The sequence below is a fragment of the Polyodon spathula genome, chromosome 3, assembly GCF_017654505.1.
Source record: "Polyodon spathula isolate WHYD16114869_AA chromosome 3, ASM1765450v1, whole genome shotgun sequence".
Lineage (NCBI taxonomy): Eukaryota > Metazoa > Chordata > Actinopteri > Acipenseriformes > Polyodontidae > Polyodon > Polyodon spathula.
Window position 1 is genome coordinate 89203328 of NC_054536.1, and position 72089 is coordinate 89275416.

At 38.2% G+C, this 72089-nt stretch overlaps 1 protein-coding gene across 2 annotated transcripts; it reads left to right on the forward strand.

The window, feature by feature from the left end:
• Positions 1 to 19738: 19738 nt before the first annotated feature.
• On the forward strand, positions 19739 to 45889 carry itgb8 (integrin, beta 8). 2 transcript variants are annotated; one of them, XM_041246298.1, is made up of 16 exons: positions 22729 to 22865; positions 24056 to 24099; positions 30411 to 30496; positions 31521 to 31692; positions 32464 to 32710; positions 32988 to 33153; positions 34972 to 35130; positions 36710 to 36805; positions 36905 to 36994; positions 37555 to 37689; positions 38669 to 39062; positions 39407 to 39629; positions 40004 to 40107; positions 41067 to 41183; positions 44860 to 45023; positions 45130 to 45889. In XM_041246298.1, the coding sequence occupies exons 1-16, from the start codon at positions 22858 to 22860 to the stop codon at positions 45229 to 45231; spliced, it is 2307 nt and encodes a 768-aa protein (XP_041102232.1). In that variant the 5' UTR covers positions 22729 to 22857; the 3' UTR covers positions 45232 to 45889. The 2 variants fall into 2 exon arrangements, with proteins under 2 accessions (XP_041102231.1, XP_041102232.1); XM_041246297.1 differs by lacking the exons at positions 22729 to 22865; positions 24056 to 24099 and adding an exon at positions 19739 to 20306.
• The last annotated feature ends 26200 nt before the right edge of the window (positions 45890 to 72089 follow it).

Below are 72089 nucleotides of genomic sequence, written 5' to 3' on the forward strand. Positions count from 1 at the left end.
TAATTGGGTCAGTGGTGAATATATATATAATATATAATATATATATAATATATAGATATATATATATATATATATATATCAATATATATTATATTCGCCACTGACCAATAGGTTATTGTCGTACTTATATATATGATATACTATATATTATATAATATAGGGATATATATATCTTATATATATATATAATAATTATAATATATATTAATAGTAAGAATGCCATCTATACAATAATAATTACAGTTACCATTCTTGTCTCCCTTCTTGCTATGCCCCAGTGTATGTACTCCATAACAAACATAGTACTCATAAAAATATCTAGTTTTAAAGACTCAGCATTCTCTTCATAGAGAAAACAGAACCTCTAATTTGGAGTGTATTATTATTATGTGTTATTTATTTGATTATATCAATTGAATTTTTATTTTTTATAATTTAATAATCAATAGTTTCACTATAACCTTTCTTGATAATATAAAATTGTGTTTGTGTTTTTTGGCTGTGTTGCCTAAACATTTTAAAAACAACAATTTTACCTTCCCCTGTATCTTCTCAATAAAATAATAAGTACAGTATATGATAAAAATATGAAACAACACGCAGTGTTTAAAACTCACCAGCATGATGATGACAAAAGAACCATATGGTGCACAGTCAAATCTAATATGCTTGAATAAGGAATGAGTTCATTCATAATTCCATTGGGAAAAAAAAACTGCTTTACTAGAGAAGAAACCAGCTAGCGACTTTATTAACGGTAACCTGTATGATCCTTATGGAACATGCAGTGAAGTCCTGCTATCCTTTTCACTTGGATAAAAGATAGAGCTGAAAAAGCTGTTGGAATTTAAAGAGTGCCTGCATTTCACTTATAACTATCTACAACTGTTTTGCTTTCAATGAAAACACCTACTTTTACTCAATAGGTGCACATCTGAGCCATGTTTATGAGGTATATACAGCTGGCCAGAAATAAATGTTTTATGGATGTAATCTGCTTCATACTTTGTTTCTTCAGCTTTCCTTTTTTTACAGTGTCAGTTAGCACCCTCTGGTGTCAAAGGAATGCATGTCTCATGTATACCTTAAGTATATAATGTTACTTACTGTAAGCACTGCAATACTATATCATTCTTTATTAAATCAGAACATACAAGGTATAGTGTTTTAATGAAATGTCAATAAGGAATTTAAATAAATCACCAAAAAGCAGTCAGTGCTAAGTAATCAATTACACAATTGCATCTTTTAAACTGGTCCACTGTAACTAAATTAGACTGAAGGACCTTGCTGATTGCTTGATGAATTATATCTCATTCAGACACAGGGGAACGAAAGCTGGAAGAAGGAAAAAGAACATTACTGAAAACGGTTGTAAAATGATGGAGGTTTATGAAAGCGCTCCAATGAAAAGTTGTGCAGTGTTTACAGAAAGAAAGAAACAAGTTGTTGTGGGTATTTTGTAAATGGTATACTTTTTTATTGCTGCTGGGGGACATTGCATTGGCCTCAGTCATTGAGTGACTTGTATGTGTACCACTATCAACTGCCCCTAATAACTACCATCCCCACTCGCAAGGCAGTGGACCATACAACGTCTCATTGTTCCATATATCTGGAGAACCACTTACCAAAATGTCATGACACTTGCTATTAAATTTGGTATCATCCATACATCTGTATGTCACTTATCAAACAGGGATTAAACACTTGTTTGCTTATTTTATAACATTCTGTGCATACTTTGATATAGGTCATGGTCAGCCACTTTGTTGTCTTACTGATTGCTCTATATTTGAATTTAAATGCATGGCAGGGGATGTCTGTTACTGACATACTTTCATTTAGCACTGAATTATCTTCTAACTATAAATTATCCAGAAGTAAACGCTATTGTAAGTCAGCCAAGTATAAACAGGAGAAAAAAAAAGTCCTTCAAGAAAGGGGAAGGCATGCTTTATCAATGGTGTTTGAACCTTGAAAGATATGTTTTGGGTCACTGTGTTCCTTATAAAAAAACATTACACAAAAACACACTTGTTTTTTTATTCTTTTGAAAACAATAGCTTGGTGTTATAAGATACTGGCATGTGTTGCTGAGCAAGAGATGATGTTTTATTATTATTATTATTATTATTATTATTATTATTATTATTATTATTATTATTATTATTATTATTGTTATTATTATAAAATAAAGTTGTGTGCTCAGTGTTACAGTATTCTTTAAATAAAAGGTACAAAGTCTTGGATGGAACCACAAAAAAATGTTACGATGATTGGAGTCTCTGGAATAAAGCATAGTAATCATGGGCCACCTCAGATTTAATTGTGCATGTTGTGTCCTTGTTATATTATTTTATTTGAAACTACACAACATTTTCACAGTTTCAAGTTTAACATGGTTATAATTTTATTCATAAGCAACAGCTGTATTTATTTAACAACTAAAGCTGTTCGGTCTCCTTAGCTCAAAATAAAATACAAAGAGAAACTGTTCGTTCTCCTTAGCCCAAAATAAAATACAAAGAGAAAGAATAGAAGAATAATCTCACCGTAAAATTATCACATGATTCTCACCAGTAACGATTTGTTTTCTATCTGTCATATGAACTGGTTTTAAATAGCTGCTGCCTCCTGATTGGAAATCCACTGAAAGGGAAAGATTCTTGTCACTTCTGTATCATCTTCTGTGAATCTGATTAAGAGGCTTATAAGCAACAGCAAAACAGTCTACCTTTGAGCAGCAAAATGTCAGTAGTTCTTTTTTTTATTTATTTTTTTAGTTTTGAAATGTCACAGTTTAAGACAAAATTAAATAGACACATTTAAAGTAAAAGTTAGTCAAACTGGTATTTCACCTGATAATGCAGGACCACCAAAATGTGAAAAATAAATATCTATGTCAATCATCTGATCATCTGTTAGACACTATTGATAACAAGCATGCCGGTGATATTCAATACGCCCATCATAAATGAGAGTTATCAGGAACTGTGGCAAAGTGGTGAGTGGATACAGGTGAGTGCAGTGCAGAGCGGATTAATCACACAGAAAATTACTTTCAGGTGCAAGGGCTTTTAATTGATAAATGACAATATTCAGAGCCCTAAGGCAAACACTTGTAAATAATAAATGTTGGATTGATACAGCGTTGTGTATCACTCGTAACTGTAATCCCTGGTTTTGACCTGCAACCAAAAGTCCAGGTTTTACACACACCAACGCTAAACACAAAACACAAACACAAGACAATGAGTGAAATTAGGTGCTAGTGGTGTGATTACAGCTGACACTTAACCCTTTTGCAGTCCATTTATTCAGTGCTTGTCAAGCGCATCAGGTCCAATTTATTTTCACACGTGCTGTTTATTTTACACACTTTGTTTTTTTTTCAGAGTAAAACAGGTTTAAAAGGCATTGAATCGCAAAACAACACTCAGTACTGTATCTTCAGCCAAGCCCCACCCCTTGTTCACTGTATTTTTCACATATCTCTTTATAGATGTGCATATTTATAAATCCTCTCCAGATCATTCGTTATATTACCAAACTCTTCAATAATGCGATCCAAGTTATTATTTTATTACTATAACATCTCAAAAAGCTCTGCAAATGTCTGTGATATTCTTTGAGCGCTGGATGCAGAAGCAGCTATCTCCCTTGTTTATGTCCGTGTTATCTCTGTGGCGCATGGGGCTATCAGACACACCCTTTTATCTTGGCTTCATTCGGCTCTTATCGGTCTAACTCAGCCATTGAAAGGTTTTCTCTGCTTTTTCCAGAAAAAAACGACTACAAACCTCTGCTTTACATCTTTTTGGTGAAAATTGTGATATCGGACAAGGTCCAACAAGGTCCGACATAAGAAAGCAAAGTTAACAACACAAAACAAAGTCATGGTTTCAAGTATAGCACGGTATTCCTTCAAGGTCAAATACAACCATTTAAAAGGAACAGATTACTTTCCTATGCCCCTATTTTTTATCCTTGCTCAACGAGCGCATGCACTTCTCCAATCCGCAGATGCCACACAGTTTCCCATTCGGGTCAATGAGTTCGGGTACCGTAGCTCAGTCCCTTTTCTAGCCGGCCGACTTCCACCCACCTACAGGAATAAAGTGTCATGCCTTTTAGTCCAGTGTATTCTGTTCCCTTTATCTAGCACCCTCTCAGATCAGGAGGGAGATATAACACCAAGCGTTATTCAATCTCTGTCACAGGAACATTAAAAAGTTAATCCAAATGACATATATCCACTATTTGTACATTTAAAAATTCAAGTTTGACAATGCATTTGAAATTCTAGAATGAGAAAAGGCCATTCGGCCCACCTACAGTATGCTTGCTCTCTTAATTCAAGGGTGGTCCATTAACACACAAGAGAGGAAAAACAAAAAACACCTTAACCATTTAGTTAGTAGGGGAAAGGAAACATCTGGGAATCCGTGGCTAAACGGACTGCCCTTCCTCCAGGCGCCTAGCTAAAGGTCTTATTGGGGTCATAGAGAGGGTTATACAGTATTGTTCATGACAGCATCTAGTGTTTTCATGAAGGATCTGATAATCACTGTGTGGCATAGCAAAGCTCTGCCGTTTAGAAATTGGCAGGGATGGGGTTAATTTCCCCTACCTGCCTGGGTTTATTACACTATGTAACACAATTTCCTGGGTAGTAAATGTTATTTCCTAATTGCTTATGCCTCAAAAGTATAGAAAATGGCTATTTTATCCCCCAAACTTTGCTTTTGTGACCAGGACAGTGATATTTTGAAATATACCTATTTCCAATGAGAAAACGGACGAATTTGTGTCTTTTCGTTCACATAAAGTCAGAAAAAAACAACATATGAATCCAAATTAACATGTATTTATACTAAACTAATACAAAAATGACTACAAAAGATTTAGAAGTGAGTAGTTTTTCGAGATTTACGATTATACTGTAAATCACTTTCAAGAATCAGCCCCCAAATGTAGTCTCCCATCATGTTCTCATTATATTGTCCTCGGCGTTCAAAGTCCAGTATATCCTGTTGAAATTGCTCGCCTTGCTCCTCCGAGTTGCTCCCATGTTCTCCTTTAATTTATCAAGATGAGCATCAAGGATATGGACTTTGAGGGACATCCTACAGCCCATTGTGCCGTAGTTCTTCACCAGAGTCTCAACCAGCTCCACATAGTTTTCGGCCTTGTGATTGCCCGGGAAGCCCCGAACCACTGCAACAAAGTTGTTCCAAGCCGCTTTCTCCTCACTAGTGAGCTTCTTGGAGAATTCATTGCACTCCAGGATCTTCTTTATCTGTGGTCTGACGAAGTCACCGGCTTTCACCTTTGCCTCAGACAGCTTAGGGAAGAAGTCTTGAAGGTACTTGAAGGCTGCTGACTCCTTATCTAGAGCTCTGACAAATTGTTTCATAAGGCCCAATTTGATGTGCAGTGGTGGCATCAGCACCTTCCAGGGGTCCACCAGTGGCTCCTACTTGACGTTGTTCCTCCCCACAGAGAACTCGGTCCGCTGTGGCCAGTCCCGCCTGTGGTAGTGTGCCTTGGTGTCCTTGCTGTCCCAAAGGCAAAGATAGCAGGGAAACTTGGTAAAACCGCCTTGGAGACCCATCAGGAATGCCACCATTGCAGCCTCTTGATGCCATCTCAGAAAAATGCAGACATGTATCCACTTAGGCAGCTGGAACTAAACTGAACTGGTGGGCTTAAGGCCCCTGTATTTATACTACTATTTGTATTACTGGAAAGTTCTAGAAGTTACTTCAAGTTTACTCAGCACTGAATCTATCTGGAATTTTCTGGAAAATAGGTAAATTTCAAAATATCACTGTCCTGGTCACAAAAGCAAAGTTGGTGGGGAATAATAGCCATTTTCTATACTTTTGAGGCATAAGCAATTAGGAAATAACACTTACTACCCAGGAACCAAAAAAAAAAAAATTGTTATGTTCAGGTGGCTGGGGTTGATTAGTTGATTAGATGGTTAGTTTAATTAACGATCAATCAGCGCCCAGCCACCTGACATAAAAGGAGGCCTCTGCTTCCCATTAGGAGGAGGGAGTTGAGGAAGCAGGTTGGTGTTTTGTTGTTTGTATTTTTGAAAGTTTGAATCCAGTGAAGGCATTGCCCAGCCTGGAAACCTTATTTTTTTGTAAGTTTTGTTTTGTTGTCTTTCTATTTGTGTTTAAAGATCTTTGTTTTGCCCTTGTGCACTTTATTTTTGTGTTTATTTATAATAAAATCATTATTTTTTTGAACTGCAGTCTGTCTCTGGGCCTCTATCCACTCGCCAGCCTGCCACACACTGCTTCAACAACTCTGTCCGACAGTCTGTTCCAATGGTTCACCACCCTTTCTGTGAAAAATCTCCATCTCCCCTCAGTTCTGTATATGTCCTTGTGAGGCGAGAGTGTATTAAATGGAATGTCCAGACAGTAATTTATATGTACAGAAATAAAATAATTTATTTTTATTATCTATACACAACAAAATAATTAAATAACAAAAGAAAACAAAATGGTGTGAGGGAAGGAGTGCAGGGGTGAAATCCAAAACAAACCGTGATGACTCGTTGTGACAAAGTGCCCGCCCCTGTGTATATTATCTGTTATGTGTTGCGTGTGGTGTGTTTAAATGTTGGTGTATAGACATTGGTACACGGGATATAAACGGGTCTGTGTAACACGAATGTTTAAAAATGTATATGTGTATTTAGGCACGAGGATTGCACAGCACTTCACATGCAAGTAAAATGTAGTAATATGTGAGCACAGGGAATTGCACTTTTTAATTCACGTGCTGGGATTCAAGTGAATAATTAATTGGTAATTGAATCCCAGCACAACAGTATATATAGATGCACGTTGTCACATACTCGCGGTTGGGTGTTCGAGAGTGGAGAACGGGAGATAGAGATAGAGATAGAGATAGATAAGTGTAAATATAGATTTCAATTGTTTGTGTAGCGTTCATCCACTCTGTGTTTTGTCCGTGTCTATTCGTTTTGTTTGTCTGTTTATTTTGGCGCGAAGTGCCGTGTCCTGTGTTTTCGTGTTTGTTTAAACCTTTTATTTTACAATAAACCGGCGCCAGCCAGCGCCATCATCATTTCATTTCATCCGTCCTGTGTTTTGTGTATTTCATTCCTTTTCCTGGTTCTGACGCCGCCCACTTCGGCCGTCTCTGTGACACTCGTCTTTAATTGTCTTCGTGGCGAACCATACATAAACAAAAAAGACAAAAGAAATGTTAGTGTTTTTTTGTTTTAAAAATCCCGCTGCACCAAACCAGTCTCTCCCTCCACCCGTTACTCCTCCTATTTTACTTTCGGACCAACCCCGAACACAGCAGTACGTTCCCTTTAGTATGTAATGTCCCGCCTCTGTAGTCAGTGGAACACCAATCCCCAACTGACAAGTGTCTTATCCTTCACTTGACTCCAGTGGCTGGAATTTACATACTCGTACTTCCGCCCCTCACCAAGGTGCCGCCCCTCAAAAGATGACTTTTGCCATGGTCACGAGATCTTGCTAAGGGAAGTCCCGAATTGGTTTGATGCCATCTACTGTCGGGAGGCTGAATCACAGACCGAAATCCCTTTGACTCATCACAGTCCTTCTTCAGCTTCCATCCGTGGCCCCTGGTTCTGTTCTCTGTGACCTGTGAAAAATAATTTTCAGCAATTACTTTGTTAAACCCCTTGACAATTTTAAATACCTCTAGCTCTTTCAATCTATCTTCACATGACTTACCCTTCAATTATGGAATTAATCGTGCTGCTCTCATCTGTACTCTCTCTAATGCCTCAATGTCTTTCTTATGATATGGGGACCAGAACTGGACACAATATTCTAGGTGTGGTCGTACCAGTGAATTGTACAATTTTAATATAACTTCTCCTGATTTTAATTCAAGTGTCTCGGCTATACTACCTAACATTCTCTTTGCCTTTTTTTGTAGCTTGTCTGCACTGTCTAGTTGGCTTAAGAGATTCATCCACTACTACCCCAAGTCCTTTTCATACATAGCCTCCTCTATTTCGTTACTATTCATGCTGTACTTGCCTTTAATGTTTTTGCACCCTTTGTCCAAGACTTTGCATTAATTCACATTAAATTTCATCTGCCGTGTGTCAGCCCAAGCTTGAATCTTATCTAAATCTCTTTGTATTATTAAAGTTGCTGATTGGGAATTGACTACCCCTCCCAATTTGTGTGTCATCTGCAAATCTGCATAGTTTACTGATTATGACTTGGTCCAGCACATTTATATTGATTAAGAATAGCATTGGTCCCAATACTGAGCCCTGTGGTACCCCACTTGTTACGTTATTCCAGTTTGATGCCTGGCCTCTACTTAAATATAGGAACAACATTGCCAATTTTCCAGTCCAGTGGGATGGCTCCTTTCTTTATAGATTTATTGAATATATAACACATTGGTTTAAAACTCTGTTCTCCAGTTTCCCTGAGGAATCCCGGACAGATTCCTTCGGGCCCTGAGGATTTGTTTATTTTAAGTGCTGCTAGCTCCTTTAATACTTAATTCTCTTTTATAACAAACTGTGCTAATGATGTTTGTGTACATTCTGTTAACATTGGAATATTGTATAAATCCTCCTTTGTAAATACTTGTACAAAGAATTGATTAAGTATATTTGCGATTTGGTAGTCTTTTGTTACTAAATTACCACTGCTGTCACATAAGCTACTAACTTCCTCTTTCAGTTTCCTTTTAGCATTAACATATTGAAAAATAATTTGGATTAAGTTTACTATCTGCTGCTACTTGTCTCTCTAATTCCCTTTTCACTCTCCTGGTCTGCTTTTTAAGGTATCTACAGGCATCTCTGTATTCTATTTGTGAGGCTGCTCCCTTTGATTTAATGAAATTATATCATTTTCTTTTATTTTTAATACCCACCTTAATAGATCGATGTACCCATCATGGTTTCTTTTTCTTAAGTTTACCTTTTCTCATTTTAGGGATAAATGTATCCTGCATTTCTAATATTATATCCTTAAATGTAATCCAATTGTTTTCAACTTCATTCTCTATTAGTATTCTATCCCAGTCTGTGTTTAGAAGCTCCTGTTGCATTCCTTTGCAATCTGCTGGAATCGTGAACCATTGTTATTTATTTATGTACTGCCCTTGATTTATTTGCCACAAACTCTATCATATTATGGTCACCTATTCCTAGTGGTTCTATTGCCTGTAAGTTGTGTATCGTTGCTTCATTGTTTGTTACTACCAAATCTAGACATGAATTAAACTAATTAAACAATCTTACACTAACTCTATCATTCCCATCTCTGAACTGTTGTCTGAGGTCATGGGGTCCCAGTTTATGTTTGGAAAGTCTCCCGTAATTAGGGTGTCCCCTCCTTACGTATTTTTGACAAGTTTTCTTTTAGTGATTCATCAGAACTTGGGGGCCTATAACAGACTCCCAATATTAACCTTTATTTAGTTTATTCCATATTGATTCATTGTTGTTACATTAAACTTTCCAGTATTTCCCATTCTAAGTCCTTTTTTAATGTATATTGCGACCCCTCCCACTCTTGTATTGTGTCAATCTTTCCTAACTAACCATTAGACATTTTTAACAACTGTAACATTTTTCTTGATATACGCAAATCTGTAGTGTGGCATAGTACAGTAAGTACTTTCCTAAGCACAATGCTCCTAGCATTTTACTTTCCTTTGTCTAATAGATTTATATATAAATAGGTATCTGTGGGGAAGACTGAAGTGTAAGCAAAACATATGTTATACAAAATTAAAGTTACATTGAATGCACATGTGGAATTTGGCTTGAAAGAAGTAAGATTTTGTTTCTGGAAAGGCCGTTTGTGACTTCAAATACATAAACAAATATATTTATACTCCCAAAATTACTTTTTAGCAGGATGTAGAAATTCCCACTAACTGACATAGAAAATCTAGTTTATCATTGCTGTTAATTATTGTGCAGTCTTTAGAAAGACATGAAAAACATGATATGAATGTAGTAAGACACTTTACTCTCTTATTTCTGCACCAAATTGACAGTGTTATTATACATATCATTGCTTAGATGTTCAATCATGTTAATGTGTTACTCATTGTTCTTTTCATGGTTTAAGCTATTAACTTTACATAATACTTTTGCCCAACACAAAATGAACTACCAGTAATACAACTATCTGGCTGTCATATTACTGATCATTCTGAAATCATTTTCAAACATAAAAGCTGGAAAATCCCTAGAAAGTTACGTTTATAATGTATAATTTATGATTGATGAAATGCTTACAATTCTGTCATCTCTAACCGAGCACTGACTTGCTGACAATCAAGAGTACTACTTTAATGGGAATCAAGACACATGTCCTACCATAACATTACATTGTACTGGTTTGAGGTGCAAATAATTTTAGCAAGTCTTCTCTCAAGTTTTGTACAGCAAACCTTGGCCTCCACCTCCTGATTGCTTTCCTGTCTTTTCTCTTCTTTTCTTTGCTTTGTTTTGTCTGTGTGTGGCCGTAATAATATTCGATCAATTAAACAATATCTTATCAATCAAAGGAAGGAGGTAGGATGGGTGAGATCCAATAGGCTGAAGCAAGATGGATAACAAATCATCATTAGGACCAGTACCTTTTCAGTCCAGTTTCCTGGAAACCTACAGTGTGTATAGGGACATTTCCAAACAAGGTTCTAAGCTGATTTAACTTGCAGGAACCCCAAAACCAATGGAACCAAATGGAGCTGGCTATAGGGCGTGTGTCCACAATAACAGGAAATTCAGATATATGACATATGCACGCAATAAGGGTGGCATATTGAAAGATAAACACTTGTAAAGCCCTGATTATTCCTAGCAGTCTAACCCAAAGCCACTTTATGCGTTTTCCCAGCAACTCTGTATACTCATCCAAAACATTCCACTTTGTCCCACAATCTTCCTTCCAGCGATTCTCCCAGAAGCTGCAATAGCACATGTTGTAATTTGTAAAGTAACAGTTTGGTGTTAAAGAAACCAGATTGGATTTTAATTTTGCCACATTTCTTACATTTTCTTAGAAGGGTTTAGAGCAAGCATGAGAAGATAGGCATGAGACGTGGTCAGTGAATGCTGACATTTAGGGATTCAAATGTCCAGAGGATGCAATCTAGTTTCTAATTACTTTTATGTGGCCAAGAGAAAGCAAAATATACTTACTTGCAAATGAACCAACAGAGAAACCTATTCATATATGTTAGTCTTTAGGATACATAAGATGATTTCTGGTTTTGTTTTTGCTATTTAAGTAAAATTCAAAAGAAGAAAGGGCCGAGGAAAGCACCAGCAGCTGAGGCAGAAAACAGAAAACAAATTTATCAGCAGCTGCCAAGACATCTGGCAGAAACACAGGCTTTTATTAAAGCATGCTTTGTTGCTGTATGAATGCAATCATAGGCCAGAACTCTATACTAGCATACTATACTAGCATACTATACTATATACTAGTATATACTCTATACTAACTGTTAAACAATGGTATATAGTGATATAAAATGAGAGATTTTTGTCTGTTTTCATGTGTGTTGTTGTAAATAAATACAACCAGAAGCAGTCAAATGTGCACCCCCCCCCCCCCAAAAAAAAAAAAAACATAAAGAAGTGTTTTAACTGAGACTCATAGCCCCTAACTTGACTGGGCTCAGACTTATAGTCTAAATAGTACCATACGTAACTTTTAATAGGTGATAACTGAAAAAAAAAAAAGTTATTTAACATGCTTTAAATTGCATATTATATTGATATAAAAAAATGAAAAAGGATGTGAATCTGTCATTATACAGCTATATATACAGCTATACAGTGCATGCTTGTTATTTATTTATTTTTATTCTAGTCCTTGATTAATGTGACTTCTATTCATGTCAACAATGACATGCATATGTGAGATTAACTGATCTTTCAGTGTTGATGCTTAGGTTATGATGATGTCTGGGGGACATTCCCTATCTGCAGTATTAAACACCCTGATGGAATTGTTTCCCCATATGTCAGTGAATCCATTTCCAAAAGAGTTTTCCTGTACAATGAACCATTCAAAGTGCCCCAAAGATGTTGTATATGCATGTTCATTCTGTTTCTGCAACCTGTTGTTATGTTTATCAAGTAACTGTATTTACTACTTGTGTACTGCCTATTTAAAGTGTTTCATCATAGAAAAAAATCCCATGATTCATGATTTCAGGATTTATGGTGTACCACTGTTGTCCAGTGAATTGTCATTTTATACCAACATGACAAAGTAATGGGAATCTTTGTCAGAGTTTGACCAAGTCTTAAATTACAGTCTTTTAAAACAAAGAGGGTGCATTTGACCACAGTTTTAGGATACACTGCCAGATGGCCTACATTTCTCACAGCTGCAGCTGAAGTTAACTGGGCTAGGATTCTATTTTGTTTGTTAATTCCTCAACTCTTAAAATGTCTTTTAGCCAACTGCAATGTCTCCGATTTAAACCTCCGTGCAACACAACATGTGATTTATTCCTTTATTTGAAAGCTTCTCTTAAGTTCTATGTTTTTGGTTACAGCTGTAGTGTCACAATATGCACCATTTTGTGCTTTCAATGTTAAGTATGGGTGATTTGTTCTATGCATAAACTTCACCCATTAATATAGGCATATAGTTGAAAATGTGGCTCACTTCCCATGCTGGTTACTGTTCCTTTAGATTAGAAGCGGTTTTATAGCATTATAGTGCTGGTCATCTCCATTGGAATGAATAATAATAATCTTTATATGGCACCGTTTGTAGTGGACCACAATCACAAAGTGCTTTACAAGATACGAGACTAGGGTGTGTGAACTATGCATCAGCCGAAGAGTCACTTACAACAATGTCTCACCCCACAGACGGAGCAGAAGGAGGTTACGTGAGTCAATGGCTGAACTGGGATTTGAACTAAGTACCTAGTGGTTACAAGCCTGTTTCTTAAACCAGTAGACCACACAGCCTGTGAGGCAATTCTAAGCCCCTTGGCTCATAAAAAACTGTGAAAAATATATCTTCTAAATCCCCCCAAAAATATCTTGTAAGCCACCATGCTGTGAAATGGCTGAGACTTTTCTGCTTGCCTCAGATGGTAAAAATGAAATACTGTTATATATGTGAAAGATGTAGACAATGTAAGTCCTCTTAAATAACATGATGAACAGGAAAAGAAAATCAAAGCAGGCACAAATATTTAAAACCAATTACACAGAGAAAACCCCAGGAAATAATAGCCATTTCAGAAAGGAGATATCCACCAAAGATTTTAATTGAAATTCTTTATTGCATTTGACAGAGCCATGCCCATGAGGAATGTAATATATTTTGGCCCATGGCCTTGTCCATTGGGGCGTTATAGCCACCCTGTGTGCTGAACTGTGATGAGAGATATGCAAACACAAACATTACATATATCAAGTTACAGTACAATATTCTGACTGTCAAATACTTCATGTATTTGTCTAAAGAAAGTGAGAAGAAAAGTTTTTTTTTATCAGAATAGTTCTATTTTAAATTTTCAGTGGAAGTCTTCTACTTCAGACAAAACATACATAGCTTTTCTTCCATGACTCACTGCAGATTAGTGCTCTGAATCGACCTGCACTGTTTCATAGACGACTCTTGCGTGGTTTACCACTATTTCGCGTCTCTAACAAAGGTTGGCAGTGACATCAGTTATTCCATTCGTTAATAAAGGTATTGGTAATTGGAAATAGTCACAATAGCATTACTGAGTGCTGTAATTTGTTGACATTTGATTTAAAATAATATTCAAAATGAAAGATCCTGACGGTTGTTATTCTTACTTCTTGCTGTTTTTGTTAACCTGAAATGCTTTGCTTAGTCAGTCTATAGCCTTTAAAGTACATGTAATGTAGTAACATTTAGGTTTTTTGTTTTTATTTTCTTGTGAGATCTGTAGAATTTTGACTGATGGTTATGGAGCAGGCACAGTAAGTGTCCTGTAAACAAACAAAACCTTGTAAATGATCACATGTTGTGAAAACCTCTTCCCATTGTTTTTTGACTGCAAAACTGTAGCATCTCGCCCTTTGATTAAACTTTCTAGAACTTCAAGCTGACATGTGGGAATTAAGGTTGTAAAATGTATTAGCCAGATATTTGCAATGTAAAGTGATGTTAATGTCAAGATCTGTTCAGAAACTGAAAAATAATAACGTTCCAACATTTAAAACTGCTAGATTTGGTAAAAGTTTATATAGTTACTGTAATTTTTCTCTGTCATTTATTCTAAGTTGACTGGGGTCACTACAGTGAAATTATGGATGTGTCATGAAGTTCTACACTAGCACTGTCCACAGATAGGGTATGCCGTTCACATACATTTGAAAAACATTTGTGATGTAGTATTGTTAAACATCAATAAAACAAATAGAAAAAGAAAATGAAAGTGGACCCAATGCTCAAACCTAATCTCTCTCCTGAGGAAATAACAGTTGTTCATGACAGCTAAAAAGAAAAGCCAGAAGAACACCACTGGTCTACCAAAACCCTGGAAAGATAATCTAATCAATTTACCCTTGTTAAATAGCAGATAAACAAATGATAATCAAGGGGACTGTTAGCAGCCTCTTTTATGCAAACTATAAATGAATGTACTGTATACTTAAATTACAATGGCCTTCCAAGTGTAAGTCAAATATTTATGTGGTAAACGTGATGCACCGAGGAGGAATATGACTGATGACAAGTAAAAATCTAAAATTCAAACCATGTAATATACTGTGCCAGGAGAATAAACAACAATGGTTTGGACAAAGAGCTCATCAGACCTGCAAGATAAACAGAACTATTAGAGTGGAACAAAGCATTTGGTCATCTGGTTAATTACAGAGAATATTTACAACATTCTCTATATTTAAATCAATTCGAATGGCATTATTGTAGATGAGCTCTACTTTCATAATCATCTATATATATGAAAATTACTTATACTACAAAACTCCTGTAGTAATTTTACACTGACTGGATCATTAAGTGAATTTTGAACCAAACCAAAGGTGGTCTAGAGGAAGATGTGGCTGTGAAAAAAGTGCTAGGCTGACAAACCTTCAAAGTGATTTATTAGAGTAAGCTAATGTAATTCCTCTGACTCTCATTTACAAGCCATTTGATTTAAATGTAATATCCAGACTAACAAGGAACATCCATTTACTTTGTCGTTAGCAGGTTATTTATCCAGCTTTTTTTTTTTTTCAATTCTGGCATTCCATGGAATTGTTTAGGAAACTAGATATTGGCAAATACTATTCCAGTTGTTTGCTTTGATAGCACTGTGTAACAATTTTATTTTTAATATTTTTGTTCCTGGGTAGTAATTGTTATTTCCTAATTTCTTATGCCTCAAAAGTATAGAACATGGCTATTATTCCCAACAAACTTTGCTTTTGTGACCAGGACAGTGATATTTCAAAATATCACTATTTCCAATGGGAAAACTGGCAAATGTGTGTCTTTTCGTTCACATAAAGTTAAAAAAACCAACATATGAATCCAAATTAACATGTATTTATACTAAAGTAATACAAAAATGACTACAAAAGATTTACAAGTGAGTAGTTTTTTGAGATTTACGATTTTACTGTAATATCACTGTCCTGGTCACAAAAGCAAAGTTTGTGGGGAATAATAGCCATTTTCTATACTTTTGAGGCATAAGCAATTAGGAAATAACACTTACTACCCAGGAACCAAAAATTGTGTTACATAGTGTAGTTTTGGTAGTGTAAGTTGTGGTTTTGTTGCCCATGTATTTAGGCACTAGTTCTCCAGCTGGAAGACTGGTCTGCATTATGTGTTGTTAACCACTGTGTTGTGTTCAAATATTCTCTTTCAATAAAAAGCAAGCACGTTTCCTCAGGTCATAGGAAAATCCTGCATGGAAAGTGCTTGTACAAAAGCGAAGAAATTCTCTGCAAGGGGATGAAGTTTACCGTGTACATATAGTTTATGGTATGTTTGTTTTTGATAATAATGTGTTACCAATGTGTTATTTGAGCAATAAGCTGACTTGCTACAATGCTAGATTGAAATGGTTTGACTTCCAAATTTCAAAATGTCAATAGCTTGATTTGAATGTGGCTCACATGCACAAAGCTGTCTTTTGACTTAACGAAGAGGCTGTACCAGAGGTTCTTAAAGAGTTTCACCTACAGAGACATGTCAAAAGTAAATAGACACTTACTAGATGGCAGTCTTGCAGACGATTCCCCTCATTAAGTGTTCAAATACTGAACATATATCTTCAGAGCATGTGAGAACTGCCAGGCTGTAAATCACTTTCAATTGGCAACATTATCCAACCAAAGCACCAGGCCTCGAAAGCCCTGCACCAACCCTATTTCTGTCAGTGTCATGTGAGGGTCTAAAGAAAGACTTTGCAGGAATGTGGTCTCCTAGTTGTTCAAATGATGGAACAGACTCAGCAGCCTGATACATCCAGATGTTGACTACAGGGCTTCTTGCTGTGCTTCAATTCAAACAACTGCCACTGGTGAACACACAAGGACCATGTTCAGTCACCCATTGTAAAAAAGGGTTGAGGAAACTCAATGCTATCATGGTCGAGATAATCACCCAATATGAATTATAATGAAAATGTTCGGTTCTTGATGCTGTCTGTGAACTATGCAACAACATACCCCAGGAGAATATTCCCACTCTCGTGGGATGCCTGATCAGGATAAAATGTATTTACATAAGGGTTACAAATGACCCACTGGGTGTCAGTTCACCTTAGGGTCTCTGATATCCCAGTCCACTAGTAATGTGTGCTGTGTTTATATATATATATATATATATATATAATAGTATATATATATATATATATATATATATATATATATATATATATATATGTCAATAGATGGAAAATGTCAAGGCTAAAAAAAACTATCCATAATCCTTCAAAGCAGATCTGAACCCTCATCACCAGAAACACTTAATAAAGAAACAGTTAACAACATCCCTTGTAAGGTGTTTAGAAATTTAAAAATATCTAAACAGAAACTATGCTGTTGAGTAAATAAGCTGAATTTGTATTGTTATATGTGTGGTAAAAAGGGAATAATTAGATTAACAATTGACAATAAATATTCTAGGAACCTAAAGCAAAACTCAGTAAAACTTTTGGGGGATATAAAGAAGTGAAAATAATAAAGCTCTGAGTCTTGAATGTGAAAGTAAACGCAAGAATAATGCACTATTGACCATGCTGTGAGACTGCAGATGGTTACACCAGATGATAAAATCAGAAAAACAAAAGGGCTGAGTATTACTGAGCCCTATTTACAAAGGTTAACTTTGTACTTTTTCAGTCTGTTTTTATTCATTTTAAAAAAGGTTGTTTTTTATGAAACCATTACAGATTGTCAACAACAGTCTAGAGCCATTTCATAAATATCAAACTAAGAATTAATCACTCACAAGTTCCACCTGGATAGGGTGATCATAACAGAATACCTTCAACGTCTCAAATTCAACAGGCACTGCTACTCTTTTCTGAGCTGGCCAGAATGAAGGAGTTTACTCTATTATATTTTGAGTGAATTAAATGGCATTCTTACAGCACATAGTGTGAAAGCATCACGCTGAGAATGTCAAATTAATTTGGTGGTATCTGACTCATGACAATGTTCTTTATTAAGGTTGATTCATATACACATCAAATGGTTAAAACTACGGTTACTAATTCATATCATCATTCATGTGGACAAACTGTTGTGCAGAGGTAGATGCATGAGGATCCATAGGCTGTTACTGCCTGGTTCTGGTCAGGCACATATGAAGTTTATATATAATCTTATGTACTAAGTTCTAAATTGTGGTACATACGATTATAGATTTAAGGACAAGAATGTGGCCATAATGCAAATAGAATAATGTATGGGTCAGAATATAATGTTTGTCATTGATTTTTGTCAGTATTACGTGAGTGGCATAGCCATGTGTGCATCACCAGCCCCAAACCAACAGTAGACATGTATTATTGTGTGATGATAATATTTTCAGAACCATATGCTATTTTAAATATTTTATGGTTCTTTAAGCATACAAAAGTGAATAACATTTGAAAACAAACAACAGCCATTATCGCTCTTACTACAACAACCTTGCACTTCATTTATACCCTTGGAGGGAATAACCTAATCAAATAATGTTAGTATCATTGTAAAGCCTGTTTCAAAGGGCTTTCCACCAAATAACAATTAATTAACCTAAAACTTGAGGCAAGAGGTCAAACAACTCCCTTGGGTCCTCTTGAGCAACAATAACCCAACTGCATCATGCATTAAGCTTGTCTGCAATCTACTAAAAACTTCCCAAAAACCAACCCCAAAGAAAACTGATTATCTGTATACAAAGTACATCATTCATAACTGAATCATACAATATCCAACAGTAAACTAAATAAACAAAATAAGTTAAACAGGTATTTTTTCATCCATAACTTTAATCACACAATCATCAGATATACAGATATATTAAGATTGTTCACATTATCAGTGTCTTCTGTGTTATATACCTAATTATACAACGCAAATTAAATCTGAGTAGATTTATGTTGACGTCTTGTGTTAAACAAACTAAAAAGAGGAAAGTACTAATAATACCGAGTCTCTAGTTCAGTATTATTACAAGCCCTGCTCAATTGTCACATGCTGTTAAGTAGTGTCTGAATAGTACTGAATATTTGCCAGTCTGCAGCCAAGCTGGGTTGGCCCCTGGATCATAGCTAATCCCTCAGAATTCTGATGGGTCAACAGAATGCAAAGGCCATGGCAGCACCTCCTCTTTCATGAACCCTCTTCTAATATGTGCAGTGCCCGCTCAGGCATTGTCACAGCAAGCTCTTACTGGCACAAAACATTAAGAAATAAAGCAGCATAAATCAACCAATCTGAAAATCACAGGAACTGCAGGAGAGCTGGTGATCAACTGTGTTAGGAATTGTAATAAATGTATCTTGTTTGATACCACTTGTGTGTTAATCCAATGTTTTGTCATTTGTCTTACCACCACCCTTACATTTTTTACACCACATTGCGAATGAAGTAATCACCCTAAAAGGATGTGGTATAGGGATCTAGTCTTTCCCAAAAACACTAGAGAAATAATCTCTACCGGAAGTCTGGGTTCCTGAAACAGAATGACCAGTGGGTAAGCCAGCAAGCCCCATCTCTGACCAGCATACACTAGTGCAGGTTATGACTGTGCTTTACATCAGGGAAAGGATCTTATTAAAATAAAATTATGGAATTAAGATATAATTAATGAAAATGGCAGTGTTAATATGTACTTAATGGAATTCTAGGAACCTAAATTCAGACTGTAGTTTGCTCCAGTCAGTGATACATCGAATGAACACTGCATGTAGTTTGTGTATTAAACCTTCATCAGAATTCTTCTTGTATTGCGTCATGAACTAGGATCTACATTGTTCCCATTTTCCCACAGAGCGGAACCACGTTTATAAAATACTAACCCGTGGGAATGTACACCTGCTAACTCAACAGACAACAGTATAAACCAAATACAGTTAAATGTATTCCCTTACCACCAAAAAAATAAATAAGCAAAAAAGTTTTTTTTTTTTAAATTGGGCAATGATATCATTTCATTCTTTACACCGCCTACACAGCACTAGAGCACTTTTATTCATTTAAATTGTCAGTGGGCTGCAAGCGTTGCCATGGTATTAACTGATTCACCACTGCAGCTAAAGGGACGCCCAGACGCTATTTCAAATTCAAACAAAGCGTTGAAACAATACAAAAGCATTACTCCGAAAGGAATTTTGAAGTTCAAGGTCGACTTTGGAGTCTGAAGAACAAAACACAAAGCAGAACACCTGCCAGCTCAGATGAGTCGAAACGAAAAAAAAAAAAAAATCCTGAAAAAATAGCGGCTTGTACAAACAAATGAGCCTTGTTTTGGTACGTGCTTAAGCGGGTCTGAGAAAAGCGAAAAAGGATTACCAAGGTTATTTGGTAAATACGAGAACGTGTAAAAAAAAATGTCTGTGAATTCCTGTTCCAGTTTCTTTTCTTTGTTAAGCTTCGGAGATCTCTCTCCCAGGGGATTTCACATCAGTGTTTGATAGTCTGGCACTGGAGTAAACTGCAGAACTCTCCTCAGCTGCTATGATTTCCTGCTGTCTACGTAAATACTGCCAGTTTCTAATAAAGATGGTCTACACTGTATGCATGATCAGTGCTACGATTGGAACGTGTGAGTCTGGTAAGTGAGAATATTACATCCCTTTACATTTGTCACAATTGTCTGTTTATTTATTTTCATACAGTGCTCAATTCATAACAGTGAATCGTATTAATCATACAATAGTTTCCTTGGACAATGTTGACAATGTACACCATAGGGTGAAGACGCAAATTGTATTAAACTGGAAATAGAAAAAAAATAAATAAATGAACGCACCTGTATGTAACTTGTGAATTGTATATTCTGGTTAAGTGAGAGACACACATATCTCTATGAAAACTCTGTAGGCTATGGTAATATATATATATATATATATATATATATATATATATATATATATATATATATATACACACACACACACACACACACACATATAGCAACGAAATAAAGGTACTCATAGGCAGCGTAAACATAATTAACAAAAAAACTGAGATATGAGTGACAGTGAATAAAACTTTTAAAATGTATACATAACGGTGCACGAAACGTTTACAAAGTAAGCCTTAAAAAATAAAATATAACCAATTCACCATAAACAAAATAGCTAAAAATACTGAACGGTTTGTACCCTCTGCATGTACCACTCATGTACTGTAATATAACACTTAAATTAAACCTTAAATGATAAGTATTAAGAAATGTCACACATGCAGTAACTGCTGCACAGAGGGAATTATTTTTCAAGATATCCTAAAAAAGGGATGATGTTCTAAAAATGTATTTAAAAAACCCCAGCTGTGTTATGGACACATTATATAAAAGGTGTAAGACAAGCAATGCAAAATAAGGGCAAAAATACCCCTCTAATGTACCAGGCACTACTGTACTCTTTTAAAAAAAATACAGATATGTCCTTGAATTGGCCATAGTAATCTCCATTAGAACATATATCCCTGATATTTGTTTTATGTTTTATATTTTTCTTTACTTACTACTTATCCTACAATAATACACCATGTGTGCTTCTCTGTTGTGTTTCTGTGTAGCTTAATTACCGTGATCTATTCCAGAAAAAGATGAGTGTATTTCAGATAGAAACTGTATAAAATTAGACATCACAGGTTTTTATTTTAATTTTGTATTCCCTGGCATTGTGGTTCCTACACAATAAGTAATGTGGCAAAAGACACATTTTCATAAAGTGATATGATTACTGTGGGTTATTTATGTGTTTTTTTTTTTTGTTTGTTTTTTTATGTACACTCAAGTGAAAACTCAAATGTAATTTAAATACACTTTAAAAACAATAGAAATAGAAAAGGGGGCATTATATGTTTCCGTTTGTTACAGTTATGGTTGCCAAGTGGCCCCATAATTCTGGAACACTCTAAGACAAGTTTTTTTTTGTTTGTTTGTTTTTAACTCACCTCTAAACCACAAATGAATTGATTTTAAATCAACAAATGAAGTGGGTGTGAATTGCATGAGCTGCTTCAATAAATGTGTTGAATCGTTTAAATGCGGTGGCAATACTATCCAGAGAGAATCATAACAACAACATGTATTAAATTCATATTATTTGAAATGTTATATGGTAAACAATATCTATCAAAATAGTGCAGTTCCGTAGTTAATATTTCCTCCTGCTTCACACAGCCCTGCCCCAATGAGACAAATACAGCAAATCAAAGATCCTCACAGGAAGTAATTCCTGCCCCTGGACAGGTGTATGCTTTTGACAACTAGTATGTAACACAATGAAATTCCTTTAGCGACAGTTCACACAATTCACACTCACTTTACATGAATAAAATCAATTAATTTGCCATTTAGAGAGGCGAGTTGAAAAACCTGACCTGTCTTAAAGTGTACCAGGATTATGGGTCCAGTTGGCAACCCTACAGTCCTCATAACAGAAAATACTAGGATCACAACAAAATAGTACTTTGATCACTACATTTAACATTTACCTTGCAAGATGGGGCAGTATGAAATCAAACCTAATTCTGTACCCTGATTTGCCAAATCTGAAGCAGCACTTTGTTGATCCTGTTTTTTTTTATGTTAATCCCTAATGTCCCACACATCACTTGCCATTTTAGAAACTTTTGTGCAAATTCTGGCAAGGAAATCTGCAAGGCAAAATGCTGTGATCATTATTTCTAATATTTATCAATTATGTAATTTATGACATGGATTTTTGCCTTTTCGTTACTTTGCAGCCTCTGTTTGTTCCATTATTAACATAGTTTCTCTGCACTTAAGAAAATAATAATTACTCCAGTGCCTTTGTTTTCACGTCGCACTGCTAAAGTCTTCTGTTGTTGATCAACCAGTGAGCACAGACACAATGCAGAATGGGCAGAGATTTGTGATGCGTGTCAAAATGAAATCTGGTCAGAATGAAAGCTCAGCTAATCAACATGCAGTGATTATAATGACATTAATGGTGGCCAATAGCAGCTAACAGAAACAGCAGCAGTATGAACTGTGCTGAATGAAAGCACATTTGAGAAATGTTGCGCTAGTGGATTGTGTGAGTGGATGAATGCATCCCAGTTGGATGAAAAGCAGATTAAATAAGTCCCGGTGTCGTAGGAAATAAGTTGATCATTCAAACACAGCAATGCAAAAGTAAGGCAGGACAACTTTTTGTTTTTATCTGACCGTTTTATTTACAAGACTGTATGTTGGTGTGTGCGTTTGTGCCACTGTCTTTTCATAAGAAATTTAAAATGTATGATCGACGACTCTTTATATGGCAAATTGTTTTAAAACCATGTATTTTTATGTTTCTATAACATCGTTGTGATGCAGATGTAGTTTATGTGTGATCGCAGATATTTATTTATATATTAAATGATTTTATAACATCAAAATGTTGTCAGTCTTTAATCAAAATTAAAATCTTTCAGTAACGTAATCTAATGATATGCTGCATCCAGTATGACAAATTCATTTTTTTTTTCATTTTAATATTAATATAGCTGTAACTTTACTAGTTTTGACATGGTAAAATGTAGGCCTAGGTATGATCTCGCTTTCTTACATTACAATAACTCTCTTGGTTGGTATTGAACAGGTATTTACCACAGTTTAGCAAAGATGTTAACTCTTTAGATTTTAACTGATTAATGTATTGTTTCTTCCCAAACTTGTAATTGAAATACATGCATGATGATAACCAGTCTCCTGTTTGTTTTCTGTCCTAGTTATACAAAGTACAGTATGTAAAAATAAATTAAACAACAAATCGCATAATACAAAATTATAATACTGTATATGCAACATTTTTCAAGTACATCATGTGATTGATGTGCACCTTGGCCGAGGTAGTCACCACAGCATGGAGCACAATTCTTTCCGAGACTGAAACTCATGCTTTGACTTTTGGAAAATTGTTCACGTACCTGTCTATACAGTAGTGCTTCCCAAAACAAGAACACCTCTAGAAATGCAAAATAACGTTAAATATGTAACACATTTTGCTAGTTAACATTTGTTACACAGAAATACGCATTAATATCACAGGCTACTTACAAATTTCATTTTAAATTATGCATTTGTTTCTAATATATATTACAGCAATATTCACATTCTCTTATCTACCGTCATACCGTCGACGACTCTACTCATTTATATAAATGATTCTTACAAAATTCATTTCAAATTATTTATTGTTTGTTAATGTATCCGATCAACTTATTTCCTAGGCTCGATCCACTTATTTCCAAGCCTAAGCTCATAGACATTAGAAACAATGGAACCTCTGCTTTAAATTCTAGAGCTTGATCAACTTATTTCCCAATCAACTTATTTCCTAGGACACCAGTACCCTGTACCAGCATCAAAATAAGTCCCATTACCGGTGAGTACTCGCAGAATTTCACCCCTGTATATATGCAGTCACAGACAGAAGTATTTGGGCAGTTAAAAAAAAAAAAAAGAAAAACCACAAAGAAAGTGATTTCTATCATTTCTAATTGTTCTTGTGAAAGATATACATTAAAGCAGAGATTCAGCTTTATAATAAAACAGAAAATTCTGACATAACATGCATAAAATGAAAAACTAACACAAACAAACTAATTTCAAACATACACAAACTAATTTCATACTTTGACAAAAGTATTTGGGCAATCAGCATATTTCATATGAAACCCATTCGTTGCTAATTATTGACAATTATCATGATTGAAAACCAACACCTGATGATAATTATAGAATAAGTAAATACATAATCATCAAGTGCTGGACATTTGTGATTAAAAAAGGACCAAAATGGATAAAACTAAAGAGTACAGCAGTGATCTCAAAACGGCAGTGATACAACTAATAGAAATGAAAAATTACAAGAAAAATGTCAGAAAGATTCGGTTTACCGAAAACCACTGTGTGAATAGGAACTGCTGCAACTAGCTCCAGGTGTGGAAGACCTAGAAAGATTTCTGCAAAATCTGGAAGAAGAGTCGTTCGAGCAGCCCAGAAAAATCCTCTGATTACTGCAAAAGGTTTGACACAAGAACTGAGAGCAGATGGTCAACGATACTTAACTAGATGAATGTCCATGGGCGAAAACCCTTTGTTAAAAACAATACACAAAAGGAAGCGAATGTGTTCTCCATTAAATACTTGAAGAAGCCCCATTTTATGATCAGACGAACCCAAAATATAACTTTTTTCACCAAGAAAGAACAATATGTTTGGAGGAAGAGAGGAGAAGAATTTAAAGAAAAGTTCATCATGCCCAGTGTTAAACATGGTAGAGGTTGTGTGATGGTATGGGCTTGTTTTTCTTCCTCAGGCACTGGCGAACTTGGTATTGTAGAATGATCAATGAATGCTGCAAAATATCAATACACTTTGCACTCTCATTTGTTACCCAGTGCTAGAAGGTTTATTGGACGGAAGTTTGCATTCTGCAAAGTCTACAAAGGAATTTCTGGAAAAAAGGAAGATTACAGTTATGGATTGTCCATCTCATCATGAATCCCATCGAGATGTTGTGGATTGATTTGAAGGCTGCTGTTGCAAAAAAGAAACCAAAGTCGATTGCAGAACTCAAAGCTGTATGTGTTGAAAAATGGACAAAAATATCTCCGGGAAGATGTCAGGAACTGGTTTCAAAATACAAGAAAAGACCGCAAACTGTAAAGGAAGCAAAGCGTGGGCACACACAATACTAATGTAAGGGTGCCCAAATACTTTTGTCAAAGTATGAAATTAGATTTTGCATGTTGTTTTTCATTTTATGCATATGTGGCAAAGTGCCCGCCCCTGTGTGTATTTTGTGTTGTATGTTGTATGTTAATGTTGGTGCATAGTCATCGGTACACAGGATATAAATGGGTCTGTGTAACACGAGTGTTTAAATTGTATATTTGTATTTAGGCACGAGGCTTGCACAGCACTTCACGTGCAAGTAAAATGTAATAATATGTGAGCACAGGGAATTGCACTTTATTAATTCACGTGCAGTTGTACCGCGACTCCAATTGAATGATTGATTAGGAATCGAGTCTCGGTACAGCTGCATAAAAGCTGCATGTTTTCACTCACTCGGGGTTGTGTGTTCGGTGAGTGGAGAACGGGATTGGAAACGGAGGTAATAATAATAATAATAGTAATAATAAGTAAAATATCAGCTCACCGTGTTTGTTTAGTGTTAGTCTGTTTTGTTTGTATGTTTATTTTGACTACCAGTGCTGTGTCCTGTGTTTTTGTTTGTCTTACAACCATTTATTTTCTGACTGTCTGTTCATTTATAAAATGCTGAGCGAGACCATTCGTTCAGCTCCACTAAACTCCACCTCTCTGTCGTTTATTTCCTGGTTCCTGTTTCTGGTCTGACGTACCCCACTCCGGCCGTCTTTGTAACAGCATGTTATGTAATTATTTGTTGTTTTATTATAAAGCTGAATCCCTACTTTAATTGCTATATTTCAATAGAACAATTAGAAATTATATAAATCACTTTCTTTGTGGTTTTTCTTTTTTTATTGCCCAAATACTTTTGTCTGACTGTGTATGTGTGTGTGTGTGTGTGTGTGTGTGTGTGTGTGTGTGTGTGTGTGTGTGTGTGTGTGTAATAAACATTGTGAAATAAACAAGGATATATTATTCTGTAAACTAAAAAATAAAGTAACGAATCAAACAAAAAAAGAGGTGAGAAGAAATGCTTCAAACACTTGTCCCTGTGCGAGGCAAAAAGGTTCACAAGAAATGGCAGGATTTTGTTTATGTGAACGTTTATGCAACAAGCCGAATACAAGGGCATCTGTGGTATTGCTGACGATTCAAATAAGTTATCCTCTGAACAGCAGCCCTTGCTAAGTTCTATCTTTATGTTCCCACAGTGCAACTCAAGTAGTAGTTCAAGAGCGATTAGAGTTACGGTGGTGTTCAGGAAACACTGCAGTTTGCAAACATTCTACTTACAACAGTCTTATGATGCTGGTTAGGTTAAAGTTGCTTTTGGGAAAATGGCCCCTTGTCTGAAATGTTTGTTAGGCTGTCTACCATAAGACTAAGGCCAAGAGAAGATACCTGTGTGGTCAGACCTGGAAAGGTACTGCATTTTATATGTATGTGTTTGGGTGACTGGTAAACGGCTTAGTTAGACTTCTGTTTTGTTTCTGAAAATAAATATTCATGCACCACCCTGTTTGCAATATAACTGTTGTCCAGAGAGTTCATTTTACACAAGTAGATAAGTGTGAAAGGTCCCAAAAGTAGCAAGACAAACCTTGGTTTGGCACATAATATAAATATTGTGACGTTTCTGGGCTCCAGGATGAGTGGAGTCAGACAAGGTAGGTACTTTTAGGGCTTGAGTCTTATTTCTTTAACTTTCTTTTCTTTTTACGCTTTTACTTCCATACTCTCACTCCCTATCCTGTCATTTCCACTGTTCGCACCGAGAGCGGGGGTCAGTTTATGCCCTCGACCCCTGTCCCCCTCCAGGTAACTCTCATCAGTTTCTTCCTACATCCCGCCTCCCGCTCCTAGTATGCACTCACAGTCAGTCACCACCAATCACGTTTCCCCTACCCCTCAACCACTCACACTCACACAAGTGAATCCCTGAGGGACCCGCACCCGCCAGGAGATTATCTTATCTGTGACAGAGACAGAAAGATTCTTGGTGATAAATCTCTCTCCCGTCCTGTGAGGGCACTGTATAAAGGGAACAGAGTGCCCTGGACTGAATGGCCAGACAATTCATTCCCAGGGTTAGAAGGAAGTCGGTCATCTAGAACGGGGCATAGCAAAGTGATCTGTTCCTTGTTGTGGTTAAGCTGAACCGGAAGGAAAGACGTGAATTATTATTGTGACTGTTTTATTTGTTTATTATTGTGTCTGAAGAATATATTGCTTGTTATTATTAGACAGCTGAACACGATCCGCAGCTGTCTCCAAAGGCCAGCACTTACCGGACATCACAGCACTTTGCTTCACATATAACTATATTTACACCACAAGCACTTTAGCACGCACTGTGGACTTGTGTTTGTGTTTTGTGTTCCATGTGAGTGTTTAAGATCGGGACCAACCTGTGGATTAAAACATATATGAGAAAGAGAGAGACTTGGACTTTTAACTATCCTTTATTGAACATCTCGGTTTTGAAAATGCTACATTTTCATTAATAAAGTCAAAGCCCAAAATAAATAAACAAACATCCTACTGATTCCGGTATATAGGCCAAAGCCTCCCTAGCACATCAGCTTTAAAAGCCAAAAAAAATACAAAATACAAAATATTAAAAAAACACACTATAATTAAAAACAATTTGTTTCTGTAAAATCCCAGTGAGCTCTCTCTCCCCAGTGACCGAGCACACAGCCTCCCCCACACACCACCTGTCCTAAAAAATAGGCAAAATCAACCTTGAACTGCTAACCACCGGCACTCTCAACAGCCTGACCACATCCACCTGTCCTGTGCCTGTCAGCCTATTCTTCCAGGATTTTAAAACTGCCAGCTTTGCCTGACCTAGAAGAAGATTTATCGGCACACAAGTGTGCTTGTGTTTTTGCCTGTAGGGGACCCTGAAAAAAAAAGTTAAATGTAAAATCTGCTCCCAGCTCCTGCATCCTCTTTTGTAGGGGGCTGAAGAGGGACTCCAATCTCCTGCAGTCACTGTATGTGTGGTAAACAGTCACAGACCAAGCTGATGTCAGGGCTGATCTGGCCTATGGCCAGGATACCATACAGAAGCTTCCACTGCATACTTGAAGCAGTACATTGTGTTTGTGCTAGTAAACATAACACAGTTGAAAGCCCAGGCTACATCTATATCAGAGTTGGAATTATTTAATAAAATATGGGCCTGCCTTCTAAACGATACAATATGCTTTAGCTTTGGATTTTTACATTCAAACAGTATGGACCTTATCAGAGATGTTAACTTTCCATATGTTGGTCCTTCCCCTCCTTCTTCCTCACCTAAACTTGGAGATAATAAAACTAGGGAAAATGGGGTCCCCTCCCTGATCCGACCCCTTAGATAGCCCCTCTCCCAAGGCCTTCTTGAGCCTCGGGGAGAGAGAGTTCTTCAGCTCATTTTTCATTCGGCCAGCCTCTCCAGAGCGCCTGCCCAGCTGAGCTGCTGAGATCCAGCAAGAAGGGCCTGGCTTTATCAGGTGAGCTAGTTGGGTTTCATGTGCTCTAACAAATCTGACACAAAGCACCCCCGACTGAAAGAAATGAACAGAAAGAGAGAATTAAAACTCCTCCAGTGGAGAAAACATTAACATAAAAAGAGGAAAGACCTGTCTTATCTAACCTAAAAGAATCCATTAAAAACCAGTAATGATCAGTAATGATTCACCCATCAAAATCTTCTGAATCTCCTTTACCATTCTCCGGGGGGTGCCATAACATGGCTACCAAATTATTGATGACTAGGACCCAGCCCTTGAATGACAGATGAGCCAGCAGCCCGTGTTAGCTGTACAGTCGCCCCCTCACCTTATCAACCAGGCCCTCCCAGTTCATCTGCATGAACAGGTCTGTTCCAAAGAACACCCCCAGCACTTTAATCACAGTCTCCCACTCCCAATCCCAGGTCAAACAGTGGACATTCTATGACAGGAATAAGCTATGCAGCCCATCAAAGCTCATAATATCCCTATAAACTAAGTCATGTGTCCAACTGCTAGAAATTTCACAAGGTATTTTTGTTAATTTATTCCATGCATTACTATTAAATAATGGTAGCTAAGTGTTGCTAGTTTTCTGGGATTTCAAACAAAAATACAATTCTGTTATAATTTTTAACTAAATAAATAAGTCTGTTGTGTAATTTAAACTTGTCTTACATTTCAACAATATACTGTACTTACCAACAGAAGTGTTTTTTTTTTTTTTCATAACAGCTTTTTTAAACATTCCGCTGCTACAAGTTGTTCTTTTGAAACTTGAGAAAGTCCATCATAGTCTTTTGTTTCAGCGAGGCAAAATATGTTTACTGGGCTTCACTAAGTAACTGTCTCAGGAGAACAAATTTTACAGAATAGGCATCTTTCTGCTGTTCACACCAAGACATGAATCCTCATATCTGTAGAGCTGCTTCTGTCTTGGCATCTACTCCACAGCTCTGTGAGAGCTGTTCTTCCTCATTGCCACGGTCATCATCATGGTTACTGTTGTCCAGTTTGGTGCTAAATGTATGTGTGTGCATTAAGTCTACATTGACAATATTGTACTGTATTTAAGAGGTAAAACTCGGCAGGGAGCTACGGATAATTGAAGTTATGGATAAATTAGGTTCTACTGTAACTTTAAAATATTGTAGTATAATAGTTATAATAGCTGTGGCGTGATCCTCGGTAATAATGATACTCCCTCATTCAAATAATTGACTCAGGACTACCACTGATACCTTGTAACACATCACTGCAATGGCATTATCCATTAAATATATGAAGCAGAGAACATTTTAAATAAGCAAATTCTGATCTATTACCATTTTTTCCAAACATGGATGGAAAGTTTGTTATACCTAAAGAGGATAACATGTGCACAATAGCCAGTATCATCAAAGCATGTGTACTTTAGTCACTGATATCTTAATCATTTACCACTTAATATGTATATGTAGAAAGACCACTACTGCACATTGTGATGTATTTCAACATTTATCAATGCAAGCATATGTTGTTGGGTTTTTTTCAGCAAGTAACAAGTGTACATCTTCCTCTATATCAAGCTGCAATGACTGTCTGTACCGTGGACCAGAATGTGGATGGTGTTTTCAAGAGGTACAGTGTACTTCCTGGTCTGTGTACTACTAATATTAACAAAACAGCAGCAAATTAACAATAGCATGTACCAAATAGTTATTTCTGTGACGGAATGCACAAACAATGTGAACAAACATTTGTACTATATCAGAATATAACCTTGAATTTCAACATGTAAGGTTATTAAATCATAAGAGGCTAGTGTTTGCTTTTTTTTTTTTTTTAAACTCTGATGATAAAGAATGAAATGTAATCCTGCTCTTGTCTCTTCCACATAAATAAAAGCTCTAGATAATATAAACAAAGACAAGCTTAGTAGATGTTTAGCTGCTGTTTGTGTTGGTTTAGTCTGTATGAAAGCACATTAGGGGTTTTCCATTACTAGGCCTTGGCTGAGTGGTCAAAAGCAGTGTGGGGGCAGTTTTCAAAGAAGCACAGTGAATAGAACGGAAGGCAAAACAATAAATAAATAAATAAATAGATAGATAGATAATTTTCAGTTCATTTTGTAAGGATTAACATTATTACAAAAAAAGTGGTAACATTGCAAAGATACGTATCTTTTCTTCAGCTGCATACTTGACAATATTGGTCCTCTATTTATAAGATGGGCAAGTGAAAAAAGTGTTTGTAACAATTTTAAATCAAAACTCACAAGATGGGACAAGTTTAGCAGTATACACTGACTGCTATAGCTTGTAATCAACCTAATTTCTAATTATCAGCAGGAGATCCCCCAAGTACATTTTACTTAAGGTTTGTATTGCTTATTTTGCTACTAAATAAATGCGTTGAGTGAAATGTGCACTAGAAGCAACAGGTATAGATCATGGTAGTATAATCTGGTGCTTTAGGCATCTCCCCAAATATCTTTTCAAAATCACAGATGTAGAGTGTCGCATATGTCAAAGGGATGCCTAACTGTTAGCACTAACTTTTGCATACCACTGTAAATTCCTTTTGTCTTAGTAATGTAGCAGTTTTAATGCCATTATATTTAAGTCATTCATTGTTGTGTTCTGTGCTTCAACAATTTCAATAGGATTTCCTGGTTGGAACAGCACTGTATGAAAGATGTGACCTTGTCTCCAACCTAATTAAGAAAGGCTGTATGTCAGATTTTATTGAGTCTCCCTTAGCGAAGGTAGTGGTGAATGCCGCCTCAACAAGCTCACAGGTCACACCAAGAGATGTTTCAATACATCTGCGGCCAGGTTGGTATTTCCAGTTTTATACTATTTTTCATTATGGATTGCTGAGAAGGCATCTGAGTAATGAACTTAAGCAACTAAAGGCCCTTATAAGGGTGAACACTGGAAAAGAATATGCTGTTAACTGTGGAATAAATAAAGATGAATGGTTTGAGTTTCACTGGGAGGAAGGGGGAGTTGAAAAACAAGCATCTTATTCAGCACTGTACAACTGTACATTTATTAAACATATGAATGCAGGGATGATCAGTCCTCAAACACTCTTGAGGTGGATTTTAATCTATATTTGCTATTTTCGAAAATAATACTCAGGTTTACTTGTTTTGTTTTTTTTATTGTTTTTTTTTTTAAATAAATGTAGTCATCTCAGTGGTTCTTTTTAGTAGTTATTATCACCTGATTCGCCCACTTGTTCATTTATACAAAAAGATACATTTATTATTTTTAATGATATAATACAATTTAGGTGTGTACGTTTGAAGATGTACCTAATTAAGTATCCTTGTAGACTGGGCTTCCCCTCGGGGAGCAGCATGGGGAGTGAGAAGCCATAGGGGCTCACAAAGCTATTGGGATTGAACACTGAAATTGTTATTGCTGCTATTGCAGTGATACCTTAATATGGGATATAAAGATGTTTAAAAAAAGTGGCAGATTTTCTGTCAATAAATTGTGGACTATTGATAATGACTTGGTTATCACTCCTTTAAGAGGGAAATGTACTATATTATTTATTTGTTCAATTATTTAATGTATTTATTTTCACTGATGCAGGCAGTGAAGTAAACTTTATTTTGGAAGTACACCAACTGGAAAGATACCCTGTGGACATGTACTATTTGGTGGATGTGTCTGCATCGATGCAAGAAAGTTTAGATAAACTGAAGTCTGTGGGATTTTCTCTGTTGCAAAAAATGGAAGAATTTTCCAGTGACTTTCGGCTTGGCTTTGGATCATTTGTGGACAAGCCGGTTTCCCCTTACATTAATGTCCATCCACCTAAAATCGCGAATCCCTGCAGGTGTGTATTGCTAACATTTTGTTTACCTGATTCCAAACTTTTAGGCAATGTTTTACTCATATCTGCTTCCATATGTAAACAAATTCAGTTTGTGTGGGAGACATGGTCATATCATTTCTTCAAATTTCAAACATTTTAAAACAAGAATGTATTGCATACATAAATAATACTGATATGAATCCAGTGTCTCTGAAAATCTGCTCTGCAACCTGTATAATTGTGATAAACCAAAACATGACTTGTCTGTATTTCTTCTTGCCAATGCTCTATTACACAGTGACTATGATATACAGTGCAGGCCAGCACATGGGTTTATCCACGTGCTTTCTCTTACTGAAAACATCACAGAGTTTACAAGAGTGGTTCAACAGCAGCGCATTTCTGGAAACATGGACACACCAGAAGGAGGTTTTGATGCTATGTTCCAGGCAGCTGTGTGTCAGGTAAGTGCATTCCAAGTGCTGCAGGTGTCACGCTTTGTGGTTTAACAGCTGGGAAGATACAAGATTCAGTAATAGGGTTTTACAGCAAATCTGAGTCACATAGCTTTCTGGGAGAACATGTCTTTGAAAATGGAATAAAAGTAGGGTATGTTATATCACATGGTACAGATATATGTGCCAGTTAACTTTTCGCACGCACCTGTGAATCTCCTCCATATTCCGTTGTACCCGTCTCCTGAAAGGTTACTTTTGTGTTCTTAAATAGATTATTCCAAGCGCTTTTTCCGGGTAAAGCAGTGGTTGGGCTTCAATATTATAATTATTATTATTATTATTATTTGGCAGACACCTTTATTCAGGGCGACTTACATGGCAGTACAGGGTTACAATGCAAGCTTAACATATACAATGTTTTTTTTTTTTTTTTTTTTTTTTTCCTGGTAAATGTAGTCTAGGTCATAATTGGTATAATGGGAGATTCACATCTCTTTGGAAATATCTTTAGTTTTATACTTCATTTGACTGACATAAAAGTAATTTCAAGGTTTCATATTGTCTACTTTTTAAACAACATTTTTTCATAGTCATATCGAGTGGCTGAATGTACCTAAAGGCTTACCGTTTGAGATTTTATACATGGTATGAGGTTTCTTGTAAACTTATTTTTCTAGGCCAGTCTCCATCCAGAAGTGATATAATATCTATAGGGGCAATATGGGTGGTATACCACAATAAACGTTTATAGGGGATTAAAGGTCCATTATTTTGAAAGTCCTAAAACAGCATCAAACAAGCTGTGTGCATCCTACAGTTAGCACTTGTGCTGAAAAAGAAACAAAAAGAAAATTCCAAGACCAATTCTCATCTTTTGGAAAGCACATACACATTCAGTGTTCACTCTATCAGTTTCATTCACTGTAGGCGTCATGAAAATCCTTGCTGATATTTACATAAAGTAATGTGGAAGAAACAGGTTTCTGCTGGGATAAAGTGCATGCATAGTGAGATGCATTTTAAAGATAAGACATACAGATAGTTAGATTTAATCCTGGTGTCCTTTGTAATTCTTAAAATAAAATACTTTGTTGAAAGAACACTGAATCTCTTTATTTGCATGGTATACTGAAGTCTGAAATGACGCCAAGTTTCTGACAGCCAGGGCTCTATTGTTCCAGCATGAGTGGATGTTGATTTGGACCAAAAAATATGCAATGTCAAGGCATTCCAAACACAGGATGTGGTCAAGTCAAATGAGGCAGCACATTGTCATGAATGTTATCTTTAGTTTTGGGCAAAATGGTGCTATTCAATCTTGCATCTGATGTAATGATGACATGTTATATGGTTATTTGAAATTGTGGGTTCCAAATGATAAAATACCAAACAACTATTGACTTCACTAAATGTGAAAAAACATGTTTAAATTCAACAAACCTTTTTATTATGTGTTTTAACAAGCCAGTAAAAACGTTGCCTTTTTTGAGGTCAAATAATTACACTGATGAAACATTGAAACATTTGTCTGTTGATGTAGCCCATTGTATTTTTGTCTGTTTTTCTTAAAAACTTATCATTGATACAGGCACCTTCCTTTAAAGACATATCTCTGTTTGCTAGTTAAAACTGTGTTGTTTTTTTGTTTTTTTTTAGCTGTCAAGGATTATTTCTAAATAATATTAAAATGATCCTAACGAATCATTACAAAACGCTCCTCATTCTTGTACCCATTATACATGACTGGCTTTTGGTTGCTGGTAGGCTTTCCATAATGCTCGTCCTGGGAGCAAGCTAAACTTATTTTCTATGTCTTGTTTTTAGAGCCATGTAGGTTGGCGTAAAGAAGCTAAACATTTACTACTTGTGATGACCGATCAACCTTCTCATCTGGCACTTGACAGCAAGTTAGCGGGAATCGTTGTACCTCATGATGGAAACTGTCACCTGGTTAATAATACATATAGTGAGACAGCTAATATGGTAAGTTAATCTTTAATTAAAAAAGATGACTCAATCTCCCTTACTTCCCTGTAGAACACCCATTCTTAACAGTTTTCATACAGGTATATGCAAGCAGCTTTAGTTTTTTACACTTTCTGTTTTGATTACAGGCTTAAGCCCAGCGTACATGAGGAAACATTTTTCCAGGCACAATGTTTCCTCATGTCTGCTGGTTGTTTCCTTGTTTCCAGAAACCAGGAAACACGTTTCCCAGAGTAGACCTGGGTTCTACTTTGAGAAACATTTTTAATGCCTTTCGCCAATCAGGAGAGACTCTGTGAGCATGAGTCATCGACCATGTGACTATGCAAGGCGTTGACTTCTACAGAAGATGACATGGTTTGGAATCCTGCTACAATCACTCGTTTCATTGATATGTACTCTGACGCATTGTCATGTCATTTCAGGTTATTCGTGGTCTTACAAGCTTTAGCAGCACCTCAAAAGTGTCTGGATCAAACAGAATTCTGATAACTCAAGTGCAGCTCATTTAGAAGAGTATGGTCCTCTCCTCTCTCCTCACCATTAACGAGTCACTCCCTTCTCCACACGACTCTGTTTCTGTGCTTCCCCTCCATTTACAGAGTTTTAGTGCAATTCTAAGTGCAGTACCAAATTTTTGGAGCGTGCAGCAGAATTTTTTTCTAATTCATGTACTGTTTGAAAAAGTTTTTTCCTTGTGTATACAGACCTTTACTCACAAAATGCAGCTCCACCAGATCACAAAGCCAAACTGTGAGCCTTCTGCAGACTCTCATAATTTAATCTAGAACTCGAAACACCTGTTTGCTGGAAAAACCTAAAACTCAGCAGACCAGTGGCCACTCCAGTAATTGGTTCTGAATGGTAAAACACAAAATGATGTTTTAAGCTCGTCATAAGCCTATCTGAGGGAAGAAGGTTCTCTCCAAACGAAGGCTAACATGCTTTACCTCAGTCACCCTGTCACAACATGTATACTGTTTTTTTTGTTTTGTTTTGTTTTGTTTTTTTTATAATGGACGGCTTGTTGGATTGATTAGAAAATGCGTATAAACCTTCCTAATGGTGGGGGGACAAACAAATTAGTGATAGTGACTAGTTCATATGTACCTTTTATAAAACAAACAAACAAACAAAAAACATAATGGAACTATAAATTTGACTTTAACATATGGAATATAATCTACTATTGACTTTAGGATTATATGTTTGGGTGGGATTTGTTGATGTTAATTTGAAATGGAGTTTCAATAATTCTTTGGTGTAAATCCTAGTGAACCGTATATATACTTTGTTACCTGTTCCATGGAAAACCCATGACATGTATTCATTCACATGGACAACCTGTGACATGTATTCATTCACAGTGTTCATACATGCATGTATAGTGGAAGACAAAATGTGGTGCTGTCTTGAAGTGCCTGCCCTTCTCAATGAAGGTATCTCTGTTTAAACAGTGGTTGTAGGATCAGTGAAAGCTCCATAGTTCTGTACATTTTGTTTGCACCTTTTCCAGTTCTCTTCAACTGCAGGGATATTCATAGTAATAAGGGTTGTCTTTTGACTTTATTTCCAGGAACATCCAACTATAGGACAACTGGCTGAAAAGTTATTGCAAAACAGCATTTATTCTATTTTTGCCATAGAAGGACAACAATATACGTGGTATGAGGTAATTTATCTCATAAAATATTGAATGTATTTAAGCTTGATATGCTCAAGCTGATGTTAAAATAGGCTAAAATCTTAACTATTATGTATTTCTACATAGGATCTCATTCCATTACTGCCAGGTACTGTGGTTGGAAAACTTGAATCAAAGGCATCCAATCTGAAAGAGTTAGTGGTAGATGCATACAAGGTAAAACAGTTTGTATTTGATTTTGTTCAGTGTTCAATGTTGTTTAACCAACTGTCTAACTTATCATTGCTTTTGTATGCAACATAGCAGCCATGTGTAGACCCCAAGTGGTCATTTTTTAAACTTTCTCATTTCAGAAATTAATCTTTTCAGTTTGTTGAAAAATGAAATTAGTACGCCTAGAAAGTAATAATATAAGCAGAAAAAGCATTAGAAAATGATAGAGAAGATTCATAAGATAATAAACAGGCAAGAAGACGGTTTAGTTTAATGTTATTATAAAAAAGGTTTGGTACAGTAGTCAGTCTTTTTTTGCAAACGCGAATGATCCGCTCCAGTTCTTATTGCAGAGAAAACAACAAGCTATTATGCTCTTATAAGCTTTTGAGAAATCCCCAGAAAGCATGCTTTTACACAATGATCCATTATGAAGATTTCTGGCTTACTAGGCCTGATAACAGAGCTCTTGTTTTTAGACAAATCTTCCTTTTTTCGTTTCTGGTAAAACCCTGTGTTAAACAGAAACTGTTGTATTCCCTAACTCCATTCTCTTTTACCAGAAACTCTTATCTGAGGTGGAATTGCAGGTGGAAAGCCTGATAAAAGGGGTGTCTGTTAACGTCACTGCCATCTGTCCTGATGGGTCAACATTTCTAGGCCTGAATAAATGTGGAAATGTGAAACCAAATGAAAAAGTATGTTTTTCAGTCCTTGAATTTTGCATACACTTTTGTATGAATATACTATTTTAATAAACAACATGTATTATCATTTTTCATTATGAAAACAAAATAAATTCTGGTTGGTACCTGATGTGCGATAGTTGATAAAATGGTGAGCATTATATATTAGGTTGTAATTTTCCTTGAAGAAACAGAACCCCCTATTCTTACCCATTGATTTTCATATAGATTGTATCATAGCTGTGGATGGAAGTGACTGAATTATTTCTGGGGGACTAAACTAAAAGTTATTTATTTGGACATATTGCATCTCCAAGAGAAATAAATGTAAAATACAATGTATTTCTAATGTTGTATAGTGTGCAGCTTAGCAGGCAATACTATCTATTTTGGTCATTAACATGAGAATTGCCTGAAGATCATATAATGTATTAGCACTGTTGTTTTAGTACAGTGATCATACAAGAGGATGACCACAATTACAATTTGTATGAACAGTTTTAAAGTAGTGAATGCGCTGTAAGCTACTTAAAAATTTTATATTAGCTTTAATTATAATATACAGTAGTCTTACGGCATGCAATGTTTTTAGTTGTAACTACTGTAAACCCTCCAACTTCCACAATTTACATACAGTGTGAATAGAAAGTTTACCACATCAACACACCATGCAGTGATGTGGTAAGCTTACTTTCTAATCACCCTGTACTTTCTATATGGGTTATACTGTGTTATTATTTTTTTATAACGAATCAAAGATGTTGCATTTACTCCTCCTTCATCCAGTCTTCAATCAGTTAGTTGCTAGTTAAACCCCTAGTGGAGCACAATCTTTTTTCGTTTGTACTTTTTGTCCACCGTTCCTCCTGGAGGATGTTTCTTAGTGAAATATAAAAAAAACTCTCAAGTGCAAAACGCACAATCCTATCTGACATTTTGCAGACATTGCTCCTGTCCAGTGAGTTTAACTGTGTAACTGTTACTTTTCCAGGTTCTTTTCAATATAACGGTTGGAATGCAGGAGTGTCACGGTGTGGGAGATGAAGCATATATATTCCTAAAGCCTTTTGGGTTTAATGAAACCACCAAAGTGCGAATCCAGAGGTCCTGCTCATGCCGGTGCAGCAGTGCAACAGAGCACACTCCTGGAAGCTGCTTGGATGAAACGACTCCTCAGGACTGTGAAAACTGCAGGTGCAAGAAGGATGACCAGCCTCCTTTAAGAGATTGTCAGGCAGACCAAATGCAGCCCGTCTGCAGTGGTCGAGGTCTTTGTTTATGTGGAAAATGCTTATGTGACCAAAGCAGCCTGGGAAGAATCTATGGCAAATACTGTGAAATGGATGGCTTTTCTTGCCCCTATCACCAAGGACTTATTTGTGGTGGTAAGATTTGAACCAATATGCTGTTGTGCCATTCCATGTTAATGGTATGTTAGTTAGACTGCTAAGACATTGTTATCAGACTAATAGTGAGCCTGATATTTTTGTGACGATGGGTCTGTCCTGATACTCAGTGTTTGGGTATGCCAGTGGTTAGGTATTAAGGACATATCAAATGCTACAAATTATATTCAGAAGACACACTGAGTATAGAAAGTGAACAGTGTTTTTACTTTGGTGGGTTAGTTGTGCTATTAGTACAGACATTCAGACATACAGAGCCTAATAGGAATACATAAACAGACTTGTGCTGCACTCAATGCTCATAACATCATTTCCCTTCTTAGGTCATGGTCAGTGTATATTTGGCAAGTGCGAATGCAGCAGTGGCTGGGAGGGTGAAAATTGTAACTGTTCTGTCTCTACTGAGTCCTGTTTGACGGCAGACTCTCGGATCTGCAGTGGAAGAGGGAACTGTGTCTGTGGACAATGCCAGTGTGAAGATCCAAGAAGTTCAGGTCAATTCTGTGAACTGTGTCCAACCTGCAAAAGCTCGTGTGAAACAAACCGGTAATTAACATTATTAATAGATTAATAGAAGGATCACTGTATTCACAATATTATCAAATACTGAAGAAGTACTCGTGTAGTATAGGAGTGAATACAAATAGTCTATCCAACTATCCAAGCAGCTACTGACATTCATTTTCTGTGGTCATGTAGGCAGGTGAACCAAGTTTTACAGTGATCCAATTGTCACTGTAAATGCTGGGAATTGTGTATTTATTATTATTATTATTATTATTATTATTATTATTATTATTATTATTATTATATCTGAATTTATTAATGCAAACTGATGATAATGTTATAGTATTAAAATGTAAATTTATCTCTTCTAAAATAAAAGCTTTTTTTTTTTTTTTTTTTTTTTTTTTTTTTAGGAAATGTGTACAGTGCCACTTGTTTAATGACTTTTCTGAAACTAAAACAACACAGTGCAACACGACCTGCTCCCCATTGGTACATTATGTCAGTCATATCTTCGGTGTGTAATTTTATTTTCTCCATTTTCAAAACAGAAGCAGAAATATGTAATATCAGCATTGTGACAAAATGTATTGTGTACAGTTGCTGATATGTATGTAATATATTGTTGTGTGTGTCTTGTTGGTTTATCCACATTTTGAATTTCAAACCAACACATTAAAAACTAAAAGTGTTAATGTATGGACCTGTGAGGGGAGAGTGTATTAAATGGAATGTCCAGACAGTAATTTATGTGTACAGAAATAAAATAATTTATTTTTATTATCTATACACAACAAAATAATTAAATAACAAAAGAAAACAAAATGGTGTGAGGGAAGGAGTGCAGGGGTGAAATCCAAAATCGATCGTGATAACTCGTCTTTAATCGTCTTCATGGTAAACCATACATAAACAAAAAAAGACAAAAGAAATGTTAGTGTTTTTTTTTTTTTTAAATCCCGCTGCACCAAACTAGTCTCTCCCTCCACCCATTACTCCTCCTATTTTACTTTCGGACCAACCCCGAACACAGCAGTACGTTCCCTTTAGTATGTAATGTCCCGCCTCTGTAGTCAGTGGAACACCAATCCCCAACTGACAAGTGTCCTTATCCTTCACTTGACTCCAGTGGCTGGAATTTACATACTCGTACTTCCTCCCCTCACCAAGGTGCCGCCCCTCAAAAGATGACTTTTGCCATGGTCACGAGATCTTGGTAAGGGAAGTCCCGAGTTGGTTTGATGCCATCTACTGTCGGGAGGCTGAATCACAGACCGAAATCCCTTTGACTCATCACAGGACCATAGATCAGGGCAATGGCAATGTAGGAAACCATCAATTAATCAATTAATGTGATTAATTAAAGTAGTTACACATATTTGTCTGTCAGTGTTTTGAATGTTTAAAATTAAGCTATTAACTGAACTCAAAGTACAAATTATGTTTTTACACTGAAACTGTTTTTCTTTCCTCTAGACTCAGAAAGTGAAACTTTTAAATACTGTCTTTATCTAACGAAAGAAAAATGCCACTATAAATTTCAAATGGAACCTATCTTTGGAGAAAAACAGATTCAAATCTTCAGATACCCAGGTGAGATGAGATTTCTGTTTTTAAAATGTACTGTATTTCAGTGTTTTATTATGTATCATACATGTGTGCAGCATTATTTTCAGTATATAGATTTAAATATATGCATTTTAATTTACAGATATATTGGAGATTTTTTAACAGTTCACATTTGACTTATTATGTAATATTGTTGGTCGTTTTTATGTTTTTTTCAACCTGTTTTTTTTTTCTTAAACTCTAAAGTAATTGCATAAACCAGCTAGAAATAACTGAAGTTCAAGAACACTGGTTCGAAAGGGGAACATGAGATTAGACTTGCTCACACTATTCATGTACTTAACCGTTATAACAAATACAATTTATAAGTAACTCTCCTTTGACTGTCATCTTCTAAATGTCTTCAGTGCTTTTTGCCTAGTTGATTTAAAAACTAAAATTATGTAAAAAAAAAAAAAAAAAAAAAAAAAAAAAAAAATAGCAATCTTGATTTAAAGTATATTTCAGGGATACAGTTGCTCTCAAAAGTATTCACCCCCCTTAGACATTTTCACATTTTATTGTGTTAGAACATGGAATCAAAATGGATTTAATTAGGCGTTTTTGCCACTGATCAACACAAAAAAAAATCCATAATGTCAAAGGGACCTTTGCTGAACAGCAATTTTCAACTCTTTCCACATATTCTCAATTGGATTGAGGTCCGCGCTTTGACAGGGCCACTCCAGGACATTGACCCTTTTGTTTTTAAGCCACTCCAGTGTGACTTTGGCTGTATGTTTTGAGGTCATTGTCCTGCTGGAAGATTAATCTTTTCCCAAGTCCCAGGTCTCTTGCAGACTTCAGCAGGTTTTCCTCCAGTATTTCTCTGTACTTTGCTGCATCCATTTTGCCTTCTATCTTCACATGCTTTCCATGCCCTGACGCAGAGAAGCATCCCCATAGCATGATGCTCCCACCACAATGCTTCATGGTAGGGATGGTGTTCTGAGGATGATGTGCAGTGTTAGGCTTGCGCCAAACATAGCGCTTAGTGTTTTTGAGGACGACCTGTTCTAGACAGATTCACAGTTGTGCCATATTCTCTCCATTTCTTAATAATGGGCTTTACTGTACTTTGGGGATATTCAATGCCTTGGAAATGTTCTTATATCCTACCTCTGATTGGTGCTTTTGAAGAACCTTATTCCGGATTTGCTTTGAATGTCTTCATGATGTAGTTTTTGTTAGGAAATGTACTAACCAACTGTGGGACCTCACAGAGACAGGTGTATGTAACCTGAAATCATGTGAAACACCTTAATTGCACACAGGTGGACCCCATTCAACTAATTATATGAATTATAAAGACAACTGGTTGCACCAGAGCTTATTTAGATGTGTCATAGCAAATGGGTTGAATACTTATGCAATCAGTTATTTTCTGTTTTATATTTGTAATTAATTTTTAAAAAATTGTAGATTTTATTTTTCACTTTGATATTATGGACTTTTGTTGTGTTGATCAGTGGCAAAAACTCCTAATTAAATCCATTTTGATTCCATGTAGCACAATAAAATGTGGAAAAGTCCAAGGGGGAGAATACTTTTGAGAGCCACTGTACGTACAGTGCCTATGGAAAGTCTACACCCCCTTTCAAAATTTTCACCTTTTGCTCCCTTATAGCCTGGAATTAAACTGCACTAAAACATTTATCTACACATCCTACCCCACAACTTCCAAGTGAAAAAGCTATTCTAGAAATTTGTAGAAAATTAATTAAAAATAAAAACTGAAATAACTTGGTTGGATAAGTGCCCACCCCCCTTGTAATAGCAATCCTAAATTAGCTCAGGTGTAACCAGTTGCCTTCAAAATCACACATTAAGTTAAGTGGTCTCCACCTGTGTTAAGTTGTAGCGATTCACATGATTTCAGGATAAATTCAGCAGTTCCTGTAGTTTCCCTGTGCTGGGTACATATCAAGCAAAGACTCAACCGTGAGCACGAAGGCGCTTTCAAAAGAACTCCGGGACAAAGTTGTTGAAAGGCACAGGATTATGATTTCCATTACATGAGAGTAGATGTTGAACTTCATGCTGATTTGAACTCGGCTCTCTCCAAGATAAGCACCAACTAAGACGTAGCTGTGCAGTAAACTAATGTGATCCATCTGCATCTCCAACGCGTCTTGCATTGTTTTCCATCTGATGATGTAGATATCCTTCTGTCTGGTGTTGATTGCTGAAATGTAAGGCTGGCTCCAGGGATCAGCTAATTTTGCCTCCCCAACGCATCAGCACACACAACGGCTGCGATGCTGGCTCCGGGGATCAACCCAGTGCGGTCTCCCCAGCATGACAACCATCTGGATTGAGCTAAGTAGGGTACCTCTCTGGGGTCTTCAAGTGGGCACCTTCCATCCTCTGTGTTTCGTTGACTAGCCCACGACACCTCAAGAGGGCTCAACAGTGATTCTGGCTTCCCAGCATCACCCCCCTCCATCCTCCACTCAGCTCAGCCCAGCTTATTTACCTGTACATCAGCGTTGCTTTCTTTCTATTGTGCTTGAGATCCCCATCCAGAATCTTTCCGTCTCAACCACAGCCAGTTGCTGCTCCTTTGTGCTGCTTCAGATAAGTTCTTCACTGTGCGACGCAACTCTTGGCCGCTGAACACAACGTCTCCGAGATCAGGGGATGGGTATAAAAAAATATCAAAGGCCTTGAATGTCCCTTGGAGCACGGTCAAGACGATTATTAAGTGAAAGGTGTATGGCACCACCAAAACCCTGCCTAGATCAGGCCATCCCTCCAGACTGGATGACCAAGCAAGAAAGAGACTGATCAGTGAGGCTACCAAGAGGCCAGTGGCAACTTTGCAAGAGCTACAGGCTTTTATTGCCAAGACTGGTCAAAGTGTGCATGTGACAACAATATCCCAAGCACTCCACAAATCTGGCCTGTATGGTAGGGTGGCAAGAAGGAATCCATTACTCAAGAAAGCCCACGTTGAATCCCATTTTGAAATATGCAAAAAAACACTCAGGAGACTCTGTAGCCATATGGCAAAAAGTTTTGTGGTCTGACGAAACTAAAATATAACTTTTTGGCCTAAATACAAAGCGTTATGTTTGGCGCAAACTCAACACAGCACATCACCCAACGAAGACTATCCCTACTGTGAGGAACTTGACAGAACTTGAACAGTTTTGCAAAGAAGAATGGTCAAATATTGCCTAATCTAGGTGTGCAAAGTTGGTACAGACCCATCCCAATAGACTCATAGCTGTAATTGCTGCGAAAGCTGCTTCCACCAAGTATTAACTCATGGGGGGTGGAGACTTATCCAATTACGATCTTTCAGTTTTGTAAATTTAATATATAATTGTTTTCTCAATAAAGACTTTTTTCCCCTTAACAGTGTGGAATATTGTGTGTAGATAAGTGGGAAAAAAATCCTGATTTAAATGCATGAAACTCTGAGGCACTGACACAGCAAAATGTGAAAAAAGTTCAAGGGGGTGTACACTTTCTATAGGCACTGTATCGTGTGGGACACAATAAGTGAAAAAAAAAAAAAAAAACTACAGTTCTAAACATAACAGTCATTGGTCTTTTGTACACTTTAACTATGGTACATTTATAAACCTTGCCTGCTGTATGGGGTTTCACAGCTTGCAGGATAATTTTTTTTTTGTACCACGGTTTCTTTTCACAGAATGTTTAACTGAGCGGAGTTACTTTCCTACATTTATCATGTTCTTCATTATGACGGTGGTGATTGGAGTGATGGCAATAGGAATCTTGAAATACGCTGTGATGCGAGAGAACCGTGTGAAAGTCGAGTCTCCGGTTGATGTCTATAGTTTATCAACAAAGAAGGTAAATGTCTTTTTTTGCTACATACAGTAGGTGGGTGGGGGGCTGGGGTTAAATCTAAAAAAAAAAAGAATCTCCATTAATATAATGTCATTTTATGTTAAAAAAGGACTGCATTCCTACTGCAAATGAGAAGACAATAACATACAGAAGAGACAGACCAGGAGAGATGCATATCCACATCCACAAAATGCCATTGAATGATGTCTGACAACAAGTAAATACACACTGGTGAATAATACAATAGAAGCATCTAAAATGTGAATATGGATTTCCCAACTTATATATAATTTTTTTTTTTTTAAATTATGTTTGTACTTTATGGCTAAAAAAGTCTACTTCAAAGCATACCTGTCAACATTGAGTATTCAAAATACAAGAGCTTTTGTAAACTGAACTCTCATACCTGTCAACTTTTAAAAATACAAAATCAAGCGCGGGGGTGGGGGTGGGGGTGGGTTGCAGCTGTGTGGCTAAGCATGTGAACTTGCTTCCTGCACTGAATGCATGCCTGCCTGCCACAGGACTCCCCTGGGTCCTAAACCCTGCTACTACAGACTGAAATTGCAAGAATGTTGTAGATATTAAAGGTTTGCTGATATAAGGGGGTTTAACAGTAGAATATGGGAGAGAATCTGTCCCAGGAGGTGTCCAGGAGAAGGGTCCAAAATACGGGAGACTCCCGGTGAATACGGGAGAGTGGACAGTTCTGAAGCCACCAAATTGAGAACATTTGGGATAATCCTGATGTTAAATAAAAGTAGGCTACATGTTTAAATATGTGAGGTAATCAGCACACATATTTGTATTTTTATTGATGTTTTTGTTTTGTAGATTTTTTTTTATGTTTTAAATTTGACACCTCATTGACGGTAAAACATTTTTTAAACTTTCAAAAACAACTGCAGACTGTTTTAATCTTTGTTTTTGTTTTGTTTTTTTGCAAACAATAAGTTGAATTGAACAACAAGTTTTTTTTTTTCTTTTTCTTTATAATTTTAACAAGTAAAACAAAGATAACAAGTATAAATAACAAAGAGGAACAACATTGTAAAACATGCTTGGAAATTTGCACTATGAAGTCTGCTACAAACAAAAAATACCAGTTTTAGTTAGACATTTACTTACATGCATGTTGTGTGTCAATATTTGCAAACTCTGATCAGATTTTTATCACAAAATAATTTGACATTGTACAATTTGTAGTCATGCAGTAATGCGATTGTCTTTCAAAGCGTTAGTGATGCCACTCCTTAAAGGTTATTGAATTTGCTACTTAACAAGTATTACAACTGCTTGTGTTTGTGAATTTGCAGTGAATACATGTTTAGCTGATAACTGAGTGTACAAATCATTTTAGAAACTGATTGTTTTATTGTGCATTAATACTGTTTAAAAACTGTACCTGTGAAACACTGGAGAGTACTGTTGACAATAGCTGCTATCAAACTAATACAGATACATAGTTATTTATTAAGTTATAGCAATTGTAACATAGAAAATGGTATAGTTTATTTATATAAATAGAATAATACATTTGGTATATGTTTTTGTGTTAACATTGTTGTTTTAACTTAATATGTGTGTGATAGACTGCTTTTTCAGATACCTGCAGTACGGTACTTACAACTTCATTTCCAACCATGTGTAGAATTGAAAATCTTTGTACTGTTGCTGCTTTTTAGTGCTGTTCTTCAACAAATCATTACAATAAAATCTAATAACTGAAGTGCACATTTTTTTGTTTTTTGTTGGGTTTTTTTACAATACAACCCCTCGAATTTAAAGATAGAGAGATTATGCTTATGTTTTTCTTACTCATGCTAGGCATTTATTTGCAGGCGCGTCAGTGCCTGACTCACATGCATGCATGCGCGCTGCACAAAATCGTTAAAAAAAAAAACATTTAAACGGTGCTCAGAAGCGCAACCATATACCTGAAACTACTGCAAAACTACCTAGTATAAGCAGTTACTTCGTTAACAGCGCTGCCACATCATTAACTGCTTTGTGAGTGATGCTCCGGCCTACACTGACAATGGCTCTGATGAACACAGTGGGTCTTCTAGGCTGCTTCTGATGAAACCCTTTCGCCACAGTCACAAAACAGCAACCTGCCAATTAATAATAAAAATAATAATAATAATAATAATAATAATAATAATAATAATAATAAAATACTGGACAGATATGGACCCCGATTTGTGCCGAAATAGTGATGGAAATGACTCTGAACTCATTAAGACAATATAACTAGGGACAGAACAAGGTAATTCTAACTCTTTTTATGCATTTTCTTTTAAATATTCAGCACGTTTACATGAGATCAAGTTTTCCCAAAACTAATGTGGCAGAAATAAAAAGTAATATATCTGAATGAATTCTTAATTGATTTTAGAAATTAATAGAAATTGATGAAAACAACTTAGAATAATAAACAAATTACAATTCCGATAAGTTCAGCTGTATACATAGATTTAACTTTTAGGAAAACGGCATTTGTATATCTATTTTAGAATGTTTTCTCAAAGTTTTGGTATGACAACTTCCTGAATGCCACACAAACTTTAAAAATGTCTAAAAATGTAGGATAGTAGAAAATATATTTTATATTTTTTTATATACAAAAGGACCTTTTTTGCCATTCCCCCTAACACTCTACTTTTGCGTTCAAAACACTCTCACGCTCACAACACTCTACAGTACATTAAGTTCAAAGCATTTACGTTGCTGTTTACACTTGTGGTATTAGATCTGTATTTTCCCCATGCGAGTATTCAGCTAAAGCAAACTGAATTAACCAATATAGCAATGTACTAACAGAAACTGTAACTGTACAAACGTACATAGAGCTGAAATACAAAGCAAATAAAACATGCAGATTACAAAAATTAACTACAGTACCTGCTAGCCCTTGAACAGGTAGAGTCGGTCCTGATCAAGCGCTTTAATAGACGTCAGATGTATTGTCTGCTAGAGGGCGCTAAAAAGCAGTGTTGAAATAATAGCCTATATATATTGGTCAAGACTATATTCTCATGGATCTGAACGTGATGGACATAAGAAATGCATAGACTGCAAAAAAAAAAAAAAAAACCTAAATGCTTAGGGCAAGCAAGCGTACTAAGTTAGTCTTACCCTTCACAGTACTAAACTAATCCACCTGAACAGGATCATCACGAATCTGATTCGGTACGCTGCAATCGGGATTACGTTAGTTTGACCTTGTGATGCGTGGGTATAGCGCTTTGCTCCCTGCAAGAACTGAGCAAAACTCATAGCAATGTTCTTAAATGTAACTTCTTGTTATCTGGGTTTCTGCTGACATTGGTAAAGTGAAGAAGAAAAGCAAATGTAACTTTTAATGTGATTTGTCTCATGCTTGGGAAATAAGACCATATTTGCCAAGGAAATTAAGTAAGCTAGCTGTATATCTGTATGTGCTGTATGAAGTAATTTATTTGGTCAGGTCAGCTCAGCCCAGAAACTAACATCAGCACCAGCTATCTACAGCTTAATTTTAGGAGTTTATTAACCCTGCGTTGATTCAGAGCTTACATTAAACACAGGGAAATCACACAGTGTTTACAGTTTCAGTGATTTCTCACTTCTTTCACCATTTAAATGGGAAGCATAAGCCATGGGTTGAAAAGCAACAAAGGCTTATGAAACAATAAGCTTGTGCAATTTAACTGGAGAAACCTAGTGATACATTTGTGAAGTGTGTTATTAGGCATTCCATAATACTACCTTACGTTATAGCATGTCACTTAACAAAAGTAAATGGTTTTAGAACCAGTTTTAATTGATTTGATTATGGCTTGTATAAAGGCTCAAAACAGTTTATTAAGCAAAAACGAAGGTTTTGTCATCCCTCCAAGGTCACAGCTGCACTTGCCGAGTTATGAAAAGCCACTTACTCGCTACAAGGCCAGGGCAATACATAGGCAAGAGTTTAAAAATCCATACAGAAGTGTTTCAAGCAAACAAAAATAGAAAATTTAACTTTTTTGTAATAAAAGGTTTTTTTCTTGTAGTGACGGTAACATTATCCTGTGATTGGACAAAAAAATAAAATAGGGGTGTAGCTAATAGGCTGGTGGCTTGATGTCATTATTACAGTCTGACCAATCAGGGTGAACATAGGACACTTTCATAGGGACATTATTTTACATCAGGGTTAACCAACTGGTGATGCTTAAGTTTAATAGCAAAATATAATGCACAATAATGGAGAATGGATTTTTTTTGCCTTTCATGCAAACAGAAGTAACACTTATGGGCTTCTTATGAACAACCTTTTTTTATATTGAAAGAATAAAACAAAACCAATAAAAACAAAATAAACAAAAAATAAATAAATAAACATATGTTACAAAACCTATCAAATGCCCAGATTCTAATACATGGTTATAATATCCGTAGTATTCAGGGATCAGTGCCAGAAACGGGAAATCTATTTAAAAAACTAATAATAATAATCTTCTCTTCTGTTGACAAAATATATATTTGTTCCTGGTGAGATCCGGCTATCAAGAAAATTGTGTACTGGTACATTTAAAATTATAAATAATGTGTTTATACTTATGAGTTCTCTGAAATAATAACATTGAAAAAAAATCATTTTAAAATTCTGTTATACGTTTTCACAGTGATGTAAGGAGTTAACCAAATGTCAGTAGCTGCCTGCAGCCTTCTGTTTATTGATCTGCTAATATGTACTTGGTAGTAATGGGATGAGCAATTCTAATGGTTAATGTAATGGGGTGATTTAATGATTTTTCATTATGTGGCTTACCGTGGAGATTATATTGACATCCTAAATTACAGGTTAAAAGTTGTGTAAAACACCAGGCCCTAGCTATAGGAAACTAAACACCAAAATTATTTTTGTATTTTTTTTTTTTTTTTTTTTTTTGGATGTTATGTTAACAATATGTGGGAAATGGCCCTGCCAGCAATATTGTGGTACCTGATGTACATGCATTGTAAGACTAAGAGCATGGTACAGACCATTCACATGTAATTACACACTTTTTCCACAACTGCTTACCATGTTAGAGCAGGAACTGTTGGTAGTTAATAATCTAAAGTGCTTCCAAATGTTATGTTAAAGCCTTGATATTACACCTTTGTCATTTTGTACACCACAAAGGACTGCAGTAGAACGTGTATTACCAGATTCTGCCAAGGCAAACGTCCCGGTTTGAATGATGACAACCCCAACTTTTTAGCTGAAAGTCAAGTTTTCATCATTAATTTATGTTTTTTAATATCCAAGGGCAAATAACACATTTAATTATAATCAGTTAATATAATATAATCACTTGTATAGTTGCATTTCTGTTTAACAGTAAACAAACAAACACATACACTCACACTTTTTAGAACAGGATTATACCAACATTGTGCTATTTTTAACAATTGTGATGGGCCTGCACAGAAAAATAACATTATGAGCACCATGTTGTATATGTAGGTATGTATTTATATGTTTACTTCAACAGATATCATCAAAGATGGACACAATAACCCTGCTTTCTATGAGGATGAAAAATCTGAAGAGTCCAAATCAAAGAAACAGTAAGACATCTCACAATGATGATAGTCAGGCTTGCTAAGGCTCGGTAAAGCTTGTTAAATGTTGAATTCCCAAAAAATATGGGTTTGACTGAAATAAGTTTATATAGGATAAACGTCGGTAAAACCACTCGCTATTTTTTTTGGTATAGCTTTGCTGTGACTAAAGTGCTATTTTAATTAGATTGTTGGTAACTATGGTTACCTTTCAATTCAAAGATGCCCACCAATCTGCCTGCCTGCTTGTCAGGTATTCGCTGAGCATTTTATATCAAAGCTGCCGATAGGCCCCTCCGCAGAGTGATGTCCTTGGTCCCGCCTCACCGAGGTAATAGTCACAGCGCAGAGACGTCAGTCTCTTTTGCCTTTCACAGACAGGTAGGTAAGGTGAGTATAACTCTAACCTTTTTCCAGTTGTGATTGACTCTTTTAGAGCTCCTTCTATTGAGTTTATTGATTGAAGAAAATAATTGGTCTGCTTGAAAAGTAAAGATTGAAAAAAAGCCCTGTAAATTCTTTAAAAAATAAACATCGATATTAATCGGCAATTTAGTAAAAAATTTAAAACAAATAGTGGCAAGCCTAATGATAAGCCATCATCAGACCCAGATCAGCACCAATAATTTCTTCTGCAGTTTTTATAAAAACACACTGGTCTATCATTGCCCCCTAGTGTCAGTTTTCTGTTATTGTGGTGATGTTGCAGTGAATCTATCTGAATGCTTCCATACAAGATATTTGTCACTTTGGATCAGATGTATCAAAGCTTTTACACCAAAATGCATTAGCACCAATTTATGTTAGGTACATCAGATGGTGGAGTCAATGGTGGAGTTTCCACGCTTGTTTCTTTTTTTTTTTTTTTAGCTCAAGATTTTTGCTAGTGTAAACCCGCACCCAAACTATCCAATTGAATATGTGTGTATCTAAATCTACGAGGGTACCAGAAGATGTTTCCTGAGTTAGTGGTAGCAGGTCTTATGTTCCACCAGGTTATTTCTCCTCAGTGCAATAGTAATAATAATTCAGAATGGAATAAAAAAAAAATATGAAATAAACAAACTGCATGAAAATGAATGTATTTTAATAGACATGGTAAGCACAGCCTGCAATATTCAGATGCCTACCACTAGGTGGCTGTATAACATGTACCTACACAATGCAGTGCGCTGACTTGAATAGTTCAAATAAAGAATAAATAATGCATTATTCAATTATAATTTGTAGATACACACTCGCATTTGGACAACTACAAATGGATTTCAGCAAAAGAGATTTATATTTTGTATCTGAGTGAGCAAGCATGTAAATGAACACAGATTGTATGTTATTGTAAATTATCAATTGTGATCTTCACATAAATACAGGGCTGGTTAATTTATTTTTTATACAACTACAGCAAAGTAGCTTCAGTAGTATATACTGACAAGCAAAGACCTGTCAGGAAGTTTGTTTTTAACAAAATACTGCTGCTCTGTTTTACTTGAATGGTGTTGTACCCTCGGAGGCCAGCCCAAAGTTTTGGAAGAGAATGAGGGAGAGGACCCGTCATCAAGGAGACTGGAGTTGTCCACCAGTGCGATTACCCCCAAGATTAACCCTGTTCTGGTCTGGAGTTAAGTACGATTATTCCAGCCAGCCTAGGTGTGGGAGCACTATATAGCTGAGGCATAGATCTGTTGTGCTTAATGCCCTGCTATACTGCTTGACCAGATATGGGGGGTGGGGAGTGGAGGTGTAGCAGAGAGATAGCCTTGCATTTAGTGGTGGCTAAGCAGCTGTGTTTTCTCTCTCTGTCTCTCTCCCACTAGCACCTGGAGGTGTGCCAGCACGGTAACCAGGGCAGAGCCAGAGCAGAAAGGTACTGTGAGTCAAGGGAGACAGTGTGGGATTTCTCTTCACGTTCTAAACCAACAGGATTGCGATAATGGACACAGCCAAACTGGAACTGAGCAAGACTGGTTAAAGCCGTGAGAACCTGGACATCTAGACTTTGTTTTTGTTAATACTTTTTATTAGTTAATATTGTTCTTACTGTTTCAGACATCATGTTTTATTGATTGGCTTGTGGTTTTATAGTTTTTATAAATAGTATTTGCACAATTAAAACCTTGGTGGGAATGGGGCATTTTAGCTGTATAGAATACATTCCTGTGTGTAAATAAAAATTGGTTTATTGCATTTACCTGGTCTGTCTGCCTTTGTTACTCCGTGTGTGGTCCTTGGTAGTACCATGGAATCCAGAATTGTCTGTGTAAAACAAAGAAAAAAATACAAAGTTAATAAATTGTAGCATTAGTTTATTATACTTACCATTTCAAAGTTTGACAGTGACCTTTTTCTGGCATAGTCGGCAGGATTCCAGTTGTGACCACCAGGACCATTTGAAACATAGAGGGACAGGAAGGAGAGGCTCAACTGCTGGAGGGACAATAAGCAGATCTTATTCTGTGAGAGGTCAAGGTTTGCCTGGAACGATTCCCAATTGGGATTTCCAACGAGAGACCCCAAGGCTGGTTCGGCGCCTGTTCCAGAAATTGAATAATTTGATCCTACTGCAAGGTCTTGTCCTTCGATGATATCAAGACAACTATTGGCCTCATATGAGGAAAGATTCTCGGACCTGAACGGCGGAGTGCCCCCGCTGAATCCTAAGTAAAGCCGGCCAGGAGGTGAGAGCCCCCCTTATGTCAATTCATAGTTCTGCTTCCATGGAGGTTATCGCAATTGATTATTTGTTGATAGGTCATCCTGCAGATACTCATCAGAATATCCTGGTTGTGCTTGATCTGTTCTCCAGGTTTGCATGGACTGTCCCCACAAAAGATCATTCGGCACAGACGACTGCCAAAGCATTGAGGTGCACTCTGATCCAGCCCTTCGGGTGCCCTGAATGGATTCATTCTAGCCAGGGGGGCTGGGTTTGAGTCTGCCATGATACAGCAGCTCTCTACTATGTACAGCTGTACCAAAAGTTAGACCACTCCTTATCACCCCCAAAGGAATGGGCTGTGCGAGAGATTTAACCAAACATTGTTGTAATTATTGAGTAGGCTAGGGGAAGTGGGACACTGTAAAGGGGAAGAATGTCTTCCTGAAATGCTGCATGCTTATAACAACATGGTACATAGTGGGACTGGGTTGACCCTGTTCTTTATCATATTTGGCTGACACGCTCTGCTTCCTGTAGTCCTGGTGATGGGGACCCTCCCTCAGACTAAAGAGTGCACTAGTGGTGCAATTGGCACCCTAATTTCATATTCAATTATCGTATATACATTCATCAATGATAATCAATACATTGATGTTTTATTTTTCAAAATAAAGAACAGGACATTAGTTTTTTAACAGAAGATCCAATAACTAAAAACACTGTTGTTCATAATCGTTAAACAAAAAGGCACAACTTCTATTCAAATAAGAACACTTCTCAAAAATTACAAAGAAATACAAAGAAGTTGAGTTTTTAACAACTGAAAAGAATATGCATGCATCCGCATCAGATGCCCCTTTAACACTGAAATAATAATTAAAAGTACTATATATTAACAGAAATAATTTTTATCTGATCTACGGTTGTTCATTTCTGTTAACATTTTATGTCCAAAAGCATTTGAATTAATCTCACAAATCCTGGCTAATTTAACTATCATACCTAATTCAGCTTCTTTTTGTATAATATTGTCATATAATCCAAACACAACATGCTTTGAAACAAAAGAAGGTAATCGGTAGATTTAAAACCAAAAAGTATTGCCTCAATTTTGAAATCAAGAAAATGTGAATACAATAGGCCTACTTCTGATTTGGCTTGTCCAACGTGAATGTAGAGGCCTAAAGTGTGTGTCCTAGCAACACGCTAATCTACCATACTAGCACTAAAACACACTCACACACTCAAGCGTTTAATGCAAACCAGCAACAGGAGACTTCAAACTGGGTTCTAATTTAATGCACCGGTTCACCAATATGTAATTGAAATTTGGGATATTTAAGGACAGATGATCAATAATCGATGCAACGATTAACTGTTGCACTCCTAGCCACCACATCAAATACTTGCCTATGCTTACAAGAAAGCAGGGAGGCGAACTAGGATTTGCCAAAAGATTGATAAATAGTGTTACGATAGTAGAGCTAAAGTAACTGACCTGTTACCAGCAGAACGAGTATTGGTGCATAGTTCTTACCGTCGAGCCCAAGGCAAATTAGAAAAAGATTGGGTCTCCACTCCTTTTGTAGCAATTGGCCCCTTACGGGGCATCCCGTATAGCATATTCGCCCAGAGGGACGGGATGGTCCACAATGAACACTACACCGAAATAATCTTTGTATTGTCAGTTTGTTGTTTTGATTATTTCATTTGTGTTAGTAAATGTTGTTTTGTATTTGACACTAAGGGATAGTTAGAACACAGATTGGTTTCTAAAGGACCAGCCACCATCAATCACCGGCAGATATAACAGCATTCCAGCACACCTGTAAGAGATCAGTTGTATTAGACCCTGTGACAAGGTAAAGTGATCCTGCACTGCAATTCAACCTTCCAACGGCCAGAGGGCTGTGAATCGACCACCAGGGATCGCGTGACGAGGGACTGAAGTCCCGGTTTGATTGCCGTTGTGGCAGAAGTCCAGATACAGTGGTCGTCATCTTTGTTGGTGGCAGCAACCCGCAAACACACTGGAACATTCTCGAATCGGCAGATGATTAGAGCGCTGCTGAATGGGACATGTTCCCTTGTGTATATAGGGTCTGGGTTGTAACAACTCGGGGTTGGTTTGTGGTTGGAGACAAGCACATTGCTTGAATGGGTTCCTGTTTAAAGAGGACGCTAACAATCTGTGTGGACTTTTTATCAAATAGATCGAGATCGACAGAGAGAGAGAGAGAGAGAGAGAGTTTTAGAAACAAAAAATACATCTAGCCACAAAGCAACAATTTCAAAACAAATAAAACAATAGCAACACTATCATGGTCCATTCAGATCTCTTTTAAAGTTTTGTTTTTTTTGGACCTTTATAGGAACACAATGAGTTTCCCTCCTCGCTCACGTCGCACACCCAATCTCCAATGCACCAATGCTAAGTAAAACTGTCCAAGTACATTTGATAATAATAAAAATCAATTTTAATCCTGCAGACCATCAGGATTCTAAAACTTCTTACAGCATTACTAAAACCAGTGGTTAAAATGGCCAATTTCGCCTGACCCAGCACACAGTTGACCAGTGAGCACATGTTTCTTTGTTTAAAACTATATTTAATGTTAAAAACAAAGACCTGTTTTGTAAAAACAACTCCCAAGGAAGCCAGCAGGTTTTCTAAAAAACTAAAAAAAGGCTGCAGCCGGGTGCAGTCTGAAACAGGTGGAAAGCTCCACTGCGGAACAGAAGGGGCACTGATCACTGACCCCCGGCTCCACACGGCTCAAGTACCGGTTTGTGACATAATTCTGTGCAGCACTCTCCACTGCAGGTCTCCAGAGTGCTTAGGCAGGGGTAGTTTATATAAAAGTCTCCAGACAGGGGATTCATCATCAGGAACACTGAGGTGAGCTCTCCACTTAGTGTCCCCCAGGTCCTTCAGTTGATTATAATGATGCTTTTTAATGCACATTTCATACAGCTGCTTTTTCTCTGCCATATGGAAAGCCACCTCTGTCACGTTCTTCAGCAGTAATATTTTGCCAGGTGATTCCTCCTCCTCTGGCACTGAGGGGGAGACCAGCACTGTGGAACAGGTGCTCCTCCTCTAGAACCAAGCGCTCTGATAAAAGACTAGTCAAGAATTGGGACATAGCTAGAATAAGAGAAGCCTGTAAATCACTCAGGATCTTTTCTACAAACCACACTGATTTGGTCTGAAGTGACTCTTATGATCTAGTGTTTTTATAAAATCCTCTATGCATTAAGCAGGTTTTTATAAAAACCAACCAGCCCGCTATCATTGAACTGTTCGGGGGGGGGGGGGGGTATTAAAAACAGGTGCTTGTCGAGCCCCAGCCCTCCCGCTCTGTGCAGGATCTCACCCGATAGCTGAGCCTGAAAAGCAGGATCAGCAGGCTGCGAATCACCATTCACACCCTCCTCCGTCTGCCTACTCTATTCCACCGCAGCACAGGGCTAAGATCCTCCTCCACTGCCATGAGAAACCATAGGTCCCCAAATTGACTCGCCCCTGCCCACTGCATCAGCAGTAGAAGAGGATGCCTTCCTCTCTTTCAGCCGCCATTTCTTCCCCACCACCTTGAACTCACTCTCCTGGTCAGCATCAGCCAATGTTGTATAAGCCTCTGGTTCGGCTGCAGACTCGCTGCTGGCAGGCTGTTGCTGGGCTGAGTCACCTGGTTCCAGTCGCTCTGTCACTAGCACCTGCGCTCTCTGAACCATTTCGGCCCCCTCCCCGTTAGCATTATTATTACCACTCAGATCTGCTTCTGCGTTTGACCGTGGCCATGAATGTTTGAGATGCCCCTGTTTCCCACAACAAAAACATTTAATTACATCTGTGCTTGCAAACACTACATAGTACCTACCTTCAATATTAAAATGCCATGCAACATCTAAAACAAAATGCCATGCAACATCTAAAACAAAATCAGGGTTGTTCAGAAGCACAAAAATCTGCATAACAAACCCTTCTTCCACAATTTTAAAGACCAGAATTTCTTGACTCAGGAAAACAACTATTGCTTTGTTCATTCATGAGGCAGTTTTAATATTTCCAAACCCGACTGACTTTCGCACTGCCAACAAACATCCTCCAAGGAGACATCGGGGTCAGGTATACACCTGAAACCGTCTCTCTGAGTCAGCCCCTCTGCCTCAGTGGTTTTATTCGGTAGCGCACCCCACACTCCCACTGTCTGTGACAGACCCACTTATATAAACCAGATAGAAACAGAGAGAAAGGGAGCAAAGGCAGAGAAGAGTACAAAGAACAGAGAATGGGAATGGGGGCAATGGGAGCAGTAAACTGAGCAGGAGAGTCCACTGAACAGAGACTGCAGCACAAGGAAATGGATAAGGCCAGGTGAAGCACCAATATCCAGAACGGGAGATGAAGAACACTGGAAAGTAACCAGGGGAGTATGCTGTTTCTTTTGTTTGGAAAGTATAACTGTAGTAATAGATATTAACTGACACTAACTACAGCAAAGTAGCTTCAGTAGTATATACTGACGAGCAAAGACCTGCCAAGAAGTTAGTGAATAACATTAGACAGCAGGAGATTGTTTTTAACTAAATATTGCTGCTCTGTTTTGCTCTCTTGAACAGTGCAGTACCCCGGAGGCCCGCCCAGAGGATTTGGAGAGAGTAAGAGAGAGGACACATCTCCAAGGAGACCAAAGTTGGCTGACACAGCGAGTACCCCCAAGGCCCCGGCCTGCATTAAGTACCAGTATTCCAGCCAGCCTAGGTGCGGGAGCACTATTTGGCTGAGTGTCTAAGGCAGTCAGAAGGTAGGAAGGAGACTCACAGCTGAAGAACTGCAAAAGTTTCTTAATGAGTTCTCTCTCTCTCTCTCTCTCTCTCTCTCTCTCTCTCTCTCTGTGGCTCCAAAACCTGCCCTTGCAATGAAACTTCTAGCTCTCTTGTTATATTCTGTGGCTGTTTCCAATTAGCACCAATTATCTCATTTGGGAACAGCCACATTCTCATTTGCATTTACAAGCCTGCCACACCATTTACACCCTGGGCTCTGCCCTGCCACTCTGAGGCATAGATCTGTGATGCTTAACGCCCTGTTATATTTTTTGACCAGAGCTGAGGTAAAGTGGGGTGGAGGTGTAGCAGAGAGCTAGCCTTGCAGTTAGTGATGGTTAAGCAGCTGTGTTTTCTCTCTCTCTCTCTCTCTCTCTCTCTCTCTCTCTCGGAGGATTGTGGGAAGGGCTTGCAGAGAGGTGGAACGCCGGTGCGGTAGGACCGGGAAATTTAAAACTTTATTTATTTATCTATCTATTTATTTATTTATTTATTATTTATTTATTTATTTATTTTGTTTGATAGTTACTTAGTTGTTCTTTTTGTGTGTTTGTTTGTTCGTAGGTTAGTGGTGTGTGTGTGTGTGTTTGTTTGTTTGTTTGTGTGTGTAGGGTGTTTGGAGATCCCGTTATGGGGTCTCGTTCAGGAGGGCTGGGGGCTCTCACCCGCCGACACGGGGTCCGTTGCCTGCCTGACCCTGGGGTTTCGGTGGAGGAGTGCCTGCTGGCAGTAGGAGAGGTGGTGGGGTTTGAAAATATTATGTCGGCGTCAAGAATGAATAAAGCGCTGGTAATATTTTTAGTGGAGGTGTCTCTGGTACACAAGCTGGTAGAGGAAGGATTTACAGTGAAAGGTGAATTTGTTCAGGTTTCCCCTCTAGTAACCCCGGTTACGAAAGTTATTATTTCTAATGTGCCTCTGTTTTTAAAAAATGAGCAATTAGAAAAGAATTTAGCTCGTTTTGGTAAACTGGTGTCCCCGATTAAGGGAATCCCGCTGGGGTGCAAAAATAACAGTGTTAGGCACGTCATGTCGTTTAGAAGGCAGGCGTTTGTCTTACTAAATGATCCTAACCAAGTCATTAATGTTGCCTGGAATTTTAACGTGGAAGGGATGAATTGTGTAGTTTTTGTCAGTTCCGAAACGATGAGATGTTTTTACTGTGGAGAACAGGGACACCAGAGGAAAGCCTGCCCGAGAAAGGAGGCTAGAGCGGAGACAGGGCAGGATCAGGGCGATGCTGGCGGGGAGGAAGTCGGGGGTGTTGGGGGTGAGCGGGAGGAAGAGTCGGCTCCCCCAGCGCAGCCGCAGAGCGAGCCCGTGCTGACCGAGGAGGGGGCGATCCAGAAGGAAACCGGAGCAGAACCACCAACACCACGGCCTCGCACAAAGAGACCCAGCCGCAGCCTGTCACTGACGGGTTCGGAGGATAATACCGCTACTACTGAGAATGGTGAAGAATCATTCAAGGTAGTAGCGAAAAAGACACGAATTCAGCGGAAGGCTGCAGAGCTGCCGGATGGCAGAGCGCAGCCAGTGCAGAACTCCGAACCCGTGCAGACAGGGAGACTGCGGGCTCCAGGCGGGGCGTCACTCCCTCCCAACGCGGAGGAAGAGAGCACAGCGCAGGGTGAGCCAGGCGCGGTGCAAGACTCTCCGCTAGCTGAATCTCAGCCGCCTGAAATGGTGCCGGCTGTAGCAGAGACCGGTGTCGAGGAGTCGGAGGGAGCTGCGGAGGAACGGATTCTCGGGGGCGAGCGAGAGGACAGCGCGGATGAGATGGAGGGGGAGCTCTCTGACTCCTCGCTTATCTCAGACATCCCTGATAGCCAACCCGTCAGTAAGAAAAAGTTATACACGCTTGAGCAGGTAAATGATTTTATGATAGAAACAAAAGGGAAAAGGGGAGTAGAAATAGAGAGTTTTTTCCCTGATCTAAGGTTATTTCTCCACTCCGCTCACGTTATAACAAGGAAAGCCACAATAGAAGAATTTGATCAGCCAAAACGTTATAGATTAAAAAAAATTGTTCAGAAAATTAAAAAGGATCTTAAAAGTGGTTCAAAATCTCTTGTTTAAAAATGGCTGTGTTTTATGAAACTTCTTTTATTACTTGTTTTAGTGTGTTAGTTTTTTTAGCTATGATGGAAAGGTGCGTTTTTATTTCTTTTAATCTAAACGGCTGCAGACAGTCTTTTAAGAGGGCGCAGCTAGTCGAGTTTTTAGAGCAGAAGCAGGCGGGGGTGGTGTTTCTGCAGGAAACGCACTCGGATCAGGAGAATGAGGAGGCGTGGCGAGCGGAGTGGAAGGGGCTGTGCGTGATGAGTCACGGCGCTAGTACTAGTGCAGGAGTAGCCGTGCTTTTTAAACCCAGCCTGGGGGCAGTTTTACTAGATATAGATGAAATCGAGAAAGGGAGGATTTTAAAAGTAAGAGCTAGGCTGGGCAGTACAGTGTATGTTTTTATTAATATTTATGCCCCCAATAGAGGGGGGGAACGAATTTTATTTTTTAAGAAATTAAAGCAAGCTCTTTTTAATATTAATAATAATGATGTGGTGGTAGTAGGAGGAGATTTTAATTGTACTGTTAATTTTAATATTGATAGAAATAATGATGAACCACACCCTCAGTCCTCCAGAGAGTTGGCTGCATTGTTAGAGTCCAGTGACCTGGTTGACATATGGAGATGCCTGCACCCCAGTTCAAGACAATACACCTGGTCTCAGTATCACACAGACTGTGTATATAGAGCAAGACTAGACCGGTTTTATACTTCAAAAAACGATTTAAATAAATTTATCAAAGCAAGAATCATCCCCAGTAGTCTCTCTGACCACCACTGTCTATTAATTACAGTATTAATTCAATCAGAACCCCACAGAGCATCTTACTGGCATTTCAATGTAAAATTATTACAAGATGTAAAATTTAAGCAACAATTCAAACTTTTTTGGATAATTTGGAAAAAAGAAAAAGCACAATATAAAGATTTAAGACAGTGGTGGGACATTGGCAAAATACAAATTAAATGTTTTTGTCAACAATATACTATAAATGCAACCAGGTCACTGAACACAGCCGTGAGAGAACTGGAGTCCAAAATCCTCCTCCTAGAGGAAAGGTTAAATTCAGAATTTAAAGAACAGACCCTGGAGAACCTAAAGGAGCAGAAAATCGCGCTGGGGAGCTTGCTGAAGGAAAGAGTGAAGGGGGCGATTGTGCGTTCCAGATTCATGGAGTTGAGAGACATGGATGCCCCCACTAGTTTCTTCTTCAACCTGGAGAGGAAGAGAGCGGACAGTAGACAGCTGTGTTGTATCAGGACTCCTGGTGGGAAAGAACTGCACACCCGGGAGGAAATCAGCAGAGAGGCGGTGCGTTTTTACAAGGAACTTTATAATAAAGAACTGTGCAACATAGAGGACACTGAGCGGCTGCTCCAGGGGTTACCCAGCCTCAGTGAGAAGGAGCAGATTCAGCTGGACGCACCGCTGACCCACCAGGAGATGACCGCCGCTGTCAAGCAGCTCTCCAGCGGAAAGGTTCCCGGGATCGATGGACTGCCAGCAGAATTTTATAATAATTTCTGGGATATAATGGGGGAGGATTTGCTCCAGGTTCTGAGAGAGAGCCTCAGCCACAAGGAACTGCCTCTTAGCTGCCGTAGGGCAGTGGTTACACTGCTGCCCAAGAAGGGAGACCTATGCCAGCTTAAAAATTGGAGACCTGTGTCAATTTTATGTTCTGATTTAAAGATTTTATCCAAAACAATCGCTAATAGATTAAAAAGTGTTATTGGAACTGTAATACATATGGATCAAACATATTGTATACCGGGTCGCTCTATTTTTGATAACTTGTTTTTTATTCGAGATTTTTTAACTGTAAGTGATATTTGTGATTTTAATGTAGGAATGGTCTCCCTGGATCAAGAGAAGGCTTTCGACAGAGTCGACCACACCTACCTCTTTCATACACTGGAAGCCTTCGGGTTCGGTCCTGGTTTTATTTCTTATATTCGGCTTTTATATTCCAACATTTTTAGTATTTTAAAGATCAACAATGGGCTGAGTCAGCCCTTCCCAGTGTGCAGGGGTATAAGGCAGGGCTGTGCCCTGTCTGGTATGCTGTATTCACTGGTTATAGAGCCCCTGCTGCACCTGCTGAGGGTCAGGCTAGCTGGATGGACAGTGCCCTCCTCGCCCTCCACACCCTCCTCTGCCACAGTGAAGGTGTCTGCCTACGCAGACGATGTGACTGTGTTTGTGAGGGGGGATGCAGATGTCCAAGCGCTGCAGCAGACTCTAAATGAGTTCCAGAGAGCATCTTCTGCCAGAGTAAACTGGGCAAAATGTGACACCTTCCTGTCAGGCGGCTGGGATGAGGGCACCCCTCCTTTCCTGCCTGAGGGGCTGAAATGGAACAGAACAGGTATTAAAGTGTTGGGGGTGCACCTCGGAACAGAAAACTACATGAAAAAGAACTGGGAGGGTTTGTTGGACAGGGTGAGGGGGCGGCTGCAGAGGTGGAAGGGACTGCTGGCTCAACTGTCCTTCAAGGGCCGGGTGCTTGTTATTAATAATCTGGTGGCCTCTAGCTTGTGGCACAAGCTGGTATGCCTGGACCCACCCCAGGGCCTGGTGAAGGAGATCCAGAGAGTGTTGCTGGAGTTCTTTTGGAGCGGGAGACACAGTTTGAGGCCGGCAGTCCTCTACCTCCCTAGTGATGAGGGGGGGCAGGGGCTAGTCAGCATTGCCAGCAGGGTGGCAGCCTTCAGACTGCAGGCGGTTCAGAGACTCCTGTACACTGAGGAGGAGGCTCATTGGAAGAGGCTGGCCTGTTTCCTTCTCAATAGATTTGGGGGGCTGGGGTTAGGAAAACACCTGTTTTTAATTGAGAACACCAGTTTTAGTAAAGCAGGACTTCCTCCTTTTTATCAAAGTATTTTAAAAGCCTGGCAGCTGGTGAGGGTGGAAAGGGATGTGGAGTCCTTGACAGGGCAGGACCTGTTTGAGGAGCCCCTATTTTTTAATCCACTCTTTCCAGTTAAGTTCCTCCAGTCGATGACGCTCTGTGCCAGTTTTTTAAAAGCAGGTGTAACCAGGATGGTCCACCTGTTAAACCTTGAGCTCTCCTGCTGGCTAACTGCCTCCCAGCTAACTGCACAGCTAGGCTGGCACTCAGAGAGGCTTGCAGAAAGACTGATGGGTGAGTTGAGGGGCTGCCTCTCCCCGCGGCTCAAGGCAGTCCTGAGGGAGGAGTTGTCCAGAGGCACAGAGCAGAGACAGCTTTCCTTATTTCCAGGGATGATCGTGTCACCAGCAGTAGGTGAGGAAGGTGAGGGCGGTGGAGAGAATGGAGGGACTTTGCTTAAATTGCAGAATGTGGAGGAAATTATCTTTCACACAATGAATGGAAAACAGATATACAAATTGTGTGTTAAAGCCACAGAGTATAGTAGGCTAAGGGGTCTGGTAGACTCTAAGTGGCGAGCTTACTTGGCTGTAGAGGAGGGGCACAGGCCGGTGTGGAGGGTGCTGTACAAGCCGCCTCTCGCCAAGAGAGTGGGGGACCTGCAGTGGAAGATTCTACACTGCATTGTGTCCACAGGCAGGTTTCTCCATAGAGTGGACCCCAGCATCAGTGAGCAGTGCGCTTTTTGCTCAGCAGAGGAAACTCTCTTTCATGCCTACAGTGAGTGTGAGAGGCTGCGGCCACTTTTTAATTTACTGCAGGGAATCCTGAATAATTTAGGGGTCGTTTTTAGTAAGGAGCTTTTTATTTTTGGGGTTCTATACAGTTTTAAAATGAAAAACAGGTGTGTTCTTATTAATTTTTTATTTGGACAGGCAAAATTGGCTATTTTAAAGACAAGGAAAAATCAACTCTCTGGTTCTGGACTGACCAGTTTAGTGGTTCAGTTCAGGGTGCTCGTGGTCAGCCAGATCAGAGTAGAGTTTGAGTATTTTAAACTGGTCAGTAACCTGGAGGACTTTCAGGAGAGGTGGTGTGTGGGAGACGCCTTGTGTGCTGTGAGTGAGGAGGGGGAGCTCCAGTTTTTGTTCTAATTTTATTTAATTTTTGTTTTACAGTGTTTTATTTTGGCTTTTATCTGTTTTCAACAAAGAAAAAAACACTGTTTAATATTGATTTTTTAATGATCCTTTTATTTTGTTTAAAATCTGTTTTTAAGGAGAACACGATATATTTTAGGATTTTTTTAAATTTTGCTCAGGCAGTAGGAATCTTAACTTTTGTTGTATTTTACCTTTATTTGAATTTTAATGGATTTTATTTGGAATATTTAAATAAAGGATCTTAAAAGTCAAAGCTGAACTGACAGGATTGCGATAACGCTATGACCTGTTTGACCTTGACTCGTTTTGTCCAAAACGAGGTTCCTGGACCTATAGAAACAAAATATCTTTTTATGATAAAACTTAGTTTTATCATTTGTTGACAAAATGTTTTAGTGTCAAATTTTATTAACTGGAACACCCCCCCCAACAGATTGGATTGTGGTGTTATGTTTTTTTTTTTTTTTCTAAATAGCTAAAAGGTTTGTAAGATGGTTGTGATTACCGGATTCTGCCGAGTTAAGGCAAGGGGCGGGTTAAAAATCTGACAAAATACCCTTAGAGAGAAAATAACTATTCGGGTTAAGTTACTGCAGTACTTGTGCCTTAATTTCACAAACACAACTTGTACCCAGATGCTTGGCTTAGTTGGAACAAGGTAAGAGGATTCGGTGCATAACTAACTCCAGCAGCATAAATGAGGTGCTGCGTGCAAAGGGAAACATAGCAGGTGTGGTTAAGATCTGGGGCTGAAGAGCAAGCCCAGCCTCTGCCTGTGCATTGCATTTCCTTGTCAATCCCCACTTTGCATAGCAACAGCTGGCGCCCTCCGGAAATCCCGCTACTTTACTAAAATATTAAAACATAGTTAGATTTGGGATTTAGAATGGCTAAGATCTCTGATAAAGCTTACCTTTATCAGTTGGTAATGCCTGTGCTGTAAATGTGCGCGACTAGCTCTGGGCATTTCTATGCGAGATTGTTAATAAGTCTTTAACTATGGGTTTTCTTATTCATCTTCTTGTATCTGAACTGTTCAGCAAGTCTTGGATGAAGCCAGACAAGACCACACTTGCATTGTCATTGCCCATCGATTATCTACGATTAGAAATGCAGATAGAATTGCTGTCATTTAGAATGGACACATTGTGGAACAAGTAACTCGCAGTCAGCTGATTGCAAAAGAAAGTGCTTATTATGCCCTTGTCAATGCTCCAGCTTCTCATTAAATTTAATACATTACTTAGTTCATTTGAACACGATACAATAAACATATACTGTATTTGTTTTTTATTAACAATTTGTTTAAAGTTTTTTTTTTTTTTTTTTAACAAAGCAATTAAACAAATATTGTTGCTCTTTATAGACCGGCTTGGTAGGACATTTTTCTTGTTTTTTGTCAACTAAATCAGTAATGTGGTTTTTCTTTTCTAAATAAACATTGATATTGTTTTCTTGTGTACAGTTTTGTATTTGTTTTTAAATAGTTTGTTTGCTTGTGTCTGTGTTGTTTTTTTGTTTTTTTTTTAACAACATTTCCATTAGAATTAACTGAATAAACATTATTCATATCTGCATGTGTTCCTGTGACAGATATATAATGAATATTGATTGTAAATCACCCTCCCGAACTGTGAGGGTGCTAAGCAGCGAAAGTAGAGTCCTTTGGACGGGCTGGCCTGACAGTTCTTTCCCAGAGTCAGGATGTCGGTTAGTCTGGAAGAAGACGAGAACAACGTTTTGACCTGGAAGGGAAATGACGTGGCAGCCGCAGATTGTAGAGACAGCTGCACTCGTTTTCCAAGGGGTCATGCGTGACGGCATAAAAAGGGAAGGAGAATCGCACTCTACTCCTTCGCTTGGTTTACACTTGAACTTGAAGGCCCATGAGATACGCAGTAACCACTGTTAATAGAGATAATATTTGTGAGTGTTTTGTTTGTTTGTGCTTGTTAGTAATTGTTTTTGTTCGCTAATACGTTTCCAGAGCTGTCGCCTTGGGCCAGCACAAAGCCAGAACAGCACTTCACTACAGTCACTGAAATAAATTGTTATCACCCACCATGAGCAATACTGCATGCACCTGGACTGGTGACTGTGTCTAGTATTATTGTTGGGCGGACAGCGTGTATTTATTATTTGGGCTGGAATCCTTTGTCTTTACCCATGCATTACACATTGGTGTGTATTGCCGGAGATTTATTCTTTGGTCACCAGACCGGGAGTACAAATTAAAGATCCCCGTTTCCAAACGGATTACAGTCTCCTCTCTGTGTTTGTTCTTGCACTGCATCATCTCTGCACCTGTTTGCAATCAGAAGACACTTTGCCACAGTCCTGTACAAATCACAAATGCAATAATTGCCCACAAATGTAGTAACCACCTGTACACAAATGTAATAATTCCGCCCACAAATGTAATAACCACTTGTTCACGTATGTCATGTGTCCCACAAATGTTGCATTCATGATGATGCTTGTGAATTACTTAGTAAATATGTATTTATGTATTTAAATAACAGTTTAAATTATAATTAATAATGTTCATTAGTTAGATATAAAGATTTTTTAAAAAAGCCTTTCGTATACCCCCAGTAATGACTGCCCAATGATTAAAGTATATACTCTTCTAGTTAATTATGACAACTATAACATATGTGGGCAGATAGTTATTGCGTTCTTGGGCAGTTGTTACATTTGTGGTTTGTAATCGACCTCCCAAGAGCACAGCTGGCTAGCTTTCCTGTTTCACACCAGTTGTCTGTATGTGCTTTAGTTTATTTAATGTGACTTGTATTTGTTCTTTTCAGACTACTCAGACCGGTAAATTAGTTACGGGAGCTACTCTTGTTTTCCGAACATCAATGGCAAATTAAAGATTTTTTTTTTACTTAGACAATGTGAGAGTAATAGTGGGGATCTTTCTGGGTGTTATCTCTATTGTCAAGCAACATTGTCGCAGGGTACTTTTGTACTTCTAGCTCTTCGGTGTTCTGATTCCCAGCTCTTTCCTCTGTCTCTAACACAGCCCATTCTGTCCTACTCCCACCTCCTGTAATAATCTAGGTTTATCTCTCCTAACAGTGAGATCATTTGCAAAGCACCAGAGGGCGCCATAGCCCCATTCGTATAACAAACACTTTGCCACACCACCGTTCAGATAGCAGCTGAACAGGAAATAAACATACCAATCCCTTTACACATGGTTGATTGGCAGGCAGTTCATCTTCCAGAACAACAACGACCCAACAGTCAACTGGAATTCCTGAAGAAAACAAAGATAAAAGTTCTAGAATGGTCTTCGCAATCTCCAGATTTTATTCCAATAGACATGCCTTAGACCAGAGGTGTCAAACTCAGTTCCTGGAGGGCAGCAGTGTCTTCTGGCTTTCGTTCCACCCGAGCTCTCAATTACTTAATTGGTCTAATGATTTGATTAATTGGACAAATGTAACACTACTCTCCAGTCTCAAAATGCTTCACTGGTCGTGTATCTTGAATCAAGTGCATTTTTTTTAAATCATCAACTGTAAAAGACCTTGAAAAATATGAAATATGTCCAATTGAGCAAATAATTAGATCACTTAACTTCATTGAGAGCTTAAGTTGGCATGAAAACCAGAAGGCCCTGTGGCCCTCGAGGACTGGAGTTTGACCCCCCCTGCTTTAGACTGATCTGAAAAAAGCTATAGCCAGGTATTGAGCTGACAGAAATATGCAAGACAGAATGGACCCAGATTTCACCAACAAGATGTAACATAATGGTTAAAAATTGTGATAGTCTGAAAGCACTAATGCAAGCACAAGAAAGAGACACTAAATACTAAAACAGAGGCAATACTTTTACAATGAATGAATATATGAAAAACATTTGTTTGTTTTTTATATTTAAAGATTAGTTGTTAAATTACTAGAATATTTGTATTTAGCTTTTAGTTTTTTTTTCAAAAGAGGTCAAAGTTTTCTAAATGTTTTTTCTTAATCTGTTACCTTCAATAACGGTATAAGAGTAGAATGTCAGTACAATAAGACCTCTGCCTGGTGCAAATGTGACACTTTTTGCACTACCTTTTCCAACAAGGTACACAATCCATTTTTCTTTAATTATTTAAAGGACACAAAATGTGTACATGTTGAACTTAAAGGGACGCTAACCTTCAATGTTTTTTTCAATTGAGGTGTTTTCATTTTAATTAGGTATGGACATGTTTTATTAACAGGCACAAAAAGAACAGGTGAAAATAATATCTGAAAAACAAAAAGAACAATTGCAAAACAGTAAGGGTCACTAAGGAGAGGTACGTTCATTTTTGAGCATTGGTTATGCTATATGCCAAGGTATTGTACCTGCCGTGCATGTGGGTTTCCAGCGGGTGTAGAATGAAAGACACTGTGCAGATGTCAAGTTGAAGGTGGTTAGAACCACCGTTTATTTTCAGCTCTTTCAAGATCGGATCTCTAGTTCTTGGGAAAATGGATAATAGCTCTCGCATTCACACTGTGCACGCTTGGCATGCTGCGCTCTCTCTCTCTCTGGATAGACGTGTAGACAGCTGTCTATATGCAGTCAGAGGCGGTTGTGGTGGATGGCGGCTTGCTGTCTCCGGAGGTAGTGTAGGGCTCTACGCACTCTCTCTCTCTTGCTAAGGGACTTGTTCTCCACTTGTGATACCAAACGCAGGACTCTACCCTCTCTGCCTCTCTCCGATGCTGCAAGAAAAATCAACTATTTACAAATCTGCCAATAATCCCAGTCTCCCTGATAGTCTCAAAACCAGTTCCGCTAGTTCCAGGGCTCACGTCCGTTTGACCCAGCACTGCACTGCCACCCACAAACACACTTCACAGCCTGGGAAGACTTGATCTGAACTGACTTAAGTCAATGTCCAGCAAAAAGGGCCAGTCAGAACCGGAGGCGTCAAGAGGGTAGCGAATGCGTCTTTACACAAACCGCCAGTAATCAGAGGCCAGCACAAGGAACCCTCTTAATTGCCGCAGGTTGGCGGGTAGAGACCAGTGCTGAATGACTTCCACCTTTCCTGGGTCCATTCTTATTCCATCTTCTCCTACCAGGTGGCCCAGGAAGGCAACCAATCGCTGCATAAGCCGGCACTTGTCAGGATGAAACTTCAGTCCAGTGGCTTACAGCCTCTGTAGAACTGTGCATAGTTTGGTGAGCACCTCTTCAAAGGTGGTGGCGTGCACCAGCAGGTCATCTAGATAGACTAGGCGTTGTTGAGGTGGAATCCCAGTCAGCACCAGCCCCATCAGCCACTCGAAGGTAGCCAGCACGTTGCACTGCCTGAAGGGGAGAACTTTTAATTGCCAGAGCCCTCAACCCATGGAGAAGGTGGTCTTGGGGCACACCTCAGACGTGAGCTCCACCTGCAAGTAGCCACTGCGTAGATCCAATGAGCTGAACCAAGCTGAACTGGCTATCAGGTCTAGCGACTCGTCAATCTGAGGAAGCGGGTAGAAGACCTTCCTGGTGGCCCAGTCCACACAAAAGCACCACTCACTGTTCTTCTTTAGTACTAGGACTACAGGGGGTGCCCAGGGGCTGTTGGAGGGCTCAATGACGTCCATATCCCACATCTTTGCAATGATTTTATCTGCGGCTTCCTGACGAGCAAATGGCAGTCAGAATGCATCTCCTGTCACAATGGTGTATTGTGTCATATGTGTGCAGCCAGTCTCCTCGGGTCTGGTGGCAAAAATATTCGGAAACTCGGCCACCAGAATCCACAGCTGGTCCTGCTGTTCTGCTTGGAGCCTTTCATAGCTGCAGGACCAGACTGCTTTCATCGCTGACTTGGGTCGTAAGATGCTGTGGTTCTTGCTCGCAGTTTCTGACGTCGCAGAAGCCATTTGAAGGAGGTGGCGTTCGTGGTACTGATCTAGCCCAGATGGGTGAGTCAGATCACCCTATCTGTCCATGCTGGAGGTCCAAGATTGTGCCAGCCAGCTGATGGAAATCCAGCCCCAAGATGCAGGGATCTTGGACGGCGGCAGTCCAGGTCTTGTGGCAGTAGCAGAGGCATCTGTGTTCTATGGTTAGCCACCCTCTCCCTTTGATGGGTGCCAGTTTACCGGTAACTGTATGCAGGTGGACGGCTGTCTCTGTAACCCTATTCTCCCAGGGTGGAAGATAGTGATTGACAATCCGGTGTCAATCAAGACCAGGCAAGTCACTCCTTCTATCCTGATGGTGGTTTACAAAAAGGTGCCCTCTTCAATCCAGCCAGCGGTAGCGAGTTTGGGTTGGGGTGCAGGGGTTGGTGGTGGAGGGGTCCGTAGCCCCCCTTCTACGCAGGCCCGTTCTCATTTCCCCATGGCCGTGGGGGTGGCATTCCCTGGTTCTAATTGACGGTTCTCTCTGCATCCATCTTCCATACCACATTTGCTACTGTGTCCATGTTCATACAGAATTTCGCCCATTCCCGGCTGCCCGGTGGGGGGTTAATCCTAGTTCCTGCCTGTGCTTCCATTTGATCCCGCTGTTGTGGTCTGAACCAGTGTAACAGTCGTGCATGTGGGTTCTCAGCGGGTGTAGAATGAAAGACACTCTAGGCAGATTTCAAGTTGAAGGCGGTTAGAACCACCGTTTATTTTCAGCTCTTTTAGGATAGGATTAGCTCTTGGGAAAATATACTGCTCTCTCTCTCTCTCTCTCTCTCTCTCTCTCTGTCGGGTCAGAAAGTCGCCCTCTCTTTCTCTGGATAGGCATGTATATAGCCGTCTGTACACAGTCAGCCGTGGTTGTGGTGGGTGGTGGCTCGCTGTCGGAGGTAGTGTAGGGCTCTGTGCTCTCTCTCTCTCGCTCTCTCTCTCTCTCTCTTTCTCTCTCTCTCTCTCTCTCTCTCTCTCTCTCTCTCTCTCTCTCTCTCTCTCTTCTCTCTCGCTGTGGGACTTGTTCTCCTCTCGCGATACCAGTCGCTGGACTCTACGTTCTCTGACTCTGGCCTGTTTGTTATCCCCAAGCAAAAGTGCACCATACTTCGACAACGCTCATTAAGCTTCATGGCTCAGACTCTTTGAAACTCTCTCCCAGCTTTGGTGCGTGATATTCCCACCATCGCTCGGTTTAAATCAACTCTCAAGACCCACCTGTTCTCTGTTGCTTTCCATGTTCTTTAGGCTTGATATCTGCTATTGGCTGCTGTGTTGCTGCTGTTGTTTCATGTGTTGTGTTGCTATCATGTATTATGCATTTTCCACTGTAAAAGTTTCTCGAGGTTCAACACAATTAGTACATATATCATGTAATTATAATTATACTGTTACAAAACGTTAATATATAAGCTACATATAAGGGGTATATTGCCTATCATATATATATATTCCATATTGGTACTAACCATGTTTATCTAAAATCGGATTAAGATTATATAAAAGAAATTAGACTTGAACCTAGATAGGTTTTCAAATAATGTTTGGTAAACTTCTAAAATGATCTTAAAGTCCTATTCTAGCCTATATAAATTCAGAAGGTGTGTAATTTTTTTTTTTTACCACATTTCATCTAGACCTTACTTACACTATATGGGGTTGCACACGAAAACGCAAATTATTCCATTCTAAAATTTAAATACTGCAGCAGAAATACAATTATACTGTGTATAGGATTCCTTCTGTTTCACAAAGTTACAAAATAATTCAAGAAAAACTGAATAAAAATAACACATTTTTTCAATCATAATTTATTTGAATATTAAAATCAATAAAATATTAGTCAGCATTATATATATGTATATATATCGCATATAATATACTATATATATATATATATATATATAATATATATATACACACACACACACACACACACACACACTACTGTACCATATCTATAATGGTGCTATGAAACACAATGATGAAATTTTTAGACTCAATGCATATGAACACCAAACAAACACACAACAG

What these genes read in the sequence shown, in the direction of transcription:
- itgb8 (XM_041246297.1), top strand. Translation starts at nt 20,210, where the DNA reads ATGATTTCCTGCTGTCTACGTAAATACTGCCAGTTTCTAATAAAGATG. An exon ending in AACAATATACGTGGTATGAG is followed by an intron (nt 36,806 to 36,904) that starts GTAATTTATCTC and finishes ATTTCTACATAG; the next exon opens with GATCTCATTCCATTACTGCC. An exon ending in AGCTCGTGTGAAACAAACCG is followed by an intron (nt 39,630 to 40,003) that starts GTAATTAACATT and finishes TTTTTTTTTTAG; the next exon opens with GAAATGTGTACAGTGCCACT.